The sequence below is a fragment of the Scyliorhinus canicula genome, chromosome 14 (genome assembly GCF_902713615.1).
Source record: "Scyliorhinus canicula chromosome 14, sScyCan1.1, whole genome shotgun sequence".
NCBI classification, from domain to species: domain Eukaryota; kingdom Metazoa; phylum Chordata; class Chondrichthyes; order Carcharhiniformes; family Scyliorhinidae; genus Scyliorhinus; species Scyliorhinus canicula.
In genome coordinates this window covers 86,790,222-86,862,310 of record NC_052159.1, presented here as the reverse complement: position 1 = coordinate 86,862,310, position 72,089 = coordinate 86,790,222, and the positions used below count along the sequence as shown (strand labels likewise).

Below are 72,089 nucleotides of genomic sequence, written 5' to 3'. Positions count from 1 at the left end.
CACAGAAAGCATCAGAAATTAGAGGCCATCCATACCATGGACCATTACAAATACATAGAACATAGAAAAATACATCACAGAACAGGCCCTTCAGACCACGATGTTGTGCCAAACTTTTGTCCTAGATTAAGAACAAATTAATCTACACCCCATCATTCTACCGTAATCCATGTACCTATCCAATAGCCGCTTGAAGGTCCCTAATGTTTCCGACTCAACTACTTCCACAGGCAGTGCTTTCCATGCCCCCACTACTCTCTGGATAAAGAACCTACCTCTGACATCCGCCCTATATCTTCCACCATTCACCTTAAATTTATGTCCCCTTGTAATGGTTTGTTCCACCCGGGGAAAAAGTCTCTGACTGTCTACTCTATCTATTCCCCTGATCATCTTATAAACCTCTGTCAAGTTGCCCTCATCCTTCTCTGTTCTAATGAGAAAAGGCCTAGCACCCTCAACCTTTCCTCGTAAGACCTACTCTCCATTCCAGGCAACATCTTGGTAAATCTCCTTTGCACCTTTTCCAAAGCTTCCACATCCTTCCTAAAATGAGGCAACCAGAACTGCACACAGTACTCCAAATGTGGCCTTACCAAGGTTTTGTACAGCTACATCATCACCTCACGGCTCTTAAATTCAATCCCTCAGCTAATGAACGCTAGCACACCATAGGCCTTCTTCACAGCTCTATCCACTTGAGTGGCAACTTTCAAAGATCTATGAACATAGACCCCAAGATCTCTCTGCTCCTCCACATTGCCAAGAACCCTACCGTTAACCCTGTATTCCGCATACATATTTATCCTTCCAAAATGGACAACCTCACACTTTTCAGGGTTAAACTCCATCTGCCACTTCTCAGCCCAGCTCTGCATCCTATCTATGTCTATCTATGTCTCTTTGTGGCCGACAACAGCCCTCCTCACTATCCACAACTCCACCAATATTCGTATCGTCTGCAAATTTACTGACCACCCTTCAACTCCCTCATCCAAGTCATTAATGAAAATCACAAACAGCAGAGGACCCAGAACTGATCCCTGCAGTACACCACTGTTAACTGGGCTCCAGGCTGAATATTTGCCATCCACCACCACTCTCTGACTTCTATCGGTTAGCCAGTTCGTTATCCAACTGGCCAAATTTCCCACTACCCCATGCCTCCTTACTTTCTGCATAAGCCTCCCATGGGGAACCTTATCAAATGCCTTATTAAAATCCATGTACACTACATCCACCATTTTACATTCACCCACGTGCTTGGTCACCTTCTCAAAGAATTCAATAAGACTTGTGAGGCAAGACCTACCCCTCACAAATCCGTGCTGATACTGCACATAGAACCCAACCCAACTGGTGAAATTCTTATTCGGTGCACTAATATGGACACAAATATGACCATTAAGGTTCCATTACATTGGAAAGTGTGTATAAACTGTCCTTTGGAATTTCTCCAACTCATGTCCATGGACTGGCCATGGTAAGATGGGCGCTTTATGTCAGCTAATAACTGGACCAGGTGCCTGCTTTGGAAAACAGAGGTTCAATATGGGTGTGCTGACCCATTTAATCAGAGAAGGCAAGACCTTAGAAATATACCGACAGGCCTGGTGTGCGAGCACAGTAGTGTTTATAGAATCATAGAATTTACAGTGCAGAAGGAGGCCATTCAGCCCATCGAGTCTGCACCAGCCCTTGGAAAGAGCACCCTACCTAAGCCACACCTCCGCCCTATCCCCGTAACCCAGTAACCCCACCTCACCTTTTTGGACACTAAGGGCAATTTATTATGGCCAATCTACCTAACCTACACATCTTTGGACTATGGGAGGAAACCGGAGCACCCGGAGGAAACCCAAGCAGACACAGGGAGAACGTGCACTCCACACAGACAGTGACCCAAGCCGGGAATCGAACCTGGGACCCTGGACTGTGAAGCAACTGTAATAACCACTATGCTACCGTGCTGCCCCAATATACAGTGGGATGAGTTACCAGAAGCAACCACCCCTACGACCACAGTTCTTACAACCCTACCTCCTACAACCCCTGAGCCAAATTCTATGATTCTATGAAATGGTCTCAGGACACGAAAATGGTATTGTCTTAAAGAATCTCGGAAAAACAGTATGGTAATGTCCACCATGAGCTTATACCAGTTATATTGAATATTAAAACTATACAGTTACCTGATTGTGCCCAGGAGTTGAGAACATAGATACAGAATGTCCAGTGCAGAAGGAGGCCATTTCGCCCATCGAGTCTGCACTGACCCACTTAAGCCCTCACTTCCACCCTATCCCCGTAACCCAATAACCCCATCTAACCTTTTTTTTTCACCACTAAGGGCAATTTATCATGGCCAATCCACCTAACCTGCACGCCTTTGGACTGTGGGAGGAAACCGGAGCACCCAGAGGAAACCCACGCAGAAACGGGGAAAACGTGCAGACTCCATATAAACAGTGACCCAGCGGGGAATCAAATCTGGGACCCTGGCGCTGTGAAGCCACAGTGCTATTCACTTGGTGTTGGTGTTTAACACCACATGAGAAGTGGTGTTTAAAAGATTAACAAATCTATTGTTGGGACAGAAAATGGGAAAGAACATGGAAAGTAAGAAGGACCAGGCAAGACGTATCAAGAAGCGAGGCCTAATAGACACAGGACTGTCTACCTATGGGGCAGGGAGGTCAACCGTAAACACCCTACATCTGACTAGCCTGAACAGTAAACTAAGAGAATTGACCAAGAAAGTGAAAAGGGTATTAGGGAAGTGGAATGAGAATCAAGGGACAGTTGCCTATATGGGACAAATGGGAATGCAGGTAGAAGAGGAGGTAATGGAAATTTTCGAAGGACATGCAAAAACAATTAATCAAGAGATGCAAGGACTGGTAAATATTAGTGAAAGAAAGCAGAACAGGACACTCTGTAGCACATATGGGAACTCGATGATTGGACAATTAAGAGAATATTTGGAACGACTTAATCAAGGACAAGTACATTTATGGATATAAATAATGGCTAGCTTCAGCATCTGGGAAGGAAGAGGGAAATCTCAACATACACACCATTTGAATTATGGAAATTAACTAGAATGTGGTTTGATGAGGATTTTAAAGGTAATACAGGCAATGTGATAGGTGTGGAATTAGGTATACAGGTCATAGGCTGCACGGTGGCGCAGTGGGTTAGCCCTGATGCCTCACGGCGCCAAGGTCCCACGTTCGATCCCGGCTCTGGGTCACTGTCCGTGTGGAGTTTGCACATTCTCCCCGTGTTTGCATGGGTTTCATCCCCACAACCCAAAGATGTGCAGGCTAGGCGGATTGGCCACGCTAAATTGCCCCTTAATTGAAAAAATATTAATTGGGTATTCTAAATTTATGTTTAAAACAGGTGTACAGATAATAAGTAAGGAAAGCTAAGAAAAGAAGGTATTCACTGCAGACAATATTGGAATATTGAAAGATTGGATTGGATCGGATTGGATTGGAAGTCTATCACAAGATATACAACAAGTATATGCTATAAAGGTGAATGAAACAATTCGGTCTTTGGTACAATCAAATTTGGCTCGATGTGAACAAACTGATGAAACTATAATTTATCCGGAAGAATGTGGTAAAATAATCAGGGCCTAGTTTTGAGACCAATCAAATTGGATATCCTAAAAGAATTGGGCACTTTAAATTAAAACCACAGTCCGCTCCGGCAAGAAGCCTGCAGAATATCCAATTTGAATCCGAATATAGATAACTCAGACAGGCTGCGGGGGCATGTCTGCAGCAGCCCCTGATTATCCATCAAGCCAGTTCCTGTTAACCCATAAAGTAATTATCGCTTCTACTTGAGATGCATTGGCCTATTGTCCACAGTTCCTGATAACCCATCAAGCAATCATCGCTCCTCCTAGGGTGGGCTCAGGTGCCCTGTCAACAGGTCATCAACTAGACTATTGAGCGCTGAGACCCATTGGCAGAAGGCCAAGGGCAGGTGGAATAGGAGGTGGGTGGCAACAGAGGGATAAAAATAGGCGTTCCAGCCATCTAGGAAGCGAAGACTCGAAGCGGAGGCTTGAGACAGGAGGTGACCAAGAGCAGACCATACCAGGAAGGAAGCAAGCAAGCAAGCAAGGAAGGAAGAAACAGCCAACAAGAATCACCTTTGCAAAGAAGAACCAGAGGGACTCAGGGGTCAGATCTACAGCATGCCAAACTACCTTTCCAGGTAGTATAGTTGAATCCTGGGTTTTTCTTGTACATATAGTGGGTAATTTACAGGTTAATAATATTTAATAAAGTGTGTTGCATTATATCTGTGAAGTACTTTGTTTTCCTCATAAATAAAAATACCTGGGTAAACTTTGATTAAGGAGCTGGTTGTAATATCTGAATTGGAAAAATACAACAGGACAGAGCATTTTGTGGGTTTAAATCAGAAGCTAAGGTTAACCTCGGAGCAAGAGGAATTACCAGTAGTATCACCACAGGAGGATACATGGGTGACAATACTCATTGCAACATACAGTAGAGGGAGAATATCATTATTGGAAGAGAAAATGTTCCATAACAACCTCAACATTCCATTTTAAGCCACAGGTTCCAGGTAAGATAGAATTGGTAGACAGGCAGATGTGGTAAAATTAAATGTGGAAGAACAGTTAAAGGGAGAACGAGAAGAATATATATGGGAGATACATGACTGAAATTAAACTACTACCGGAGCAGCTAACACAGATTAGGAAGGAACTGGAAGGGGCATACAGACTTATGTGCAAGGAGACAAAGGGGTTAAGGGAACTAAGAATGATATTGAAGTATTTAAAGAAACAAATTGATGGGACAATCTGTGGAACTGGGGAACTAATATTCAGATTCACCTCTGGCTCCATAATATCTCATGTTGCTGTGATATTAAGTTTCTGTACTTTGACATAGCTGATATTTACTCTGGTTATGTTCTCTAAATGGAAGGCGATAACTGAGCAATGGAATACGGAATTAACATTGTGAATGCAGGATCAATTGAATTGAATATTTGTATATGAATTATTGCAAGTAGCTTGGGCTTGGGGTATTGCGCAAGGAGGAGAGCTTGGTTAGGTTCTGTGATCCATCTCATTACTCCATAGTTCAAAGGAAGGACTATAGCTATATGCCTAATGGCTAACATCTTAAAGCATGATGGGGAAAATAAGCCAACTTCAAAGCAGCGCAAGAGCTGTGGAGGAAATATGATTATAGATATTACGATACCAGACCAGACCCCAGCAATGGCTAGGATATTGGGCAGAAACCCCAATATTTTATTCTAATTTTGTAAGTCTGTGAGGAAATGATACCTCGCTCCAGGAATGATTTCGCAAAACAATAGGGATATATTATATGAAAACAAACTTTATTATGAAATAGTATTAAAATCTTCAACCTGACACCAGAAATTAGCTTACAATTACCCCTTAAACAATGGTACTCAAAACAGTGAATACAATACCCTTAACTGCTATCTTTATTCCCACTTAAACAAGAAATAGCATCTTGGCTCTCAATCCAGTATTAAACCATTGACACTCAGGAATACTTGCTTCCAGAGATGTCCTTTGAGAAAGAAAGATATTTTCACACTGCTTTAAAGAAAAGCTCTGACTCCTGTCAGAACCATACAGAAACTCTGGCTGTATTTCTTCAGAAGCTGTTTCCGCTGGTTTCAGCTCCCTTGTTCTCAGACAAGTCTGCACTGCTTTAAAGGCTGTTCATCTCTTTTAAATGAAGCGTAATAAGAGCAAAACTGCTTCACTTCTGGTTACAGCTTCATTCAGCTCATAACTCCACCTGGTAATGCCAGTCTGCATCAATGGGGCCGAGATGGAGATGTTTGACAGCTTCAGATTCCAAGGTGTGCACATCACCAATAATCTGTCCTGGTCCACACAAGTCGACGCTACGACCTAGAAAGCACAACAGCGCCTATACTTTCTCAGAAAACTAATGAAATTCAGCATGTCCACACTTACTCTTACCAACTTTTACAGATGCATGATAGAAAACATCCTATCTGGGTGCATCACAGCTTGGTATGGCAAATGCTCCACCCAAGACCGGAAGAAACTATAGAGAGTCGTGAACACAGCCCAGTCCATCACGCAAACTCGCCTCCCATCCATTGACTCTGTCTACACCTCCCGTTGCCTGGGGAAAATAAGCAGTATAATCAAAGACCCCTCCCATCGGGCTTATTTCCACTCCCAACTTCTTCCATCGGGCAGGAGATATAAAAGTCTAAGAACACGCACTAACAGATTCAAATACAGCTTCTTCCCTGCGTTACCAGATTCCTAAATGACCCTCTCATGGACTGATCTGATCTCTTCACACATCTTCTCTACTGAGTAGGACTACACTCCTGTATGCTTCACCCAATACCTGTGTCTATGTATTTACAATGTGTATTTATATTTGCCCTATGTATTTCTCTGATGTATGGAATATGTCTGAACTGTACGCAGAACAGTCATTTTACTGTATCTCAGTACACGTGACAATAAACAAATCTAATCCAATCTTACCAAGCTGAAATTTAATAAACTCCACTGGGATTCTCCTTAATTCAAACAAAACTGCATTAGCCCAAGGCTTTTACGATGGTTAAATTGCACTCCGATTCCCAAATGCCTTTCAAACTAGGATTTTAAAAATACATGATAGCAGTAGTCACACACATACTAATCCAGGGTTGTAACGCTTCCTGCACCAATTATAGTACAATACTATCATGTGAATGCCCCTTTAAAAAAAAGTGTGCTTTGTCAAATGGCTGCAATGATGTCATTTTGTGGGCTCTGCTTTTTACTTTTGTTTTGTGCTGAAAGCTGTTTTGGCTCTGGGTTTAGTTTCACGTCCAGTTGGAGAGCTGCATTCAAACCAAGCAGATGTGTGTATTGATCTCTCTCTGCAATCTAAAGAATGTCTCCAGATCACTAGATGATTTCAAAGTAATACCTGTTTCTGTAAGGAATGCAAACCCTAGGGCAGTACAGTGGCACAGTGGTTAGCATTGCTGCCTACGGCGCTGAGGATCCAGGTTCAAATCCCGGCCCTGGGTCACTGTCCGTGTGGAGTTTGCACATTCTCCCCGTGTCTGTGTGGGTTTCACCCCCACAACCCAAAGATGTGCAGGATAGGTGGATTGGCCACGCTAAATTGCCCCTTAATTGGAAAACATAATTGAGTACTCTAAAAAAAATGTTTTAATTCTTTAAAAAAGGGAATGCAAACCTACTGTTTTTGACTTATGGATGTAGTTTGGAAAGTTATTAAGGGTTACCTATAGAGTACTATATCTTTGGGGGGCTATCGGTGTTGGTAGTTGATAGGATGTTCACTGTGTGTTTATAAAATGTTAACTGGATTCATAGAATAAACATTGTTTTGTTTCAAAAATACTTTAGCTCTCTGTTACATCATACCTGTAAAGTGGGCCCTTGTGCTCCCCATAACCAAAATCTATTAAAGATTGTGGGTCAGGTGAACTCCATGATATACTTTGGTGTTCTCTAAACCCTGGCCCATAATAATACATCTGAAATTCCTACATTCATCATACAGTTTAATGAGCTAGCCGGCTGAGCAGTCTTGTGATATGGACCTATTTAACATGGAATTTCTGCAAATGTTCTGAAACAATGGACTGAAGGAGGAACAATGGACTGACATCTCCTGTGATCAGTAAGCAATTGAAAGAAGTAGGTTGCGCATTATAGGACTTACATAAAAAAGGAAGGATGCCAAGAATCAGCGTAACCACCAGACAGGTACAGATTTGTCGACCATAAAAATGGCTGGGGGCAGAGGCAAAGGGGATCAAGAGATACCGAAGGCTCGGAACATTCAAGGAGGGAGGCAGCAGCATCTACAGGAAAGGCTGTCTCATTGTGAAGAAGTAGAAACCTGCAGGAGGATCCAGCATGCAAGACAGTCCCTGAGCTGAGACTCAGTGAAGATTCTTCGTAGAAAGAGCCTTGATCAGCTCCACCTCATCGGTAAGTATCCTTCTGTCCAAGCTACTGAATGTTATTCACATCCTTTTTAAATAAAAACTCATTTATTAGTGGATCCAGGGAGTGTGTGCTTATCCACAGTTCAAGCTGAGCAGAGTGGGGCTCTGACCCTCAACACATGTGAAATCTGAGATGACCAATCAAAAATGTTAACAGCTAATGTGTGATCATGCACAGTATATCATGCCATTCAATGTCTTGTATCCTGGATGCTGTCAATGCCATCTACATTTGAGCCATCACAACAAACCAGAGCATAGCTCTGATGACACAATGGCACAGTGGCTGGCACTGCTGCCTCACAGCCTCAGGGATCCAGTTTCGATTCCCGACTTGGGTCACTGTCTGTGTGGAGTCTGCACGTTCTCCCCGTGTCTGCGTGGGTTTCCTCCGGGTGCTCCGGTGTCCTCCCATAGTCCAAAGATGTGCAGGTTAGGTGGATTGGCCCTGCTAAATTGTCCCTTATTGCCCAAAAGGTTAGGTGGGGTTATGGGGATAGGATGGAGGTGTGTGCTTCAGTTGGGTGCTCTTTCTATGGGCTGATGCAGATTCGATGGGTCAAATGGCCTCCTTCTGCACCGTAAATTCTATGATGATGGCTATCGGATTAGACCTGCTAATTACTGGCCACATGGCTTATGGCTCTGGTGCACAATTCACACATATTTAGGTGGCATGCATATAATGAACGCGGTGGAGGGGAGGAGACAACCAACACAGCCCATATCAGGCACATCCAAATACAGTGCCAGTGGATGCAACCTGAATTCCCCAATCAGCAAAAGCTCTACTTCTTGTGTTACGACCACCCCAGGTGAGGTTTCCCAAATCTGTTGATCGAGGTGAGACCTCTTGATTTGTCACCATACGATTGGGATGCCCTCAAATTGTCACAAACCCTCATGAGCAGGAATGAACTGTCCATGTCTTTATTCAACCCTCTCTGTTGGTATGTAGCGCTAACAATTATACTCAAAGCCGAGAGACTAGTACAATAGAGGCTTTATTGTTGAACGATGCTGTCCCTCCATCTGCAACTGTAGACTAAAGGTCTGAGTGGCTCACACGCATATTTATACACAAGCTCCCTGTGGGCGGAGCTAGCCGGCAGGGGCTTACCGGAGGAACCTGTATTACAGGTACAGGCATACATCCCCCTACTGCAAGAACGCATAACTACAGTGGTTATATCACCACATTCACCCCCTGTAAAAAAAATGAGTCCGGCGGGGGTGACATGTAACTCTAATACAAAGGATGCTATTTACAAGAGGGTCCGAGCAAGGAAAATCAAGAGTCCATCCGGTTAGCAGGTTACAGGTTGAGCCGAATCGGTGGTCAAACGTTCCGCTGTGATCGGCGTAGCTGTGGTGGTGACGTCGGCACAGGCGGTGATGGCAACGATGGTGCAGGTGTTGGCGGTGTTGATGCTGGCTGCTGGCGGGATGACTCCGAGAGCGAGCCAAAATCTTCTGTGTCCTCCAGGGTGGGCAGGGGGAAGAGGGATGGACCTGGTGGGGACGAATAGGTGGGCGCCGGGGTTGCCGCGGGGGGAGAAAGGGGCATGGGCATGGGATCAGCACCTGAGGGAGCCAGGTCCCGGAGTGAGACTGTGTCCTGGCGGCCGTCGGGGAACTCCACGTAGGCATACTGAGGGTTGGCGTGGAGTAGGCGTACTTTGTCCACCAGCTGTTCCGCCTTGTGGTGCCGTACATGCCTACGGAGAAGGACTGGGCCCGGAGTCATGAGCCACGTCGGGAGCGACACCCCGGCTGTGGACTTCCTAGGGAAGGCAAAAACACGTTCATGGGGTGTACTGTTAGTTGCGGTGCACAGTAGCGACCGAATGGAATGGAGCGCATCAGGGAGGACCTGCTGCCAGCAAGCGGCTGGGAGGTTCCTGGACCGTAGGGCCAGCTGGACGGCCGTCCATACCGTCCCGTTCTCCCTGTCTACCTGCCCGTTTCCCCGGGGGTTGTAGCTGGTCGTCCTGCTGGAGGCGATACCCCTGCTGAGCAGGAAATGACGCAGCTCATCGCTCATGAACGAGGATCCCGTCACTGTGGATGTAGTCGGGGAAACCGAACAGTGCGAAAATGGAATCCAGGGCCTTGATGACGGTGGCAGACGTCATATCCGGGCATGGGATGGCGAATGGGAACCTTGAAAATTCATCGACCACACTAAGGATGTAGGTGTTGCGGTCGGTGGAGGGAAGGGGCCCTTTGAAGTCCACGCTGAGGCGATCAAAGGGGTGGGACACTTTCACCAGGCGCGCGCGATCTGGCCGGTAGAAGTGCGGCTTGCACTCGGCACAGATCTGGCAGTCTCTGGTGACTGTCCGTACTTCCTCAACGGAGTAGGGCAGATTGCGGGCTTTGATCAGATGGTACAAGTGAGTGACCCCCGGATGGCAAAGGCTCTCGTGCAAGGCACGGAGCTGGTTCACTTGTGCGCTGGCACATGTACCTCGGGAGAGGGCGTCTGGGGGCTCGTTGAGCTTGCCGGGGCGATACAAGATCCCGTAGTTAAAGGTGGAGAGCTCGATTCTCCACCGGAAGATTTTGTCATTCTTGATCTTGCCCCGCTGCGTGTTGTTGAACATGAAGGCTACCGACCGTTGGTCAGTGAGGAGAGTGAATCTCCTGCCGGCCAGGTAATGCCTCCAGTGCTCCAGTGCTGCACCGCTTCAACGATTGCCTGGGCCTCCTTTTCAACAGAGGAATGCTGAATTTCAGAGGCGTGGAGGGTGCGTGAAAAGAATGCCACGGGTCTGCCGGCCTGATTCAGCGTGGCGGCAAGTGCGACATCTGAAGCGTCGCTTTCTACTTGGAAGGGCAGTGTCTCATCTACTGCATGCATCCCCGCCCTGGCTATGTCAGATCGAATGCGGGCGAAGGCCTGTTGCGCCTCGGCCGAGAGGGGAAAATGTGTGGACTGGATAAGTGGGCGGGCCTTGTCCGCATATTGTGGGACCCACTGGGAGTAATAAGAGAAAAACCCAAGGCAGCGTTTGAGGGCCTTGGGGCAGTGGGGGAGGGGGAGCTCCATGAGTGGGCGCATGCGGTCGGGATCGGGCCCCAGTAGTCCGTTTTGGACAGATGGTGACATTGTCGAGGTATGGGAAGGTGGCCTGCAGTCCGTACCGGTCAACCATTCGGTCCATTTCTCGCTGAAATACCGAGACTCCATTCGTGACGCCGAAGGGAACCCTAAGAAATTGGTACAGGCGACCGTCTGCCTCGAAGGCAGTGTAGGGACGGTCCGATTTACGGATGGGGAGCTGGTGGTAGGCGGATTTCAGGTCAATAGTAGAGAAGACCCGGTACTGTGCAATCTGAGTGACTGTCTCAGAAATGCGGGGGAGTGGGTACGCGTCGAGCTGCGTGTACCGGTTGATGGTCTGGCTGTAGTCCACGACCATCCTGTGCTTCTCCCCGGTCTTAACCACTACCACCTGGGCTCTCCAAGGGCTGTTGCTGGCCTCGATGATACCCTCCCGAAACAGCCGCTGGACTTCAGACCTGATGAAGGCCTTGTCCTGGGTCCTGTACCGTCTGCTCCTGGTGGTGACGGGCTTGCAATCTGTGGTCAGATTGGCAAAGAGTGAGGGAGGCTCGACCTTGAGGGTCGCGAGGCCGCAAACGGTGAGAGGAGGTAGGGGTCCGCCGAATTTGAGGGTGAGGCTCTGGAGATTGCACTGGAAATCCAGGCCTAGTAAGAGTGACGCGCAGAGGTTGGGGAGAATGTGCAGACGGAAACGGTCGAATTCCACGTCCTGTACAGTAAGTTTAACCAGGCAGAAACCCCAGATCGGGACAGAGTGGGACCCGGAGGCGAGAGAGATCTGCCGGTTGGCGGGATGGACCGCAAGGGAATAGCGCCTTACCGTGTCCGGGTGGACGAAGCTCTCGGTGCTCCCGGAGTCGATGAGGCAGGAGGTCACATGGCCGTTGACCAGCACCGATGTGGAAGAGGGTGCCAGGTTGCGAGGACGGGACTGGTCGAGCGTAACGGAGGCGAGCAGCGGTCGATCGGCGATTGAGTCAGATGAGTCCGACAAGGAGCGGGTAGCGACCCGTGTCCCGTGGCCCCGTCCCGGGGAGAGGACAAAATGGCGGCATCTGGAGACAAGATGGCGGCATCTGCAGTACCTGTGGGTAAAATGGCGGCGCCCATGGAGCGCACGTGGTGGGGTCGGAACAAGCTGGTGGCGCCCATGGAACGCACATGGCGGTGGTGGATGAAGATGGCGGCGCCCATGGAGCGCACGTGGCGGGGGCGGCAAAAGTTGGCAGCGCCCACTGATCGCATGTGGGGTCGAGGGAAGCGGACGGCGGGGCCCATTGAGCGAGCGGCTGAGGCGAGGGGACCGGGGGCACGATAGCGCACTACGGGAGGCGGCCGTCATGGAAAGCGCCAGGGCCTTTGTGGCCGCGAGGTCGGGGGCGGCCCCTTCCAGCAGTCGTTGCCGGACGGGGTCCGAAGCAATGCCTGTAACGAAGGCATCGCGCATGAGTAAATCAGAATGTTCCGTGGCTGTGAGGGCCCGGCAGTCGCAGTCTTGTACCAGAGGTATAAGGGCCCTCCAGAAGTCCTCAATTGACTCACCCGGCTGCTGGGTGCGAGTAGAGAGTTGATGCCTCGCAAACAGGGTGTTCGCCGACTGTGCATAGTTCTCCTTGAGCAGTTCCATAGCTGTGGTGTAGTCAGTTGCATCTCGAATTAGCGGAAAGACGCTGGAGCTAAGTCCAAATACAGGAGTTGCTTTTCCTGAGCCTCCGTCGGGGGAGGGTCCGCTGAAGAGATGTAGGCCTCAAAGACTGCCAGCCAGTGAACAAAGTCTTTTCTGGCGTGAGGCGACTGCGGATCCAGCTGCAGACGGTCAGGCTTGATTCTGATGTCCATGGTGAATGGGAAATCGTACAGCAATAAATTGTAGCGCTAACAATTATACTCAAAGCCGAGAGACTAGTACAATAGAGGCTTTATTGTTGTAAGACGCTGTCCCTCCATCTGCAACTGTAGACTAAAGGTCTGAGTGGCTCACACGCATATTTATACACAAGCTCCCTGTGGGCGGAGCTAGCCGGCAGGGGCTTACCGGAGGAACCTGTATTACAGGTACAGGCATACATCCCCCTACTGCAAGAACGCATAACTACAGTGGTTATATCACCACATTCACCCCCTGTAAAAAAAATGAGTCCGGCGGGGGTGACATGTAACTCTAATACAAAGGATGCTATTTACAAGAGGGTCCGAGCAAGGAAAATCAAGAGTCCATCCGGTTAGCAGGTTACAGGTTGAGCCGAATCGGTGGTCAAACGTTCCGCTGTGATCGGCGTAGCTGTGGTGGTGACGTCGGCACAGGCGGTGATGGCAACGATGGTGCAGGTGTTGGCGGTGTTGATGCTGGCTGCTGGCGGGATGACTCCGAGAGCGAGCCAAAATCTTCTGTGTCCTCCAGGGTGGGCAGGGGGAAGAGGGATGGACCTGGTGGGGACGAATAGGTGGGCGCCGGGGTTGCCGCGGGGGGAGAAAGGGGCATGGGCATGGGATCAGCACCTGAGGGAGCCAGGTCCCGGAGTGAGACTGTGTCCTGGCGGCCGTCGGGGAACTCCACGTAGGCATACTGAGGGTTGGCGTGGAGTAGGCGTACTTTGTCCACCAGCTGTTCCGCCTTGTGGTGCCGTACATGCCTACGGAGAAGGACTGGGCCCGGAGTCATGAGCCACGTCGGGAGCGACACCCCGGCTGTGGACTTCCTAGGGAAGGCAAAAACACGTTCATGGGGTGTACTGTTAGTTGCGGTGCACAGTAGCGACCGAATGGAATGGAGCGCATCAGGGAGGACCTGCTGCCAGCAAGCGGCTGGGAGGTTCCTGGACCGTAGGGCCAGCTGGACGGCCGTCCATACCGTCCCGTTCTCCCTGTCTACCTGCCCGTTTCCCCGGGGGTTGTAGCTGGTCGTCCTGCTGGAGGCGATACCCCTGCTGAGCAGGAAATGACGCAGCTCATCGCTCATGAACGAGGATCCCGTCACTGTGGATGTAGTCGGGGAAACCGAACAGTGCGAAAATGGAATCCAGGGCCTTGATGACGGTGGCAGACGTCATATCCGGGCATGGGATGGCGAATGGGAACCTTGAAAATTCATCGACCACACTAAGGATGTAGGTGTTGCGGTCGGTGGAGGGAAGGGGCCCTTTGAAGTCCACGCTGAGGCGATCAAAGGGGTGGGACACTTTCACCAGGCGCGCGCGATCTGGCCGGTAGAAGTGCGGCTTGCACTCGGCACAGATCTGGCAGTCTCTGGTGACTGTCCGTACTTCCTCAACGGAGTAGGGCAGATTGCGGGCTTTGATCAGATGGTACAAGTGAGTGACCCCCGGATGGCAAAGGCTCTCGTGCAAGGCACGGAGCTGGTTCACTTGTGCGCTGGCACATGTACCTCGGGAGAGGGCGTCTGGGGGCTCGTTGAGCTTGCCGGGGCGATACAAGATCCCGTAGTTAAAGGTGGAGAGCTCGATTCTCCACCGGAAGATTTTGTCATTCTTGATCTTGCCCCGCTGCGTGTTGTTGAACATGAAGGCTACCGACCGTTGGTCAGTGAGGAGAGTGAATCTCCTGCCGGCCAGGTAATGCCTCCAGTGCTCCAGTGCTGCACCGCTTCAACGATTGCCTGGGCCTCCTTTTCAACAGAGGAATGCTGAATTTCAGAGGCGTGGAGGGTGCGTGAAAAGAATGCCACGGGTCTGCCGGCCTGATTCAGCGTGGCGGCAAGTGCGACATCTGAAGCGTCGCTTTCTACTTGGAAGGGCAGTGTCTCATCTACTGCATGCATCCCCGCCCTGGCTATGTCAGATCGAATGCGGGCGAAGGCCTGTTGCGCCTCGGCCGAGAGGGGAAAATGTGTGGACTGGATAAGTGGGCGGGCCTTGTCCGCATATTGTGGGACCCACTGGGAGTAATAAGAGAAAAACCCAAGGCAGCGTTTGAGGGCCTTGGGGCAGTGGGGGAGGGGGAGCTCCATGAGTGGGCGCATGCGGTCGGGATCGGGCCCCAGTAGTCCGTTTTGGACAGATGGTGACATTGTCGAGGTATGGGAAGGTGGCCTGCAGTCCGTACCGGTCAACCATTCGGTCCATTTCTCGCTGAAATACCGAGACTCCATTCGTGACGCCGAAGGGAACCCTAAGAAATTGGTACAGGCGACCGTCTGCCTCGAAGGCAGTGTAGGGACGGTCCGATTTACGGATGGGGAGCTGGTGGTAGGCGGATTTCAGGTCAATAGTAGAGAAGACCCGGTACTGTGCAATCTGAGTGACTGTCTCAGAAATGCGGGGGAGTGGGTACGCGTCGAGCTGCGTGTACCGGTTGATGGTCTGGCTGTAGTCCACGACCATCCTGTGCTTCTACCCGGTCTTAACCACTACCACCTGGGCTCTCCAAGGGCTGTTGCTGGCCTCGATGATACCCTCCCGAAACAGCCGCTGGACTTCAGACCTGATGAAGGCCTTGTCCTGGGTCCTGTACCGTCTGCTCCTGGTGGTGACGGGCTTGCAATCTGTGGTCAGATTGGCAAAGAGTGAGGGAGGCTCGACCTTGAGGGTCGCGAGGCCGCAAACGGTGAGGGGAGGTAGGGGTCCGCCGAATTTGAGGGTGAGGCTCTGGAGATTGCACTGGAAATCCAGGCCTAGTAAGAGTGACGCGCAGAGGTTGGGGAGAATGTGCAGACGGAAACGGTCGAATTCCACGTCCTGTACAGTAAGTTTAACCAGGCAGAAACCCCAGATCGGGACAGAGTGGGACCCGGAGGCGAGAGAGATCTGCCGGTTGGCGGGATGGACCGCAAGGGAATAGCGCCTTACCGTGTCCGGGTGGACGAAGCTCTCGGTGCTCCCGGAGTCGATGAGGCAGGAGGTCACATGGCCGTTGACCAGCACCGATGTGGAAGAGGGTGCCAGGTTGCGAGGACGGGACTGGTCAAGCGTAACGGAGGCGAGCAGCGGTCGATCGGCGATTGAGTCAGATGAGTCCGACAAGGAGCGGGTAGCGACCCGTGTCCCGTGGCCCCGTCCCGGGGAGAGGACAAAATGGCGGCATCTGGAGACAAGATGGCGGCATCTGCAGTACCTGTGGGTAAAATGGCGGCGCCCATGGAGCGCACGTGGCGGGGGCGGCAAAAGTTGGCAGCGCCCACTGATCGCATGTGGGGTCGAGGGAAGCGGACGGCGGGGCCCATTGAGCGAGCGGCTGAGGCGAGGGGACCGGGGGCACGATAGCGCACTACGGGAGGCGGCCGTCATGGAAAGCGCCAGGGCCTTTGTGGCCGCGAGGTCGGGGGCGGCCCCTTCCAGCAGTCGTTGCCGGACGGGGTCCGAAGCAATGCCTGTAACGAAGGCATCGCGCATGAGTAAATCAGAATGTTCCGTGGCTGTGAGGGCCCGGCAGTCGCAGTCTTGTACCAGAGGTATAAGGGCCCTCCAGAAGTCCTCAATTGACTCACCCGGCTGCTGGGTGCGAGTAGAGAGTTGATGCCTCGCAAACAGGGTGTTCGCCGACTGTGCATAGTTCTCCTTGAGCAGTTCCATAGCTGTGGTGTAGTCAGTTGCATCTCGAATTAGCGGAAAGACGCTGGAGCTAAGTCCAAATACAGGAGTTGCTTTTCCTGAGCCTCCGTCGGGGGAGGGTCCGCTGAAGAGATGTAGGCCTCAAAGACTGCCAGCCAGTGAACAAAGTCTTTTCTGGCGTGAGGCGACTGCGGATCCAGCTGCAGACGGTCAGGCTTGATTCTGATGTCCATGGTGAATGGGAAATCGTACAGCAATAAATTGTAGCGCTAACAATTATACTCAAAGCCGAGAGACTAGTACAATAGAGGCTTTATTGTTGTAAGACGCTGTCCCTCCATCTGCAACTGTAGACTAAAGGTCTGAGTGGCTCACATGCATATTTATACACAAGCTCCCTGTGGGCGGAGCTAGCCGGCAGGGGCTTACCGGAGGAACCTGCATTACAGGTACAGGCATACATCCCCCTACTGCAAGTACGCATAACTACAGTGGTTATATCACCACATGGTATCAACAAGATTCAATCTAACAAGAATCTCTTTTTGCAGATACCTTTTCCCACTCCCAATCTGTTCTAAAAGGAGCAATTTAACCAGGCTTTCTTGAGTTAAAAATAGTGAGTTTATTCATTTCTAAAAGGAAAGGAAAAAAATGGTGAAACATGCATATAAATTCACACATATTAGAGACAATTGGATCCAAAGTAAGTAAATATTAAAAAAAGATACATGGAACAGTCCTTGACCCACGAGGAGTAGATGGCGATGCATTGAGGCTGTTGTGAATCAAGATTTCAGTAGTTGGCTTCAGTCGCCGAATAGTCAGTTTTGAGGTTCTAGTAGATAATAATAATCTTTATTAGTGTCACAAGTAAGCTTACATTAACACTGCAATGAAGTTACTGTTAAAATCCCCTAGTCGCCACATTCCGGCGCCTGTTCGGGTGCACCGTGGGAGAATGCAGAATGTCCAAATTACCTAACAGCACGTCTTTCGGGATTTGTGGGAGGAAACCAGCGCACCCAGAGGAAATCCACACAGACACGGGGAGAATGTGCAGACTCCGCACAAACAGTGACCCAAGCTGGGAATCAAACCTGGGACCCTGGATCTGTGAAGCAATAGTGCTAACCACTGTGCTACCGTGCCACCCCTAAAAGGGAGGTAAGGCTCCTTTCAAGCCAGAATTGAACCAGCAATTTAAAGATGTCAGCTTTAAACATCTCCAGTCCTCCGCTCTCCCAGCGGAAGTATTGAAGGATAGAGTTGGCTTCAGAATAGTCAGCTTCGAGGTTCCAGTAGAGTTAGCTTCCACAGGCGAATGGTTGGTTTTTCAATTCCAGTGTTTTGTCATTTGACAGGAAAGCTACCCATTTCCCTTTCCAGCTGTGGTCCTTTTGTTGACTGGGGCTGATGTCCACAGTCAGAAAGAGAGAGATTCAAGATATACTTGAAAAACATAGCTATTTTGCCAGGTCACTGTGTGTGTTTGCTGTGTTTGTCTTCTGTTCAACTTCCAGCACTTGGTCTCACAGAACACACACAGATAAGCACTGGGGAAACTTTTCAGCTAACTTTTAACAGAACCTTTGTGTATTCCAAGTAGGAGGGCAAATTCACAATTCTGTCTCGGTATTACTCAAAGAATCTCTTGCATAAGATGGCCATTCTGTCCCTTTGTCCCTATCAGAGGCGGTAATTAGTTTCCGGATGCTTTAGAAATGCCTTGTCTGGAAACAGGGAGGAGTTCCATTGTCTCTTGGAGAATCACCATTCAGCAATTCAGCCAGTGGCTGACTGTACATTCACAAGCATCTTTGGGTTTGTGCCCATTTTAAAAATTAAAATTCAGGGCTGATTTCAAGTTCAATACTTTGTGCATAATTCTGTGGGGTTTTTTTGCACCATCTCAACTGGGAACAGCAAGCGCAAGAGTGAGAGAATGCACGTTGTCATCTCGAGAGAGGACAGGAAGTTTGTGCTCCACAGAGACACTGGGGCTCCCTGACGCTAACATCTCAATAATTCTCCTAACCCGGAGAACAAATTGCTGAATTGCTGTGGCATGTTGCAAGCTCCTTTGAACACTGGTGTCCATAGTGAAGATTAAAACAGCCTGAATTTTCGTAAAGCAAGCTGAGCCTACGTGATTTCAACTTGTGTCTCGTGTCTCTGCTGTAGTAGACATTGGGTGGTTTCTGCTTGCTAAAATGCAAACTGGGTCATCACCATCAGATCCTGCATTATATTGAAGCCTGCAAGTGTCCACATGGATTGGGCCACCAGATTCATGCTAGAAAAGTGGCCTTCAAGCTCCTTTCAAAGCTCTAGGTTGTTGCTAGACTCCTCTCTACTCCTGGACATTAACTACAGAATATTCTGCAGTCCTTCAAATGCCTCAAGCATTTCTTGAGTGAAACACCATAAGACCATAAGACATAGGAGCAAAATTAGGCCACTTGGCCCATCGAGTCTGCTCCACCATTCAATCATGGCTGATATTTTCTCATCCCCATTCTCCTGCCTTCTCCCCATATCCCCTGGTCCCCTTATTAATCAAGAAACTATCTATCTCTGTCTTAAAGACATTCAGTGAATTGGCCTCCACAGCCTTCTGCGGCAAAGAGTTCCACAGATTCACCACCCTCTAGCTGAAGAAATTCCTCCTCATCTCTGTTTTAAAGGATTGTTCCTTTAATCTGAGATGGTGTCCTCTGGTTCTAGTGTTTCCTACAAGTGGAAACATCCTCTCCATGTCCACTCTATCCAGGCCTCGCAGTATCTTGTATGTTTCACTAAGATCCCCTCTCATCCTTCTAAACTCCAACGAGTACAGACCCAGAGTCCTCAAATGTTCCTCATACGACAAGTTCTTAATTCCAGGGCTCATTCTTGTGAACCTCCTCTGGACCCTTTCCAACGCCAGCACATCCTTCCTTAGATATGGGGCTGAAAACTGCTCACAGTAGTCCAAATGGGGTCTGACCAGAGCTTGATACAGCTTCAGAAGTACATCGCTGGTCTTGTATTCTAGCCCTCTTGACATGAATGCCAACATTGCATTTGCCTTCTTAACTGCCGACTGAACCTGCACATTAACCTTAAGAGAATCGTGAACAAGGACTCCCAAGTCCCTTTGTGCTTCTGCTTTCCGAAGCATTTCCCCATTTAGAAAAAGTCTATCCCTAGATTCCTCCTTCCAAAGTGCATAACCTCACACTTTTCCACATTGTATTTCATTTGCCACTTCATTGCCCACTCTCCTAGCTTGTCCAAGTCCTTCTGCAGCCCCCTTGCTTCCTCAATACTACCTGTCCCTCTACAGATCTTTGTATCATCTGCAAACTTAGCAACAGTACCTTCTTCTAGATCATTAATGTATATTGTAAAAAGTTGTTGTCCCAGCACACCACTTGTCACCGGCTACCATCCTGAAAAAGACCCCTCTATCCCCACTCTTTGCCTTCTGCCAGTCAGCCAATCCTCTATCCATGCCAGGATCTCACCCTGAACACCATGAGCTCTTAACTTACTTAACAGTCTCCTATGCAGCACCATGTCAAAGGCCTTCTGGAAATCTAAATAAATCACGTCCACTTATTCTCCTTTGTCTAACTTTCTTGTTACCTCCTCAAAGAACTCTAACAGATTTGTCAGACACAACCTTGCTTTGACAAATCTGTGCTGACTCAGTCCTATTTTACCATGCACTTCCAAGTGCTTCGCAATCTCATCTTTAATAACAGACTCTAAAATCTTACCAACGACCGAATTCAGGCTAACCGGCCTATAATTACCCGTCTTCTGCCTCCCTCCCTTCTTCAACAGTGGTGTCACCACCTTCCAGTCCTCTGGGACCCTTCCTGCCTCCAGTGATTCCTGAAAATCATCACTAATGCCTCCACAATTTCCTCAGCTATCTCTTTTAGGACCCTGGAGTATAGTCCATCCGGTCCAGGTGACTTAACCACCTTCAGACCTTTCAGTTTCCCCAGAACCTTCTCCTTGGTGATGGCCACTGCACTCACCTCTGCCCCCTGGTTCTCCTGGAGCTCTGATATCCCACTGGTGTCTTCCAGCATGATGACTAATACAATGTAACTATTCAGTTTGTCTGCCATTTCTTTGTTTCCTATTATTACTTCTCCAGCACATTTTCTAATGGTCCAATGTCTATTGTTGCCTCTCTCTTACCTTTAATATATTGAAAAAATCTCTTCCTATCTTCCTTTATATTACAAGCTTGCTTGCACTCATACTTCATCTTCTCCCCTCTTATGGCTTTTTTAGTTGTCCTCTGCTCTCTTTTAAAGGCTTCCCAATCCTCGCCAGTCTGTATACTTTTTCTTTAGCCTTTATGCTGTCCCTGACATCCCTCGTCAGCCATGGATGCCTTGTCCTCCTCTTAGCATGTTTCCTCCTCCTTGGGATGAATTTCTGTTGTGCCTTCCTCATAACCCCCAAAAACTCCTGCCATTGCTGTTCCACTGTCTTCCCTGCTAGGCTCCTTCTCCAATCAACTCTGGCCAGCTCCTCCCTCATGCCTTTGTAGTTACCCATATTTAATTGTAATGCCGTTACATCTGATTGCAGCTTCTCCCTCTCAAACTGCTGGGTAAATTCTATCATATTGTGGTCACTGCTTCCTAAGGGTTCCTTCACCTTAAGTTCCCTAATCAAGTCTGCCTCATTACACATCTCCAAATCCAGAATTGCCTGTTCCCGAGGAGACTCTGTCACAAGCTGCTCCAAAAAAACATCTCTTAGACATTCCCAGAACCATTTATTGGGATTCACTGCCAACCTGATTTTCCCAGTCCACCTGCATATTGAAGTCCCCCATGATTATTGTAATAGTCCTTTTTACATGCCTTTTCTATCTTCGGATTTCTTTTCTGCCCCACATTCTGACTACTGCTTGAGGGCCTGTACATAACTCCCATCAGGGTCTTTTTACCTTTGCGATTCCTCAACTCTACCCACTGAGACTCTAAGCCTTCTGATCCTATATCGCTCCTTGCTATTGATTTAACTTCATTCCTTACTAACAATGCAACTTTACCCATCTGCCTTCCGTTTCGATAGGACATATATCCTTGGATATTTAGATCCTAGCACTGATCCCCTTGCAGCCATGTCTCTGTGATGCCCACAACTTTGTACCGGCCAATTTCAATGTGTGCAACAAACTCATTTACCTTGTTCTGTATACTGCACGCATTTAGGTACAGCACCTTCAATCCTGCATTGGCCACCTCCCTTTCACACTCTCCTCAGTCACTGTGCCCTGTACTGTGGCCCATTTTGATTTTTGACCAAGCTTCTCTGCCTAACATTTTCCCCCTGACTGCTTTTTGTTTCTGGCCCCCTTTTACTTCCCCCGGACTTCCTACATCGAATCCTATCCCCTGCCACATTAGTTTAAACCCTCCCCAACAGCTCGAGCAAACACCCTCCCTTGGACATCGGTTCCAGTCCTGCCCAGGTGCAGACCGTCTGGTTTGTATTGGTCCCACCTCCCCCAGGGAGGCAACATACCATCCTGGAGTCTTAATTGCGTCCGCAGAACCGCCTGTCTATTCCCCTAACGATTGAGTCCCCGGTCACTATAGCCCTGCCATTCCTCTTCCTGCCCTCCTGAGCCAGCCACGGTGCCATGAACCTGGCTGCTGCTGCCTTCCCCTGGTGAGCCATCTCCCTCAACAGTATCCAAAGCGGTATATCGGTTGTGCAGCAAGATGACCGCAGGGGACACCTGCACTGCCTTCCTATTCTTTCTCAGTCATTTGGTCACCCATTTTCTATCTCCCATAGTAACTTTCAACTGCTGTGTGATCAACTCGCTAAACGTGCTATCCACGACGTCCTCAGCATCGCGGATGCTCCAAAGTGAGTCCATCCACAGCTCCAGAGTCGTCAAGCGGTCTAACAAGAGCTGCAACTGGACACATGTCTTGCACGTGAAGGAGCCAGGGACAGTGGACATGTCCCTGAGCTCCCACATCGCACACAAGGAGCATGTACACACCCATCAGCCTTTATCTGTAGGCCACTCCATCAAAGTGCTTATCTGTGTCCTTTGAAGCAGAACTAGTGTGTGGCCTTGTCTTCCAGCTTGCTTGCACCTCTGCTATTCTTGCCTCCTGCTCCAGATGCAGACCACTCCCACTCATGCTCAGTGTTTCACCACATGCAGATTCCGCCTCTATACTCTCAAGTACAAGAAGTGTTTGCATTTGAGCAATGACAGGAACTGTGAGAACAAATTATAGTGTTTTTCTTCATCGCTGTTTTTCAGCTCTTCCTCCATCATCTCGGCCTGGTCGGGTTGTAGTTCCTGGGTATCTGAACAAAGGCACAAGGACAGTGCTGTGCTGAGGGGAATGCATTGGATGAATGTTCATACCACATGCAGCTTGTAAATCAGAAGAGGGGAATGTGAGGTGTGAGGATGTTCCCATTGTTGATGGCTTTTAGGACATAAGCTGGTAATGCCTCAGCGATGGTTAGCACAATCTCCTTAATGGTGCTGAGGACAGACGGCCGTGCTGGTTCCCTGCTGGTTAGATGCTGCTGCGTCTGGTAATGTGGCACCTTGTTCCGCAAGGACTTGATGGGGTAGATTGAGAGAGACTGTTTCCTTGAATCCAAGATGAGTGCTCATATTCTCACGAAAAGGGATTGACCATTTAGGATTAAGAGGAGAAAATTCTTCAAGATTGTGAATCTTTGGAAATTTCTAATCCAGAGGACTTTGGATGATGCCCAGTTGATGAGCACATTAAGTTTGAGATTGATAGATTTTTGGACACCAGGAGAAAGGGGAATATGATGATAGATGGGAGTTGAGGTTGAAGATGGCCTACTCCTGCTCCCATTTCTGTTCTTTTAAGTATAAATTAGACTCAGCAAGTTAGGTTTTGCTGTTCTGACTCATAAATGTGTGACTAATATTTCGATTCCTGATCAACAGTCACAGGAACCGCAGCGGGGTGGCCAGAACTTGACAAGATCAGCAAGCACAGCCAACCTATTGGCGGTTAAACTTTCCAGCCAGCACAAGGCACATTTTCCTTCCGCGAGTCCAGTTCATTGGTTCGCAGAAAGCAAATGCTCGGCTGGAATCAGGAAGTCCGACCCAGTGTGCTTGGTGCAATAGCTAGAATTGGAGAAGTGTTTGTTTGCCCCACACACAGCGAGCAAGCAGTTCTGAGTAACGTTCATCAACTCCACACTTTGTAAAAAAGTTTGACTTTGAAAGGTAGTTTGCATGAGATCACCCTGAGATAAGCTGTCATTTTAGACACATTCAGGTCTGACCGACACTATTTGCAACGCAGGGTCGGGTGCAACCTGATCGCATTGACTTTTATGCTGGAGTATTTCTCTCTTCAGAAGGTGTCTGGGTTATACCTTATTTTGAAGCAGAGTGTAAGTAACGCGAGAACATTTCCCAGTGGAAATGTTTCCCAGTCCCTGCCGAGTTCCAGGAAGAAAGCAGAGAGAGATAAATAAAGCCCATACAGGAAAGTCCCCGCATCCTCCCCCGACCCGGCAGTCACTTCCTTTACACAACCAAACGCGGAAAGGGGGAGGGAAAAGAAACCCAGGAACCTCACTGAGGCCCCATCCTGAACACCTCATGTGACCAGACAGCTGACCGGGGATCACATGAGCCACGGTCTGTGCCACACTCTGGGTGAAGAGTAATCGGGAGTTTGTGTCTGGCCAGCCCGGCGTCTGTTTCTCTCTCTCTGCGCGATGGGCCGCTTTGTGTGCGCTCTGGCCGTGTTATGTGCACTCGGCCTGGGCACGGCTGTGGCCGACACTCCGGCGAACTGCTCCTACCAGGACCTGCAGGGCACCTGGGTGTTCCAGGTCAGCCGCGAAGGGCAGGACAGAGATGTCGACTGCACGACGATGGGTAAGTTGAGCAGCCGCCTCCCCCATTCTTTAAATGCTTCAATATTCCTCATCCACCCCGAGGCTTTGAATGTAGCAATCCCCCCCCCCCCCCCCCCCCCCATGGACACCATTTCATTCATAACTAGGCGGCACGCATCCAGGTCGAAACTTTTTCTGACATACTCTTTCTGTGGAACGCACCAAAGTCTTTCGCTTTGAACAGAATGAAGTCTGGAACTTTTTTAAAAAACACAACAGATTTAAACGGAGAGAAAGATCTCGCTTTGTCCTTCAGGAAATGCTTTTTAAAAAATAAACCTTTCTGTGAAACATGGGCAGAAAGCAAAAAGCCAGAAAAACAAGGTATGATTTCCAAAACGTGCCGGCCGATTGGCCAACGTCTGCCTCCCGAAGCTGAATTTCGTTTTTAATCCTCCAGAGTCGTTAGGATTGGCTGGAACCGAAACTGGGCAAGAAGCTCGGGTAGAAACGAATGTCAAAACCGGAAACGGTTATTCAACTTCTGCGGTCAACTTTCTGTCGAGTTTCTGACTCAGTAATTCTGAAGAAGAAGCTAAATCTTTGTCATTTATAAACTATTGTCTTTCTACCCTTTGGAGGCTGATAACGTTTGCAGAGATTTGAATTCTCAGTGACTGACTCAAAGGCTCGCATAACAAGATTTAGCATTTTAAGACTTTCACTTTAACATGCACACTAAAAGCAACATTGATTAAACATTACTTAGTCAACAAATAAACTAAACTAGGGAAAAGATAAATCTACTTTCAACTCCCTAACAATTGAAAACCCTGTGATGATCTTAAACATTAAATGGCCCTTGCTGTAGAATTTAGTCTTTACAGTAACCAGTCCCATGTTACTCCCAGATTTCAACTGTTCTCTGTTTTGCTAAATCATGACTTCAAGAGTCTATCTCCTTCAGTCTTTTGGGAATCCCTCTACTGATGTCCAGCAACTCCAAGCTGTGCCGGGAAAATCTTTCAATATCTTTAAATCTCTACTGGTTCTCCCTCCTTGGACTTTAGTTCATTCTATCTGGTGGCTAACAGAACTGCTGTTTCACCTGCTGAATGCACCAGATGCTACTTTTCCATCTGGAATAGACTCGATCTTTGTCCAGTGTCTCTGAATCTGACTGTCTGAAAGTTTACAAGTCTACCTATAGCAAAGCCTTTCATTTTGTTCAGGTTGGAAAGTTGCTACTTGGGTTTCAATAGGCCTTGACCTGGGCTTTTAGCCCCTGTGGCAACCATTGTCTATCATCAGGCATAGCTTGTAGGGCATCAGATACCTCTCTCATTACAGTGAGTTAATGCAACGGTTTAAAACATACCCATCTTATAAAACTTTGGACATTTTGTAAAAGTGACACAGTTGGTGTCTGACTTTAATGTATAACCTCGTATTTTCTTTCCGAAAGGCCGTCCAGTGAAAAGTGTGACCGTACATCTCCGTAAACTTGATGTTGCTGAAGATGAATTTGGGAATGTTGGTTTCTTCACTTTAATTTACAACCAAGGTTTTGAAGTAGTTCTTGGTAACTACAAATGGTTTGCCTTTTTTAAGGTGGGTCTTGACTTTTCTTTCTCAATGCAGCTAAATATTGGGTGTTGATATTGTGATAGCACCATTGTCTCAGTCAGCATGTCATGGCTTCAATATTTGCATGCATCAATTTTGCTGGTACTTGACAGAGGGACTGCTGCAGCAATCGAGATGCTGCCTTTTAATTGAACTGTGAAACTGAAGTACCCATGTGTGAGTGTAAAGAATCCCGTTGCTAAATGTGAAGATCAGGGTTGTTCACCTGGAGGTCTTGACCAGTGTCTTTCAATCAACTTAAACAGATTATTTATTTCATTATTTCATGTTTGTGGGACCTTGCTATAAAAAGAACACACAAAAGTTAGAATTCAGGTAACAAGTAATTAGAAATACATATGCACATTGACCTTGATTACAAGGAGATTGGAGTACAAGAATGAAGTAGTCTTGCTGCAATTCTCCAGGGTATTAGTGAGACCACGATTCATTTGAATTGAGTACATGATCTGTAATTTAGAAGAATAAGAGATGCTGGTACATAACGGCTGGTGCATTGCTTGATTTCAGAATTCACTCCTTCATACAAATAGTCAGAGGCAATTTGGGTTCCATAGTCATGACACACAACAATGACAGGATTGTAAAGAGAGGACAAAAGATGGTTAAACAAGTCTTGGGTCCCTGTGAAGCGGTGAAATCAAATGTAACCAGTTATTTCCATGAAACTCTTCCTGGGTCAGTGCATTATACGTTGGGTGAAAATTGGCCTTGTTTTGTTGGAAAAATGAACCCTCTAAATGTTCAAACTCGTATCTGTCACAGGATCTGTCACAGTAAGTATTGTGTGGTTCATAAAAAAAATTTAAAAAAAAAAAAATATTTTTTATTCTCCGCTTTCACATTTTCTCCCAAATTTACACCCAACAATAAACAATAATCAGTAACGAATGTAATGTCAATCCCCATATCAATAACAGCAATCCCACCCTCCCACCAAACCACAGACGTTGGCCCGCATGTTAACATAAACAAATGACAAAAAGAATCTGGAATCACCCATAGTCACCATTAACACATACAGTCCCCCTCCCCCAACCCTCCCAGCCCCCAACCCCCCTAATGTTCAATGTGATCCAATTCTCGAAAGTGAATAATGAATAACGCCCATGAATTGTAGAACGCCTCCATCCTTCCCCTCAGTTCAAATTTGACCTTTTCAAGCGTTAAGAATTCCAGTAGGTGCCCTGCCATGCCAGGGCCCAGGGTGGACAGCTTGATCGCCACCCCAACAGGATCCGCCTTTGGGCGATCAACAAGGCGAAGGCTACAACATCTGACTCCGCGCCAGTTTCCAACCCCAGCTGGTCCAACATCCGAATATGGCCTCCTGAGAGCCCGGGTCCAGTTTCACGTGCACCACTTTAGAGATTACCCTAAACACCTCTTTCCAGTAATCCTCCAGCTTTGGACAGGACCAAAACATATGAATGTGGTTTGCGGAACCTCCCTCGCAACGTTCACATACATTCTACACCCTCAAAGAGCTGGCTCATTCGCGCCCTTGTAAGGTATGCTCTGTACATTACCTTCAGCTGTATCAGCCCCAACCTCGCACATGAGGTGGAGGCGTTTACTCTCCGGAGCACCTCACACTAGAACCCCCCCCCTCCATACCCTCTCCCAACTCTTCCTCCCACTTTGCCTTGATCCCTTTTAGTGGTGCCTTCTCCTCCTCCAAAATAGCCCCGTAAACCGGCGATACTACCCCCTTCTCCAATCCCCCTGTCGTCAGCACCTCCTCCAGCAATGTGGAAGCTGCCTCTACTGGGAAGCTCTGTATCTCCTTTCTGGCAAGTCTCGAACCTGCATCTATCTAAATATTTCCCCCTGCTACAACACATACTTCGCTCCCAGCTCCTTCAGTCCCACAAAACGACCCCCAAGAAATACATCTTTTAGTGTTCTAATTCCTTTCTCCTCCCATCTCCGAAAATTTCCATCCCACTTTTTTGGCTCAAATCTATGGTTCCCCCGAATCGGCATTTCCCTTGACCCTGCCCCCAACCCGAAGTGCTGTTGAAACTGCCTCCAAATTCTCAACGGAGCTATTAATACCAGACTCTCTTGAGTATCTCCCTGGGACCGTCGGGAGCGGTGCTTTTGCTAGCGCTTATGGTTCATAAAATTTGAGAATAATGTTGGGTTCCAGTGTTTGTAAACTAATGCCCGAATTCAAGATCAGTTGTGGAAAGTGTACATTTAGTGTGGTTAAAGTGTCAGCTCGGGCACTGCCTAAGGCTGTCTAGCAGAACTTCATTTTGATTCGCTAGAGTGTATAGTGGCCTTTGCTGTCCACCGGTATATAAATACCTGAGGGGTGAGGAGTGACAAGGGCAGTGAATGTCAGAGATGGAGAAAGTGAAGATAAAATACGTGCAAATTGTGCAGGTGAATGAGTTGGTTTGAATACCTGCAGCATGGTGTGGAGCACGAAGTGCTGGTCCAGTGAAGAGTATTGGAGAACAGAGTTGAAATAATTTAATTTTTTTTAAAATTTAGATTACCCAATTATTTTTTCCAATTAAGGGGCAATTTAGTGTGGCCAATCCACCTACTCTGCACATTTTTGAGTTGTGGGGGCGAAACCTACGCAGACACGGAGAATGTGCAAACTCCACACGGACAGTGACCCAGAGCTGGGATCGAACCTGGGACCTCAGCGCCATGAGGCAGTTGTGCTAACCACTAGGCCACCGTGCTGCCCCTCAGAGTTGAAATAATAGCCACCAGAAGCAAGTAGATAGCAGGGTGGGAAGCTTTTAGGAATAGTTGTGCTAGCCGAGTGTAGAATGAAATAAAATCTCAATACAGAATCCAAAACTGCATTGTAGGTAAGGTAGTAGGATAGAGGAAGTCCCAGCCGCTATAGGAATTGATGACAGTAAAACTGAAGTTAGTGAAACAATGGGATTTGGTCTTGGGGGGGGTAAATGTAGAATTCTGTCCAGGCCTAATACAGCAGCAGAATAGAGCTGAGACTCCCAACCTTTGTGCTGAAGTACACTAGAGAAGTTCCAAGTTGTGGAAACTAGACAATGGTTACAATAAATTTCAGAGATTGTGTGCAGTACATCGTAGTTCATGCAAGGCGCCCTAGTTAACTTTGAATCCTTAAAGTGCAAAAGGAGGCCATTCGGCTCATCGAGTCTGCACTGACACTCTGAAAGAGCATCCTTCCTAGGCCCAATCCTCTACCCTATCTCCGCAATCCCACCTAATCTTTGGACTCTTGGGGGCAATTTATCATGGCCAATCCACCTAACCTGCACATCATTTGGACTGTGGGAGGAAACTGGAGCACCCAGAAAAAACCCACAAAAGACCAAGGAAGAAAGTGCAAACTCCGCACAGACTGTCACCCAGGTCCATAGTGCTGTGAGACAGCAGTACTAAGCACTGCGCCACCGTGCCACCATTATCAAGTCATTTTGGAAACCGCTAGGTGCTGTGTAGGGCAAATGGAAAGAAACTACATCTTGAAGAGTGACTTTCCATTATTCAATGTTCCAGACCAGAGGAAAGTAAAATTTTGGTTCCTTTAGATTTCTATACAATTTTAACTAAGTACGATTTATTGAGGATATTGGCAATTCAATTGCACTGAATTATTGATATGCTAAATGTGAGTAACCCCACATCATGTTTTCTTGGAATGCATTAACAGTACAAGAAAGAAGGTTCAAATGTAACCAGTTATTGTCATGAAACTCTTCCTGGGTCAGTGCATGACACGTTGGGTCACAACTGGGCTTGCTTTGTTGGAAAGAAGAGCTCTCGGAGTGTTCGAACTGATGTCCTTCATTCAGATAAATATCTGTCACAGTAAGTATTGTGTGGTTCATAAACTTTTCTCCTTGAAAATATACTCACTTGGTGTGGACTCAATATATTCTGTTCATGCACTAGCCAAGTATTTGTGCTGCTGTCTATTTTGGTGCAAACTGAGGTAATCTGCAGTAAATGTACTTAAAAAGAATGACTTGAGACACTTTGTTGGTAAAACATTTCAGACTTTAAGGAGGAATGTATCAGTGTTTCTTCAAAGATAGGAAGCAATTATTTGATTTTTTAAAAACACAGAAAATGCTGGAACAGGGTAGGTCTGGCAGCATCTGGGGAAAGAGAAATAGAGTTAATATTGAGTTTGTATGACTCAACAGTTCAATTAAAAGGCAGCATCTCAAAGTATTTCGCCGCAAGGTGCTGGTTTCCATTTTCAGTTCTTGAATCCAGACAAGACTTAGCGGCTGAAGACTTGAAGCAAATGTTTTCATAATGAACAAAACTAGACATTTTAATTTCAAAATGTTGCTACAATCCCTGACAAATTTGAACTTCCATGACCAGTTGAAAGTGTTACATGACAAGAGTTTCAAATTTTATGATTTCTACGAAAAGCATAATTGACTACCCACTATTTCAGCAGGAAGTTTGTACTCTTAAAAGGTCCCCACACCCCTCCCCATAGTTATTCTTTCAACTGCTCCTTAAGTAGACACTTTAATTCTAGGAACCATTCCAAAGTAATTCTTAGATGCTTTATCATTTTCCAGCCAGTTAGCTTTGAATGTCCGAGTTCGCTTTCACGGTGTGGGTGACTATTTATTTATTTTTTTTAAATTTAGATTACCCAATTATTTTTTCCAATTAAGGGGCAATTTAGTGTGACCAATCCACCTACTCTACACATTTTTGGGTTGTGGGGGTGAAACCCACGCAGACACGGGGAGAATGTGCAAACTCCACACGGACAGTGACCCAGAGCCGGGATCGAACCTGGGACCTCAGCGCCGTGAGGCAGCTGTGCTAACCACTAGGCCACCGTGCTGCCCGGTGTGGGTGACTATGGAGAATACTCGTTGAAGCTGGGTGACCTTCCAGCTTATTTTAAACGCTCATAACTTTGGTCTCTACAATCTGAGCACCAGCTCCCACCTGCATTTTGCATAGTAACAAACAGACTTATCTCTTGTTCAATTAATTGTCTTTGCATCCGATGCAAAGAGGTCATAATCATTCTGCGTCACCTTGTGGCTAAGACATCATTAAGGATCTTGCTGTTTTCAACCTTTCACAGTTGTTATTTTTCATTCTTCTCTCGATTCCACCTTTCCTTGTCCCCTATGCTTTTTCTGAACCTGGTTTAACATTTAATCCATTCACTTATGTTACAATCCCAGTTAATATACTGGACAGGAAGATCCCAGATTGGAATTGTGGCTCAAAAGACCATGGGCGGGATTCTCCCCTACCCGGCGGGGCGGGGGGTCCCGGCGTAGCGGAGTGACGCCAACCTCTCCGGCGCCGGGCCTCCCCAAAGGTGCGGAATTTTCGCACCTTTAGGGGCCAAGTCCTCACATTGATGGGCTAGGCCGGTGCCGGAGCGGTTGGCACCACACCGATTGGCGCCCAAACCGGCTCCAGCGGCCTTTGACGCCCGGCGCCGGGGCTGGCCGAAAGGCCTTCGCCGGTTCGCACATGTGCCGGTGCGTCAGCTGCTGCTGATGTCACCACCGGCGCATGCGTGCTGGGGATTCTCTTCTGCCTCCGCCATGGTGGAGGCCGTGGCGGCGGCGGAAGAAAAAGAGTTCCCCCACAGCATTGGCCCGCCCGCCAATCAGTGGGCCCCGATCACGGGCCTGGCCACCGTGGGGGCACCCCCCGGGGTCCGATCACCCCGCGCGTGCCCCCCCCCCCCCTCGGGGGCCCGCTCGCGCCGCCGATCCTGCCGCCACCAGAGGTGGTTCAAACCACGGCGGCGGGAGAGGCCTCATCGCGGGCCGGAGAATCGCCGCAGGGGGCTTGCCGATCGGCGGGTGGTGTTTCCCTGCAGGGGGTCGGAGAATTTCGCCCCATAACTTCATGGAGGAACAGAGTCACAGAACTGCTAATTAGTTTTAACAGCAAAAAGACATTTGTTAAAAGTGTAAAGAAACAATGATACAATTACTTTCTCCTCCCCACCATGACCTTAGCTTAACAATTACACACTGACTTTAAGATTAACATGGATAACTAAGTCCATTTGAAGCTGTGATGGTCTTATTAGTACACTATTTGTTTAAAATCATATAGCTTGGCTGTCGTCAAACCTACACTCCACTCTGAACCCAAGTTAGTATCTGTGGATTTCTTCTCAAAATCCCCCCCAGATGATTGTCACATGAATTTCCAAACTCCACTCCTAAATTTTATTTTGTGATCAGGCTTTCCATTAACAGCTTGCATTCCAAATTCCAATCCATGATTTGCAAAGGTCTCTGTTGAACAGTGCTTCCACTTCTACCAGCAACTCCACTCCAGGGTTTACACCAACAACTTTTGCACAAAAGCAGAGCTGAGGCTGTCATTGAGTAAATCAGTAGCTGCAAAAATGTTGCAATGAAAGGAGGACCATAGGTTAGATATTTGGTTATTGATAGTAAAACTGAATTGAGGGATAGTTTTTTTTCATCAGGCATGGAATCCAATATGTAACAGTAACCACTAATGTGTGATTCAATACTTCTTTTTGAGAAATGCTGACTTTGGTTCACTGAAGTAAGCGAGTTCTAATCTTGGCCAGACACCAGAAATTAGTTGACGTGTCCAGACATATCGAGCAGCATTTGAAGTGCTTTTATTTTGAATTTCAATCACAATCTATGCAATAATAAAGGAGCAACTGAGATAGTATTTGTAGTGAATTAATTGTGCACAATGATGACTTGCACTTATTAATGCCATTGATACAGCATTAGTATTTGTAGTGCATTAACTGACTGCAATTGTGCAATGAAAAACTGATGTCTGTTGAAAGGAATATTTGGGGAGGATATTGTACTGGAAAAGCCTACAGAGCTGAGGGTGTAGTACTAGAGATTCTGAGGCCATGAATAAAACTATAAACCAGCAAAATAAATTCAGCTTCTCATTCCCCCCCCCCCCCCCCCCCCCCCCCCCAAAAATACCTAAGTAGGTCAGCAAAGACATTTTCAATATAATTGTTTTCCTCAGCTGGGTGGGGGGAGGGGGAGAAAAAAATGATTGGTTTGTAGCCAGATTGTTTGTTCTTTAAAAGCATGGTAGTGATGGTAAATCAACAGTAGAGAAAGATGAAGGCATTTTCAAGGTTGTGCAAGATAGTATTTGATGAATCCCTGTGAATAATGATTAAAACTGAGGACCGCAAGATCGCCATGAAATGGATACAAGTGAATTGTGGATCATTTACTTTAAATGGGTGGAATAGACGAAAGGAGGACAGAGATAACAGAAGAACTCTAGTGAGACGGTTTGCAGGGTAAAAGGAAACCACTTGTATAAAGTGATTTCTGTATGATTATCTAGTGTAATTTTCTAAGATAGTCGAGGAATAAACAGTTATCCTGGAATATTTAAATAACGATCATATAGCCGGGAGCATGCATTTACGCTAATATTTATTATTTAGGACTGTTCAGATAATTTTTCTTCACTTGAAAGGATAGACATAATTGCTTTCAGGAAGGATGGGGAGGGAATTATCTCTGTAAACCTTTAAGAAGCAGGTGAATGGGCTAAATGGTTTTCCTTTACTGCAGCAAACGCACACAATCTATTGGTCAATAGTTTCTAAAGCAGCAAGCTTGACGTACCTTTGACATAGAAATGGCTATTGTGGGCAGCACAATGGTTAGCACTGTTGCTTCACAGCGCCATGGTCCCAGGTTCGTTTCCCGGCTTGGGTCACTCTGTGGAGTCTGCACGTTTCCCCATGTCTGCATGGGTTTCTTCCTACATGTCCCGAAAGACGTGCTTGTTAGGTGAATTGAACATTCTGAATTCTCCGTTAGTGAAGAGACGAGGGGATTTTCACACTAACTTCATTGCAGTGTTAATGTCAGCCTATTGTGACACTAAGAATGATTATTGTTATTCTGACTGCAGCTGTTAACCTGCTTTGAGGAAGTCTGAATGTTCCGAAACTGAATTATGGGTACTAAATTCATGTTCTTTCTAAATGTAAAACACACACGCATGATCTCCAGTGCAGTTGTAGTGTCAGGGGATTGAGACTTGGAAAAGCAATGAGCAGGAAAGAGACCATATTTTAATGCAGAAATTGTTCCCCTGTTTAAATCTCCTGGTAACCTACACAGTAGTAATTGATTCTTGGTTGGGTGCTCATTTCATCTGATCAGTGGGGATAAATTTGCTTGTAGCTGAAAATGCATTTTTAAAATGTGAGGTGTTAATGTTGAAAATGCAATGAATTTCAGCTAGCCTAACTCAGTTCAGAGGGCTGTAAAGTGCCGAAGTTGGAAGATGAGGTGAGGAAGATGAGGTGAAATACTCCCAGTTTATGTTGGGTTTCAGTGGAACGTTTTAGCTGGCCAAGGGCAAATGCGAGCAGAGCAAAATGGCGAACTGAAGTGACCGGAAGGTCAGGTCATGCTTTGATTTCACGAAGTTGCAGCAAAGCAGTCATCCATTCTGCTTTTTGAGGCAACAGTTCTGAGTTTGGGAGACCAAATGCAGAGTGGGTGACTGCTTTGCCTTATCTTCCAACTTAGGCACTTTACAGCCCTCTGAAGTGAGTTCAACAATTTGAGACAATGAACTTTGTCTTCCATTTTAAATCCTTTCTCTCCCTGCCCCCCCTTCCCCCCCACCACCAAGTGCTAGTGTGTACCTTGTTCTCCTGTTTTTTCTTTCGGACAGTGCTGACCCTTCTTTCTGATATTGACATATACTGTGGATCAAGCATTAGGGCAGGATTTACTGGAGAAGGCGGGGGGGGGGGGGGTTGGGGGGGGGGGGAAGGGAAGGGAAGAGAGGAGGAGGAGGAGAAGAAGGAGAAGGAAATCCATGTTGTGTGGATCAGTCCTACATGACACCATGGCAAAGTCTCCCAGGCGTGTGCATCACCGAGTAGCTGCGACGAGGCATTTCAATCACACACTTGGCTTACTATCATTGCCACTCTTTGTTTGTGTTCCATGACATTATTTTGACATTTAATCTCTCCTGCCCTGTAACCTATCCCTGACCACCTATTTTGCTCCATTGCCCCCTCCCTTTTTTTCTATAGCATGAAACCATCACATTTTTGCCCCTTTCCAGTTCCGAAGAAGAATCATATTCAGACTTTTATTTCTCTCTTCATGAATACTTCCAGACCTGTTAGGTTTTTCCAGCATTTCTGTTTTTTTTTATTTGGATTTTCTGTCGACTGGTTAAAGCTGAAAGATTTGTCTATTTATTTATTTATTTATTTTTCTTTTTGTTTTTTGGAATTGTAGTTGTATAAGTTAACCAAGGTTTAAGACATCGCAGGAGATCCCAGACTCGTGTCATGTTCCTCGTGTGCGATGTGGGAGCTCAGGGACACGTCCACTGACCCCGGCTCTTTCACGTGCAAGAAGTGTGTCCAGCTTCAGCCCCTGTTAGACCGCTTGACGGCTCTGGAGATGCGGATGGACTCACTTTGCCGCAATGCTCAGGACATCGTGGACAGCACAATTAGCGAGCTGGTCACACCGCAGGTGAAAATTACTGAGGGAGACAGAAAATGGGTGACCAAAAGACAGAGCAAGAGTAGGAAGGTGGTGCAGGTGCCCCTGCGGTCATCTCCCTGCAAAACAGGTATACCGATTTGGATATTGTTGAGGGTGTTGGCTCACCAGGGGAAGGCAGCAACAGCCACGTTCATGGCACCGTGGCTGGATCAGCTGCGCAGGATGGCAGGGCTATAGTGACGAGGGGCTCAATCGTTAGGTGAATAGTTAGGTAGTTCTGCGGATGCAATTGAGACTCCAGGATGGTATGTTGCCTCCCTGGTGCGAGGGTCAAGGGTGTCTCTGAGCAGCTGCAGGACATTCTGGGGGCGGGGTGAACAGCCAGCTGTCGTGCTGCACATAGCCACCAATGATACAGGTAAAAAACAGGATGAGGTCCTACAAGCTGAAATTCGGGGAGTTAGGAGTTAAACTAAAAAGTAGGACCTCAAAGGTAGTAATCTCAGGATTGTTACCAGTGCCACAAGCTAGTTAGAGTAGGAATGTCAGGATAGATAGGATGAATGCGTGGCTTGAGAGATGGTGCAAGATGGAGGAATTCAAATTCCTGGGGCATTTGACCCGGATCTGGGGGAGGTGGGACCACTACAAACCAGACGGTCTGCACCTGGGCAGGGACTGGAACTGATGTCCCGGGGGGGGGGGGCGTGTTTGCTCGTGCTGTCTGTTGTTCAAGATGAGATCGCAAAGCACTTGGAAATGCATGGTAAAATAGGACTGAGTCAGCACGGCTTTGTCAAAGGGAGGTCATGTCTGACAAATCTGTTAGAGTTCTTCGAGGAGGTAACAAGCAAGTTAGACAAAGGAGAACCAGTAGACGTGATTTATTTAGATTTCCAGAAGGCCTTTGACAAGGTGCCACATAGGTGACTGTTAAGTAAGTTAAGAGCTCATGGTGTTCAGGGTGAGATCCTGGCATGGATAGAGGATTGGCTGACTCGCAGAAGGCAAAGAGTGGGGATAGAGTGGTAGAGATAGATAGGTTCTTGATTAATAAGGGGACCAGGGGATATGGGGAGAGGATTGGCTGACTGGCAGAAGGCAGAGTTGTGATTAAAGGGGTCTTTTTCAGGATGGCAGTCAGTGACTAGTGGTGTGCCTCAGGGGTCTGTTCTGGGACCACATCTTTTTATAATATACATTAATGATATGGAAGAGGTACTGAAGGCACTTACTACTGAAGGCTCTGTTGCTAGGTTTGCAGATGATACAAAGATCTGTAGAGGGACAGGTAGTATTGACGAAGCAAGGGGCCTGCAGAAGGACTTGGACACGTTAGGAGAGTGGGCAATGAAGTGGCAAATGAAATACAATATGGAAAAGTGTAAGATTATGCACTTTGGAAGGAGGAATTTAGGCAAAGGCTATTTTGTAAATGTGGAAATGCTTAGGAATGCAGAAGTACAAAGGGACTGAGTCCTTGTTCATGATTCTCTTACGGTTAATGTGCAGGTTCAGTCGGCAGTTAAGAAGGCAAATACAATGTTAGCATTCGTGTCAAGAGGGCTAGAATACAAGACCAGTGATGTACTTCTGAGGCTGTACAAGGCTCTGGTCAGACCCCATTTGGAGTATTGTGAGCAGTTTTGGGCTCCATATCTAAGGAAGGATGTGCTGGCCTTGGAAAGGGTCCAGAGGAGGCTCACGAGAATGATCCCTGCAATTAAGAACTTGACGTATGAGGAACGTTTGACGACTCTGGGCCTGTACTCATTGGAGTTTAGAAGGATGAGAGGGGATCTTATTGAAATGTACAAGATACTGCAAGGCCTGGATAGAGTGGATGTGGAAGGGGATGTTTCCATTTGTAGGAAAAACTACAACCAGAGGACACAATAAAGGGACAATCCTTTAAAACAGAGATGAGGAGGAATTTCTTCAGCCAGAGGGTGGTGAATCTGTGGAACTCTTTTCTGCAGAAGGCTGTGGAGGCCAAATCACTTGAGTGTCTTTAAGACAGAGATAGATAGGTTCTTGATTAATAAGGGGATCCGGGGTTATGGGGAGAAGGCAGGAGAATGGGATGAGAAAATATCAGCAATGATTGAATGGCGGAGCAGACTCGATGGGCCAAGTGGCCTAATTCTGCTCCTATGTGTTATGGTCTTATGGTCTAATCAACCATGCTTAGAATTTAGATGGTGAAAGAACTGTATGGGGACGGGTCTGAATAAGCAGGTATAACCAATGCTCCCAATGGATTGGGATATGCCTCTGCCCGAGTCTCATTATACACACACCAAGAATTATTTTATGTTGAAGTAATTAACTAGGGGGCTAGGAGGGATAATGGTGAGCTGCATTTCAGAAATAAATGCTGCTGTCCATGTTTGAAAATGGTACTTATTCAGCATTTTTATGTGGTCTTGGCTCAAATTGTAATGCTTGTTCAGGTGCAGTCTAATTCTCGTGTTTGCAACATGGGAACTGTTCTAATGGCTTTTTTCTTTCCTCCCTACCCTTATTAGCCTTTTGCAGAGACCCTACAAACCTAACTTGGACTTTGTGAAAACAATAAATACTGTACAGAAATCTTGGACAGCAAAAGTTTACAAAGAGTATGAAAAACTCACCATTCGAGACCTGGTTAAGCGAGCCGGTGGTCAGAACTCGAAGGTCCCGAGGTAGGTTTTGTAATGCTGTGAAACAACGTGATGTAAATTCTGCAGTCGGCCTTGGGTTTCTCCTCCATGCCCAATTACTAGTGGAATTATTGCTATGCCCGTCTCGCCCAACCTTCTGCCTCGTGCCAGGCATGATCCAGGCATCGCAGTATTTTGAGCCCCTGAGCTGCAGGCCAGCAGAGTCAGATTGAAGAAGGGCATGCTCCCTCTTTTTTTTTTTTTACTGCACTAGCTGCTGTAAACCAGATAAATTTAAACATCCAGACATCCATTGAAATTGGTAAGTGAGAGAGACGGTAGACCAGAGAGCAGATAAGTGGCTAGGATTTGGTAGTTGGGGGCGGGTAGAAAGAGAATCTGAGTTGGGGGTGGTCAGACACGATGGTTGGAGAGAGCGGCATCTACAAGGGAGTGTGATGGAAAACACTCCTTTTCATAAATCAGTGCAACTCTAGCAACACTCGAGCTTGATACCATCCAAGGTGCGCCTTAATTTGGCATCCCTTCCAGAAACATTCATTCCCCCTACCACTGATGTGAAAGGTGGCAGCAGCGTATGTTAAAGATGCACTGTAGGAACTCATCAAGGCTCCTTCGACAGCAGCTTCCAAACCCATTACCGTTGTCATGTAGAAGGGCAATTGACACCCACCACCTGGAGGTTCCCCTCAAGTTACTCACCACCCTGACTTGGAAATATATCACCACTCCTTCACCATTAGAACATAGAACAGTACAGCACAGAACAGGCCCTTCGGCCCTCAATGTTGTGCCGAGCCATGATCACCCTACTCAACCCATGTATCCACCCTATACCTGTAACCCAACAACCCCCCCCTTAACCTTACTTTTATTAGGACACTACAGGCAATTTAGCATGGCCAATCCACCTAACCCGCACATCTTTGGACATTGCTGGATCAAAATACTGGAACACCCTCCCTTAACAGCACTGTGGGTGTACCTGCACCTCAAACTGCAACAATTCGCGAAGGCGGCTCACCACCAGCCTGTAGAAGGCAATTGGGGATGGGCAATAAATGCTGGCCTAGCCAGCGATGCCCCCATCCGGTGAATAAATTCTTAAAATGGTTCCATGTGGCTTAAAATGGAAACCGGCTAGATGGGCCAACCATTATATTGATCAGTATTAGTTCTAGCTCGCTCTCTCTACTCTGTACCAATATTCTTATCTCCTTTCCTTCTGTGTAAAATATTCTTGCATATTGAAATGGTCTCTGTTTCAGACATTAAACAACTCTCCTATTTTAAAAAAAACTTGTGCACTACAACAAATCTTTGCACCAAATCTCCTACATCGAATCTTGTTTGGAGCGTGTTTGCTGGAAGCTACATCTATTCACATGTGGGAACATAGCCGGGCATTATGTCTTTTTGAATTAAACAAATTACTGGGCACAATGATTGGTGCGTTTGCCATAGCAAAGCCTTGACCGATCAATCAACTTGCCAAAAGAAACCAGCATCCTTTTCTCATGCAGTATAGATTGTTGTTCCCTTTGAAATTTAGCATCCTTGCTTCTGGTCTGATGAGTGGAAGAACCAAAATTTTGACAGCTTCTCTTTTTTTTTCAGCAATACCTATTATAAGTTCACTTTTATAGCTCACTGGGCTAAATTGCTGGCTTTTAAAGCAGGCCAGCAGCACGGTTCGATTCCCGTACCAGCCTCCCCGGACAGGTGCCGGAATGTGGCGACTAGGGGCTTTTCACAGTAATTTCATTGAAGCCTACTCATGACAATAAGCGATTTTCATTTCATTTTCATTATTTCTCACCATAAAGCCCACTATTCTGTTAGCTTTTCTATCATCTTTTGTGTGTTTCTACTTTGGCATTGATGTTTTGTTCCTTCCTTCATTACTTCTGTATGATAACTTCTGTACATCTATCTCCTCTATTCTACCCTTTTTTTTACTGCTTTTACTTCACCCTTTTCTCCCAACACTTCCTGTCTAATTTAAATTACCCTTCACTGTTTCTTCTACCGTTTCCTGTTTAGGTTTCACTGCCATCTTCCCCAGAACTGGTGCCAGTGCCCATAAAACACAAACCATCTTCATGACTACTACGAAAGTCATTGTAGAATCCAACAAAGAGACGCATTGGAATGCACGATAGGATGTAATGAACACAGGTTTATTAGTTTATGCGCAGCCAACTCTGCTCACCCTCTCTGACCTGCATCCAGGTCGGGATTTAAATGCAATGAGGCTCCCCGTTGTTAAGGGGAAACCCTGCCCTGTTTTACGGGGGGAGGTCATGCTCAGTGCTGGTCACAGGGACCCAGATGGTGCATAACACTGTGGTATTGTCACTAGATTAGTAAAACAGAAACTCAGGGTAATGGTCTGGGGACTTGGATTTGAATCCTGCCATTGCAGATGGTGAAATCTGAATTCAATAAAAATCAGAATTAAAAGTCTAATGACAACCATTAAAACATTATATTGTTGTAAAAAACCCATCTGGTTTACTTTTGTCCTTTAGGAGAGGAAATCTGCCATCCTTAGCTGGTCTGTCCTACATGTGACTCTCGACCCACAATGTGGTTAACTCTGAACTGCCCCCTCGAGGGCAGTTAGGGATGGGCAATAAATGTGGCCCAGCCTGCGACACCCACGTCCCATGAATTAATTTTTTTTTAAATTTGTACGTGTCTAATAGCAAAGTCCACTGTTGGACCTTGGCCGACATAATCGGGGAATCACTCTATCTTTTAATAATAATTATTAATTATGATAAAATAAGGGGGTGGCTTGTTGTCGGTGTAGACCACGAACGCGTGTCCTTCGACGTACCTGGTGGAATTTTCGAATCCGGCAAATTGCAGTCAGGCCTTCCTTCTCAATTTGGGTGTAATTGCGCTCTGTGCGGCAAGCGTTCGGGATGCGAATGCTATGGATCATTCCGATCCATCGTGGAAGAGGTGTGTGAGGAGAGCCCCATCCCATAAGGCAAAGCGTTACATGTTAACAGAAGTGGCTTGGCGGGGTCAAAGTGGTGAGTAGTTTCTCAGAGGGCAGTTTCCGTTTCACCTCTGAATGCCTTCTGTTGTGGAGGGGCCCACTCCCAAGGGGTCCCTTTCAATTATCGGTGAAGTGGGCTGAGCACTGTTGCCAAGTTTGGGATAAACTTCCCATAGTACTTGACTATTCCTAAGAAGGTGTGCAACTCTGTCTGATCTCCTGGGATGGGTGCCTGCTCGATAGCTCGCACCTTGTCTTCCACCAGGTGGGGGGGGAGGGGGAGGAAGACTACTGAAAAGCACTTCCCTCTTTGGAGGCTGATGCCGGCCTACTCAAACTGCCGGAGGACCACAGCCAAATGATCCTTGTCCTTGTCGGAGGCCGCAGTAATGAGGATGTCGTCCATATACAGGGCCACTATATGGGTAGATCTGCCGCGCGTTCTCTTGCAAGCTGATGAAACACTGAATAGCAACACCTGTGGATATTAATGGCAAAAGAAAATGCCTAGAACCAGGGTTCAGGACCAACTGTAAACACCTTTCCTCCACTGAGCTTGGCACAAAGGTCTTCTGTGTGGGACCGGGTAGCGGTCTAGGCTGGAGACACGGTTCACTGTCATCTTATAATTATCTACATAATCTCACAGATCGGTTGCTGGTGCCTCAATCTTTGGCAAAGACCCCTGGGAAATTCGCCTGAGGAATCTTGTCACTGAAGTAAAGTCCTTGACTAAGTGGTCCTGTGGTGCAGTATGCGGTGCCGGCGGCAGCTCCACTTCAGCCTCGTTGCCAGTGTAGAATCCAACAAAGGGACACCGGAACATACATAGGATGTACTGAACATAGGTTTATTCGATATACACAGCTAACTCTTTCCCCCCCCCCCCCCAGTGTCACCGTCTGGGTTTAAATACAATGAGGTTCCCCCTTGTTTTTTTTTATAAATTTAGATTACCCAATTATTTTTTCCAATTAAGGGGCAATTTAGCGTGGCCAATCCACCTACTCTGCACATTTTTGGGTTGTGGGGGCGAAACCCACGCAGACACGGGGAGAATGTGCAAACTCCACACGGACAGTGACCCAGAGCCGGGATCGAACCTGGGACCTCAGCGCCGTGAGGCGGTTGTGCTAACCACTAGGCCACCGTGCTGCCCTCGGTTCCCCCTTGTTAAGGGGAAACTCCGCCTTGTTTTACTGGACAAGTTTATGCTCCGTGGTGATCACGGGCACCTGAATGGTGCATAACCAGTGACCTCTGAGTGAGTCGTAACAGTCATATTGAATTTCCTAACCATCCCTATTCCAGCAGATGGCTGGGGGAGTGAATACCACTCTTGGATGTCTGCACCTAAGGCTGATTTTGAAATTCAGTTGCTGGACTTGAGACCTACCTTTCTTGTATCTGACTGAGATGGGCCATGACTGACTGCTCTCCTTTTTCTAGGCTTTTTCAAGACTTTTAATCACAGCACTAGACTAGTGTCCTAATGTCTTGCAATTTAGTCTCCTGCTGTATTCTAACTGCCTGTTTTGTCTTTAAATTTAGATCCTTAATTCTAAACCTTGACCTCTCTGAAGTGCTCCTTCCTCAGCTGTTGGTTCCTACATTTAACCCTGGCTGTTGTATGATTCCTCTTTTCAGTGTTCCAATATGCTTCCTACTATTCATTCAGGGATTGGGCTTTGCCGGCTAGGCCAGCATTTACTGCCTATCCTTAATTACCGTTTAGATGTGGTGAATTGCCTTCCTGAGCCACCGGGGCCGTGTGGTGTAGGTACACCCACAGAGCTGTTGGAGAGTTCCAGGATGACCAGTGAAGAAGCAATGGGATATTTCAAAGTGAGAATGGGGAGTAGCTTGGAGGAGAACTTCCAGGTGGTGATGTTTCCATGTACCTGCTGCCCTAATCCTTCTAGATGGTAGTGGTCTTCGGGTTGGAAGGTGCTGCTTAAGGAACCTTGGTGAGTTCCTGCAGTGTATAGTGCAGAACCTACACACTGCATCCACTGTGCGTCAGTGAATGTGAAAGCTGTGCCAATTAAGCGATCTGCTTTGTCCTGGATGATGTCTAACGCCTGTCATTGGAGCTATTCCATTAGCACAGTGGCCGTGCTGCACAGCTCAATGGATGATGTTCTCCATGTGGAATCTAAGGACTGTATTGTGATCACTCCTATTCATACTGTCATGGATGGATGCAATTGTGGCAGGCAAGCTGGTGAGGGTGAGGTAAAGTATGCTTTTCCCTCTTGGTTCCCTCCCCACCTGTCGCAGTCCCAGTCTAGCAGCTTTGACTGTTAGGATTTGACCAGATCGGTGGGTAGTCATGCCACCGAGCCACTCTTGGTGATGGACATTTTACTCTGTACATTGCACATAGCATAGGAAGGAGCACTTCAGAGATGTCTAGTTTTAGAATGTATAAGCTTCATTCTGTGCCCTTGCCACCTTCAATGCTTCCTCCAAAGCATTGTTCAACATGGGGGAGTACCGATCAGCTGAGGGGGTGGGGTGGTGTGTGGTAATTAATGGTAGTTTAATTTGCCCATGTTTGACCTGATGCCATTAGATGTCTTGGGATCCGGAGTGGATGCAAAGGACTAACAGGGCAACTCCTTCCTGCTTGTGTACAGTTCTCTAGGGCATTATCATACTCATAGAATGCAGTCTCACAGTGCCAAGGTCCCAGGTTCTTTCCCGGCTCTGGGTCACTGTCCTTGTGGAGTTTGCACATTCTCCCCATGTTTGCGTGGGTTTTGCCCCCACAACACAAAGAAGTGCAAGGCAGGTGGATTGGACACGCTAAATTGCCCCTTAATTGGAAAAAATAAATTGGGTACTCTATTATTTAAATAAAGTTACTCACAGAATCGTACCTTACAGATAATGCTTGACTAGCCTGAGACAGTTTTGGCACAAGCCCCACCGATGTTAGTAAGGAAAATTTGCATAGTCAACAGGGCTGGGTTTGCTGTTGTCGTTTCCAGTAAGTAGGTGCTGGATGGTCTGTCTGGTTTCATTTTTTATGCAACTGAGTGGTTTGCTAGGCCATTTCCGAGGGCATTTAAGAGTTGACCACTCCTAGTGTCATTTTCTTTCAGGAAAAATAATTTCCATCGTTGTGTTTGGGTTAAGATAATTACAATAGTATTTACCTTGCGCATAAAATTATGATTTCAATTAAATGACGTTGAATTATAAGCAGGGAGTAAAGCATGGCGCTTTAATTCCAAATTGCTGAATAGTAATGAGATGTTTTTTAATAGACATCCAAGACCTATGCTGGCATCAGAGGAGGTACAGAAGCTTGCAGTGTCTTTGCCAGAATCATGGGACTGGAGAAATGTTGCTGGAGTGAATTATGTTAGCCCTGTACGGAATCAAGGTACAGTCTTTCTACTTTAAAAATGGCCTGTGTTACATTTTAATATTAAATCTTCATTAAAATGTCTGAAATGCCCAATTGCTTAAAAGGTACAATATTTCAAAATGTGGCTTGAACCCATTGCCAACTGGAAAAGATGGATCACGATCAGCATATTCCGTAGCGAGCTCCAATGTTTCACCAAAAACTATACTGAGGTTCATAACCACTCGACCAGGAAAAGGGCTTAACACTGCAGTTTCCCCTATCTAGACGGGAAGGCTCTGAATGTGTTTGATGAAAGTTAAACTTGCATTTATATTGACCATTAATGAGCATGTATGGCAACCGCAGCAAGATTATGAAACATTTGTTTGTGGTGCTTGAAGGAGTAAAGCATTTCAAAAATAGCACTATGGGATCTTTGTCCAGGGGTTGGTATGTGGGCTTCAGAGGGACACCATTTGATTTCAAAAGGCATGGATAAATTGATTCTAGCTGCTGGGATTTTATCTCCACTTAAGCAGGCAACCTCTTCACTTGAAAGAATACGGGGAAAGCTGATATACCCTCAAAATAATTCAGTTTCTGTAACTTTTGCAAGCAATGAAGAACTAACTTTGCTGCCATGTGGATCTAATATTGAACAATTTTAATGTGTGGAGCAACTAAAAAAATGTAAGAAATTCTCCATAAGATATGTTGACTTTCAGTGCAGACAATTGGGAGCTCTGTAAATAACTCATTAGTATAGTTATGCATCATTCCATGTGCAGCTTTCATTTCGATGTCCTAATTTTGGGCGAAGGTAATTACTGAAAGATTGTTCCAAGTGAAAACGAGTGAGTGGATCTGAGTCTGCAAATAATTGAAGCAGCCCATTCCAGAATTCTTACTTTTGGCTGAACGATGTGGAGATGGCTGAAGAACGAAGGCCTGTTTACCATTCTTGGGCACTATTTCCAATAGACAGTGTGACAGAGGTGAGCAACAGGGAGAGAGTGCAGATAAACACGTGGGCTGCAGGAATGGTGTAGGACGAAGGGTTTCAGGTGCATGGATAATTAGAGCACACTCTGGGGAAGGTGGGACCTGTACAGACAGAACGGTTTGCACCTGAACCAGAGAGGCACCAATATCCTGGGAGGGAAATTTGCTACAGCTCTTTGAGGGTTTAAACTAATTTGTCAGGGGGCTGGGAAAACGAGCTGTAGTCTAGAAGCCAGTGTTGAAAGTAGTGAGGTACTGAGGAGAATATCAAGGTTGCAGGAGTGTACCGGCAGACAGAAAGGTGTGTTGAAGTGTGTCTACTGCAATGCAAGGAGCATCCGGAATAAGATAGGTGAACTTGGAGCGTGGATTGGTACTTGGGACGACGATGCTGTGGCCATTACGGAGACATGGTTAGAACAGGGACAGGAATGGTTGTTGGAAGTTCCAGGGTATAGATGTTTCAGTAAGAGTAGGGAAGGTGGTAAAAGAGGTGGAGGAGTAGCATTGTTAATCAAGGATAGTATAATGGCTGCAGAAAGGCAGTTCGAAGGGGATCTGCCTACTGAGGTAATATCGGCCAAAGTTAGAAATAGGAAAGGAGCGGTCACATTGTTAGGAGTTTTCTATAGGCCCCCAAATAGTAATAGAGATGTGGAGGAAGAAATTGCAAAACAGATTATGGATAGGTGTGGAGGTCTCCGGGTAGTTGTCATGGGTGGACTTTAACTTTCCAAATATTGATGGAACCTCTAAAGGTCGAACAGTTTGGATGGGGCAGTTTTTGTACAGTGTGTGCAGGAGGGTTTCCTGACACAATATGTGGATAGGCCGGCAAGAGGGGGGGCCACAATGGGTTTGATACTGGGTAATGAACCGGGCCAAGTGTTAGATTTGTTTGTGGGAGAGCACTTTGGAGATAGTGAACACAATTCGGTGTCATTTACTATTGCAATGGAGAGGGATAGGGCCATATGGCAGGGCAAGGTTTATAATTGGGGGAGGGGTAATTATGATGCGATTAGGCAAGAATTCGGGAGCATAAGATGGGAACAGAAACTGTCAGGGAAAGGCACAAATGAAAAGTGGAGCTTGCTCAAGGAAAAAATACTGCGTGTCCTTGATAGATACGTCCCTATCAGGCAGGGAGGTAATAGCCATGTGAGGGAACCATGGTTCACAAGAGGTTGAATGTCTTGTCAAGAGGAAAAAGGAAGAGTATGTAAGGATGAGAAAACAAGGTTCAGTTGGGTCGCTTGAGGGTTGCAAGGAATGAGCCAAAAAAAAGTGGCTTAGGAGGGGGCATGAGAAGTCCTTGGCAGGTCGGATCAAGGAAAACTCCAAGGCGTTTTACTCTTATGTGAGAAATAAACAATGACCAGGGTGAGGATAGGGCCGGTCAAGGACAGTCATGGGAACTTGTGCATGGAGTCAGAAGAAATAGGAGAGGCGTTGAATGAATACTTTTCTTCAGTGTTCACCAAGGAGAGGGGCCATGTTTTTGAGGCTGAGCGTGTGATACAGGCGGGTAGATGGGAGTGTGATACAGGCGGGTAGGCTGGAGGAGGTAGATGTTCTGAGGAAGGATGTATTAGCAATTTTGAAAAACCTAAGGGTCGACAAGTCCCCTGGGCCAGATGGGATATATCCAAGGATTCTTTGGGAGGCAAGGGATGAGATTTAGCTTTGATCTTTGGGTCCTCACTGTCCACTGGGATAGTGCCAGAGGACTGGAGAGTGGCGAATGTTGTTCCTCTATTCAAGAAAGGGAATAGGAATGACCCTGGTAATTATCGGCCAGTTAGTCTTACTTCGGTGGCCTGTAAGTTAATGGAAAAGGTCCTGAAGGATAGGATTTATGACCATTTGGAAAGATGCAGTTTAATCCGGGATAGTCAACACGGATTTGTGAAGGGTAAGTCTTGCCTCACCAAATTTGATTGAATTCTTTGAGGGGGTAACTAAGTGTGTAGATGAAGTTAGAGCAGTTGATGTTGTATACATGGATTTTAATAAGGCATTTGATAAGGTTCCCCATGGTCGGCTCATGAAGACAGTAAAGAGGTGTGGGATGGAGGGAAATTTGGCCAATTGGATAAGTAACTGGCTATCACATAGAAGAAAATTTTCAGACTGGCGACCAGTTACGAGAGGTGTACCACAAGGATCAGTGCTGGGTCCTCTGCTATTTGTGATTTTTATCAATGACTTTGCAAAGGGGGCTGTAGGGTGGGTCAGTAAATTTGCTGATGACACGAAGATTGGTGGAGTAGTGGATGAGATGGAGGGCTGTTGTCGGCCGCAAAGAGACATTGATAGGATGCAGAGTTGGGCCGAAAAATGGCAGATGGAGTTTAACCCTGATAAGTGCGAGGTGATTCATTTTGGTAGAAAAAATTTGAATGCGGATTACAGGGTCAACGGCAGGGATCTGAGGAATAGAACATAGAACAGTACAGCACAGAACAGGCCCTTCGGCCCTCGATGTTGTGCCGAGCCATGATCACCCTACTCAAACCCACGTATCCACCCTATACCCGTAACCCAACAACCCCCCCCCACCCCCCCACCCCCACCCAACCTTACTTTTTTTAGGACACTACGGGCAATTTAGCATGGCCAGTCCACCTAACCCGCACATCTTTGGACTGTGGAAGGAAACCGGAGCACCCGGAGGAAACCCATGCACACACGGGGAGGACGTGCAGACTCCGCACAGACAGTGACCCAGCCGGGAATCGAACCTGGGACCCTGGAGCTGTGAAGCATTTATGCTAACCACCATGCTACCGTGCTGCCCACTACCAGCTGCCCAGCCAACTAAATGTGGAGGAACAGAGAGATCTTGGGGTTCATGTCCACAGATCTCTGAAGGTTGCCACTCGAGTGGATAGAGCCATGAAGAAGGCTTATAGTGTGTTAGTGTTTATTAACAGGGGGCTTGAGTTTAAGAGCCGCGGTGTTATGCTGCAACTATACATGACCCTGGTGAGACCACATTTGGAGTATTGTGTGCAGTTCTGGTCACCTCATTATAGGAGGGTTGTGGAAGCATTGGAAAGGGTGCAAAGGATATTTACCAGGATGCTGCCTATATTGGAGGGTATGTCTTATGAGGAAAGGTTGAGGGAGCTAGGGCTTTTCTCTTTGGAGCAGAGGAGGATGCGAGGCAACTTAATAGAGGTTTATAAGATGATGAGGGTGATAGATAGAGTGGACGTTCAGAGACTATTTCCTCGGGTGGATGTAGCTGTTACAAGGGGGCATAACTATAAGATTCAGGGTGGGAGATATAGGAGGGATGTCGGAGGTAGGTTCTTTACTCGAGTGGTTAGGGTGTGGAATAGACTGCCTGCTGTGATAGTGGAATCGGACACTTGAGGAACTTTCAAGCAGTTATTGGATAGGCACATGGAGCACACCAGAATGACGGGGAGTGGGATAGCTTGATCTTGGTTTCGGACAATGCTCGGCACAACATCGAGGCTGAAGTCCCTGTTCTGTGCTGTTGTGTTCTGTGTTCTATCTGAAAGGAGGTAAATTAGTATTTGAGACCGTTGACTAACTCCATGGGCTGGCTGTCTATGGTGTGCACAGAAGTCATTGCAGAAATAGCTTGGCACCCGACCCACTTGCTGACTTGAAGCTTGTGAATCCAGTTACCCATAGATATTGCTACGTGGATGTGACTCCCCTTTTTTTAAGTTGAGGCTATTGGTACTCTGATGGACGTGACAAGAAGGTTCAGTGTAGCTCATTTGCTTATTTTTTTAATCCTCTTTTTAAGAACAAAAAGTTGGTAGGGTTTTCCTGCATCATGCCATATCTTCGCCATGGTGGCAATTTGTCATGGTTACTTTTAGGAATTGGGAATTTTCTCCTCTTTCTCTTTAACCCTTCAGTCAAGCCATGCTCATTTAAAAGCTATGTGACCTTCTTCATCCATCTTCCTTGATTTCTGCTAAAAGAATGATGTGCAACTCTTGCAAAAAGAAAAAGTGGCTCTTTACTTGGCACTAGTTCAAACAAAATGAAGTCAGAAATGTAAACGGTGTTAGGAATCAATCATCTGCAGCTTTCTACATCCCAAATGCTGATTTTGATGAGTTTGTACTGGAAAGTGCCATACTTGTCCAAATGATTTCCTGCATTTAAAGTTATTCTGTTATCAAGTTAAATATACAATGTGTAAAAAGGTGTATATTGGTGAGCATGGTCCATTTTATTTATCCAATTGGGTAGGGTCCAAAAATTTGCCTTGGCTAATTGAAATTGAGATTTTTGTATGGCATGTCATTGGACAATGATTGCAGTAATTCGGTCTCGGCTTGATTTCTGCCCAGACTGCCATGAAAAACCTCAGTCCTAGTTTTTAGACGCAATCCAGTTTCTTGTGAGAATGGGTCCACATCGCAGAATTACCTAGATTTTAGTATAGGGGAATATAATTTAATGGGTGAATAACCAGCTTGATGCTGACAGTAGGGGAACATCCCTCACTTTTTTCACCTTTTAGTTTTGGCACACAGAAGATTTGTGCTGTGTTGTGCTAAATGCAGGAACTTGATTGCTGCACGACCTAGGGAGCGATCCTCCTGCCACGTTGTGCCAGAAAAGCATCTCGCTGCAGCGCAGCGCGGATGGTGAAAGCCAGGAGACCCAGCTCCCGGGATCTACCCTGCTCTCAACATCTTGCGAGATTCAACATTGCATGGGGAATCGTGCCCACAATGGGTGGGATCACCTTTCAGCACATCTGCATATTAGAGCAAGGCAGTAAGCCTTACTATGTGCAGATTCCCAATGTGCCTGGCCTGGGGATTCGTTCCCTTCACCTCTGGAACCTTGGGGAGCACCATTTGGTACTGGTCCCCACAAACAGGACCAAATGGAACGGCACCAAAGGGATCGGAGGCCCCCAGCTGCATGCCCTTTGGGCAGGGTGATGCCCTGGCACTGCTGGTGCCACCTGGGCACCCAGACACTGCTGGCCTGGCAGTGCCATCTTGGTGCCAGCCTAGCACTGCCAAGGTGCCTAGGTGGTGTTGGCAGGGACATTGCCAGGTTGGCACTGCCAAGGTGGCATCTTTTGCACGCGATTGGGCTGGGGTTACCCAATGTTGGGGGGGATGCCGGGGAACTCTCCCATGTTTTGTTTTGGGGTGGGAGAGGGGGGAGAGGCGGTCGGGGGTCAAGGTGCCATTTTAAAATAGCGTCCCGATCTCTTGCTGCAATGGAGAGTTCTGGCGAGCAAAATATCCAATGCATTCTTTGAATGAATGTGGATATAAAGAAGTAAGGCAGTTCATTTAATAATAAAATAAACCTTGCAAGAGAGAGGATAAAAGGTAAGATTGAATTACTTTTCTAATGTCCCCTAACTTTGCTTTCCACCAAGAGGCCTTTCAGAGATTTGATTCCTAATCAACAATCCTGCAGTTCTTTGACTATTACAGCCATAACACCAGACATTCCTGCCAGCATTTTTCTTTTTGTGGATTATGTCTCAAAAACTGGAATATTATAAGGAATTGATATAGGCTATTGCATTGCTTCTTTCTTAATTTTTTTATATGTAAATCTTGTGTATTTAAATCTCCACCTTGCAGATGTTGAGACATGAACTTGGGAGGGGAGCAGATTTTTCAGGGGACCTATGGTAATTGGGTAATTGCAGCTAATTATGGTTTCTCACCTGTGGGTTTGTATTTCTTAGTTGTTGGGACTGTATTGTCTGGAAATGTGAAATCCAACTGCAGCATAACCATTTTGTTTCCTCTGTTTCGGGTATTGGTAACCTATATGATTTGCTTTTAGTTAATTCCTTGGAGCATTCGATTCAACTGTTTTCATTTCTCAACTTGGCAAAATCATGTGGCTTTGTTTTTTTTTTGTTTTTTTATTATTTGGAATGAAAATATTTTTTGTTTCAGTTTGACCCATCAAAGCCAATAGTCCCATGTTAGTCCATATTTAATTCCGTTGTTAGTTAAGGGTTCCATGCATGTGGTAAGTGTACCTTTTTCTTTTAAAAGGTTGGTCAGTTGTTAAGGCATCTGTTGCTTGAACGAAGTGTTCTTATTTGTTTCACTGTTGTTATGGGACTGGCGTTTTCAGAACCCCAAAATGTATCATGGAGTTCAACCAACCTCCCCCTTTAATGTATTGTTGTTTTTGAAGCACACGGCTTGTTCTCCAGGTGTGGTACTACAATTATGGACACATGGGTTTTTAAACACAAAACAATGTTTATTCCATGAATTCAACTTAACCTTCTTAAATAAACATTGGATCCCTTAACACCCCTTACTTAAAATAATACAATACTAAAAAATTCCTCAAAATGTTCCTTCAAACCTCCAAGAGACACCACCTTTAAACAGAAACACATCAGGTTAAAGACATTACTTATTATGTGTTTAAATCACCCAAATGTTTCAGAGATATTCTTTCCTAGCAAAGATCACAGCAGGTCCAGCTTACTGAAAACACAGACACACCAAAGCTCTTTTCTCAAAGCTGGCTTTCTCCTGTCAAAACAGCTCACAGCAAACCAGCCAGGCACTTTTCAGCTGCTTTCTCAAACTGAAACTAAACACAGAAAAAGCAAAAGTGATCTCAGCTCAGCTCCCCCCTCTGACATCACTTCAGTAATATGAACTGCTCATTTCTTAAAGGTACATTGCTTAACCATCCATTTCTTAAAGGTACTCTCACATGACATTGTCCTGTTTGACCCATCTGTCTCTTCTCAACCACTGCAGGCAGTTGTGGCAGTTGCTATGCCTTCTCTTCCATGGGGATGCTTGAAGCCCGCATTCGCATTCAGACGAACAGCACACAGACTCCGATCCTCAGCACGCAACAGATAGTTTCCTGCAGTCGTTATTCTCAAGGTAATTGATTAAAATAATATTGTTGACACACTGATATTTAATTTACTTCATTTCAAGGGCAGTAGGGTGTGATTTTGGCTTCTAATGTTACAAAATGCCTTCAACTAATTTTTCTTGGGTTGTAAAATTTGCAATGTTGTGAAATATGCAATGTTTCTTTTTGTTTATAAATTTAGAGTACCCAATTATTTATTTATTTTTTCCAATTAAGGGGCAATTTAGTGTGGCCAATCCACCTAACCAGCACATTTTTGTTTTTGGGGGTTGTGGGGTGAAACCCACACAGACACGTGGAGAATGTGCAAACTGCACATGGACAGTGACCTAGGGCTGGGGTTCGAACCCGGGTCCTCAACACTGTACTCCCAGTGCTAACCACTGTGCCACCATGCTGCCCATACAATGTTTCTTTTTATTCAAAACATGATAACATCATTTGTTACAAGTATGCAAATGGTGCCTTTATCCAAGATTATTTTATTACACAAGCTATGGCATATCTTCCATCAGAATCGGTATGAAAATTTGAATGGTCAAAATCTAAATGCATGTTCTGGTGCATTACTTGCTACAAAACAAAATTGTCTGTGTGTTGTTATGGGATGTTATAAGGTGTCATCCAGTAGTCAATCCAGTTAGCTTGCCTGACATGACTCATTTCAGTATATCTGCATGCAAACACTTAATGTACCCAACTTTTGGGGCTTAAAAATAAGGAAGTATCCACAATGGCACTGTGAAAATGGACTAAACTTCATACTGGATAATTACAACCTACAATATAGATCATATGATTCAGCCGAGTTTAATTCCGACGTGTTTCATGACACTGACCAGTCTCCTGCTGAAACTTGTTTGCTTCGTGTAAAGCTAACTTTTCATGGGGGGAGGCTGATCACTGTTGTAGTTTATATTTCACTTCAATTTTAAAGCAACATGGTTTGTTGATTATGAGTAATCCACTTGTCTGTCTGTTTTTAATCTCTTCCAGGATGTGATGGAGGATTTCCGTATCTAATTGCTGGGAAGTATGCCCAAGATTTTGGTTTAGTTGAAGAACGCTGCTTCCCTTATGTTGGAATAGATACGCCTTGCACTGTTTCGAAATCCTGCTACCATTACTACGTTTCTCAGTATTATTATGTGGGTGGATTTTATGGTGCTTGCAATGAGGCAGCAATGAAACTGGAGCTAGTAAAAAATGGTCCAGTGTCGGTTGCCTTTGAAGTTTACCCTGACTTTATGCATTACCGTGGAGGAATCTATTATCACACTGGGTTAAGTGATCCCTTCAACCCTTTTGAACTAACTAATCATGCAGTTTTGCTGATAGGCTATGGCAGTGACCCTCAAACAAAACAAAATTACTGGATAGTTAAGAACAGCTGGGGAACAAGCTGGGGAGAGAATGGCTATTTTCGAATCCTCCGAGGTAGTGATGAATGTGCAATCGAAAGCATTGCTATAGCAGCCACTCCAATCCCTAAACTGTAAGGAGAATAATGAAATGTGCTTGCTGGATGCAAAACTCAAAAATAAATCACAATTTTGACTTCTTTAATCTTGGAATCAACCTGAATTTTGCATAAAATGTGCCTTTAAAAATGTTTTTAAACTCAAAATGGAGATTATGCTGCTTGCATGTTCTTATGTGTATTCAAAATGAAGGCTGCAGAATATTTGATTAACAGTGGTAATTATACTTTGGTGTAACACTTATCTTGCATTTATGGGGTGTGCAATGCCGAGCAGCTCTGCGATACCAAAGCTTTTTGTAATTGGGTAGTTTCTGAATCTGTTTCTTAAACCTGTTATTTCGTTGATACTGTATAAAGTGTAGTTATGGGGATCGGAATGAAATTCTTGCTTTTTAGAAAAAAATTCATTTCCATAATGTCAATTGAGGGAATTGCTGAACAATCTCTTATGTCTGCTTGTATGTACAGAGATGCTTCATCCCTGCTGTTAATGTTTTAATAAGATTATTTTGTTAGCACCTGACAGGTAGAATTTATTATAAACAATGAAAAGTGGCAACTGATTTAAATTCGCCAATGTCAACATTTTATAAATTTTGGTTTACAAATTTTCAATTTGAGCTTTTTTTATCAAGTGTTTTATAATTCTTCAATTATTTACATTGTCTGAAAATGACATGCTTCATCTGTCGCTTGTCCAAGCCAGTTATCCATGTGCATAATGGGTACAAATGAGGGAGTTTGCACCGTTCCTGGCCTAAACTTCAATTTTTCTCAAAAAATAATGGATAGTTGTTTTTTTTTCCTCCAGACCTGAGCTATCTACTCCTGGTTCGATATGGTGGCTGATTAGCTGATATGCTGTGTGACTTCTTCACACTGGAAGCATATCTGCTTCAAGAGGCACAATGGTACATTAAGTCCTTTGTAGTCCCTATTAGATTTTGGAGCTTGCATTTCTTCAAACAAGTTTATTTCTGATAGGAATTGTTTGTCATTTTGAACATTATTTTATAAATTCCCTTTCCACTGGCTTGTTTTAATGTATAGGAATTAGCCCTGAAAATTAACTTTTAAACACGAGCTGAGAATTTATAACGAAAGCACTAGCAACATAAGACATAGGAGCAGAATTAGGCCACTTGGGCCATCGAGTCTGCTCTGCCATTCAATCATGGCTGATATTTTTCTCATCCCCATTCTCCTGCCTTCTCCCCATCCCCATTGCCCTGCATTCTCCCCATAACCCTTGATCCCCTGATTAATCAAGAACCTATCTATCTCGGTCTTAAAGACACTCAGTGATTTAGCCTCCACAGCCTTCTACGGCAGAGTTCCACAGATTCACCACCCTCCGGCGGAAGAAATTTCTCCTCCTTTCTGCTTTAAAGGATCGTCCCTTTAGTCTGAGATTGTGTCTTCTGGTTCTAGTTTTTCTACAAGTGGAAACATCCTCTTGACGTCCACTTTATCCAGGCCGCACAGTATCCTGTAACTTTCAATAAGATCCCCCCTTGTCCTTCTAAACTCCAATGAGTACAGACCGAGTCCTCAACCGTTCCTCTTACAACAAGCTCTTCATTCCAGGGATCACTCTTGTGAACCTCCTCTGGACCCTTTCCATGGCCAGCACATTCTCCCTTAGATACGGGGCCCAAAACTGCTCACAATACTCCAAATGGGGTCTGGCCAGAGCCTTATATAGCCTCCGAAGTACACCCTGGTCTTGTATTCTAGCCCTCTCGACATGAATGTTAACATTGCTTTGCCTTCCTAACTGCCGACTGAACCTGCACGTTAACCTTAAGAGAATCGTGAACAAGGACTCCGAAGTCCCTTTGTGCTTCTGATTTCCTAAACATTTCTCCATTTAGAAAATAGTCTGTACCTCATTCCTCCTTCCAAAGTGCATAACTTTTCCACACTGTATTCCATCTGCCACTTCTTTGCCCACTCTCCTATCTTGTCCAAGTCCTCTGCAGCCCCCTTGCTTCCTCATCTGCCTGGCCCTCATCTGCAAACTTAGCAACAGTGTCTTCAGTACCACCTTCCAGATCATTAATGTATATTGTGAAAAGTTGTGGTCCCAGCACAGACCTCTGAGGCACACTGCTAGTCACTGTCTGTCATCCTGAAAAAGACCTTTCATTCCCACTCTCTGCCTTCTGCCAGTCAACCAATCCTCTGTCCATGCCAGGATTTTACCCGGAATGCCATGGGCTCTTAACTTATTTAACAGTCTCCTAGGCACCTTGTCAAAGGCCTTCGGGAAATCTAAATAAATCACGTCCACTAGTTCTCCTTTGTCTAACTTGCTTGTTACCTCCTCAAAGAACTAACAGATTTGCCTGACATGACCTTCCCTTGACAAAACCGTGGTGACTTAGTCCTATTTTACCATGCATTTCCAAGTACTCTGCAATCTCATCTTTGATAATGGACTCTCAAATCTTACCAAGGACTGAAGTCAGAGTAAACGGCCTATAATTTCCCGTCCTCTGCCTCCCTCCCTTCTTAAACAGCGATGTTACATTAGCCACTTTCCAGTCCTCTGGGACCCTTCCTGCCTCCAGTGATTCCTGAAAGATCATCACCAATGCCTCCACATTCTTCTCAGCTATCTCTTTTAGAACCCTGGGGTGTAGTCCATCCGGTCCAGGTTATTTATCCACCTTCAGGACTTTCAGTTTCTGCAGAACCTTCTCCTTAGTGATGGCCACTGCACTCACCTCTGCCCCTGATTCTCCTGGAGCTCTGGCATCCCACTGGTGTCTTCCATCGTGAAGACTGATGCAAAGTAACTATTCAGTTCGTCTGCCATTTCTTTGTTTCCTAGTATTACTTCTCCAGCCACATTTTCTAGTGGTCCAATGTCTATTGTTGCCTCTCTTGCATTTTTACATATTGAAAAAAACTCTTCCTATCTTTTATATTACTAGCTAGCTTGCACTCATATTTCATGCACTCATGTTTCATCTCCCTCCTTATTGCGTTTTAGTTGTCTTCTGCTTGTTTTTAAAGGCTTCCCAATCCTCTGGTTTCCATAATCTGGCAATCCCTTGATGCTTTGTATACTTAGCTTTTATGCTGTCGTTGACTTCCATCATCAGCCATGGATGCCTTGTCCTCCCCTTGTCCATCCCCTTGTTTCTTTCTCCTTGGGATGATTTTCTGCTGAGATTCTGAATGACTCCCAAACGCTCCTGCCTTTGCTGTTCTGTTGTCTTCCCTGAAAGGCTCCCCTCCCAATGAACCATGGACACCTCCTTTCTCATGTTTTGTGGTTACCCTTATTTTAATTGTAACACAGAACATAGTGCAGAAGGAGGCCATTCGGCCCATCAAGTCTGCACCGACCTATTTAAGCCCTCATTTCCATCCGATCCCAATAACCTCACCTAACCTTTTTGGACACTAAGGGCAATTTATCAGGCCAATCCACCTAACCTGCACGCCTTTGGACTGTGGGAGGAAACCCACACAGACACTGGGAGAACGTGCAGACTCCACACAGTGACCCAGCGGGGAATCGAACCTGGGACCCTGGTGCTGTGAAGCCACGGTGCTGTCCACTTGTGCTACTGTTCTGTAATGCCGTGACATCTGATTCCAGCATTTCCCCCTCATACTGCAGGGTAAATTCCATCATATTGTAGTCACAGCTCCCTAAGGGTTACTTCCAAGTTCCCTAATCAAGTCTGCCTCATTACACATGACCCAAGTCCAGAATTGCCTGTTCACTCAGAGGCTCTGTCAAAAGCTGCTCCAAAAAATACCTCTTAAAGCAGGGGTGGGCAAACTTTTCCGTGCAAGGGCCACATTCAGAAATTCACAATTTTTATAGGGCCGCATAGTATATTAAGTAAAATAATTAATATTTAAAATAGCCAAAATAAAAGGTTTTTAAAGAAAAAAAAGCAATTAATTTTTATTTATTAATATTTTAAAGTAGAAACTTCACATGAAACACATGTTGTGCTGAGCAATGATCACCCTACTCAAGTCAACGTATCCACCCTATACCAGTAACCCAACAGCCCCCCCCCCCCCCCCCCATTAACCTTAAAATTTTAAAAAAAATAAAAAAAATTTTAATGACTTGATCTTGGTGGGCCGCATAAAGACCTTTGGCCGTAGTTTGCCCACCCCTGTCTTAAAAATTCTACAAATTATTTTCCTTATGATCCACTACCAACCTGATTTACCCAGTCCACCTGCATATTGAAGTCCCCCATGATTATTGTAATATTGCCTTTTTTACATGCCTTTTCTATCTCCTAATTTATTTTCTGCCCCACATTCTGACTACTGCTAGGGGGCCTGTACATAACTCCCATCAGGGTCTTTTTACCTTTGTGATTCTTCAACTCTACCCACACAGATTGTATGCCTTCTGATCCTATATCGCTCCTTGCTATCGATTTAGCTTAATTCCTTACTAACAATGTCCCCTTTGCCCATTTGCCTGTCCTTACAATAGGACACATAACCTTGTATATTTAGATCCCAGCCCTGATCGCCTTGTAGCCACGTCTCTGTGATGCCCACAACATCATACCTGCCAATTTCAATGTGCACAACACGCTCATTTACCTTGTTCCATATACTGCGCGCATTTAGGTACAACTCCCTCAACCCCACATTGACCACCTCCCTTCTCACATTTGTCACCTTTTTTGTTCTGCTGAAGATGGTGATGTTCTCTTTTTTATGTTTTGATTTCCCCTTCAGTTATTTAAAAAAATATTTTTATTCTCCTTTTTTAAATTTTCATCCAAATTTACACCCACAACAATCAACAGTAACAAATACAATGTCAATCCCTCAACATTTTAAATATAAACATTAATGAAAAGAAATTAGGAATCCATCATCACCCCTTACATAGTCACCAACAACATACACAGTCCCAACCCCGACCCTTAGTTTTCGATGTTGTCTGACTCCTGAAAGTGCATAATAAACAAAGCCCATGAATTGTAAAACCCTTCCATCCTTCCCCTCAACTCAAACTTAATTTTCTTGATTTCCCCTGCCGTACCAGGGCACAGGGTGGAGAAACTGACCTCCACCCCAACAGGACCCACCTTCGGGCAATCAACGAGGCGAAGGCTACATCTGCCTCCCCACTCGCTTCCAACCTCAGCCGATCCGGTACCCGGACTATGGCTTCCCCGGGACCTGGTTCAGTTACCCTGAAGACCTCCCTCAAATACCCCTCCAGCTTTGGACAGGACTAAAACATATGAATGTGATTTACGGGGCAACCTTCAAAGTTGGTAAACATCCTCTACCCCCTCGAAGAGTCGGCTCACCATCGCCTTTGTGAGGTGTGCCCTATGCACCACCTTCAGCTGTATCAGCCCCAACTTCCCACATGAAGTTGAATCGTTCATCCTCCGGAGCACCTCAAACCACAACCCATGCCCTCTCCCAACTCTATCCATTTTGTCTTAGTCTGCTCCAGCGATGCCTTATCTTCTCCCAGAATCGCCCCATAAATCATTGACGCCGCCCCCTTCTCCATTCCCCCTGACATCAGCACCTCCTCCAACAGTGTGGGGGCCGGCGCCACCGGAAATCTCTTGTCTCCTTCCTAACAAAATCTCGGACCTGCAAATACCTAAATGTTTTCCTACCCAACCCATATTTCGCCCCCAGCTCCTCCTGTCCCGCAAACCAAACCCCAGCCAGAAACAAATCCTTTAGTGCCCTGACTCACATCTCCGAAAACTCCCATCACATTTTCCTGGGTCAAATCTATGATTCCCATCAGCATTTCCCTTGATCCCACCCCCAGCCTGAAGTGCTGGCGCAACTACCTCCAGATTTTCAATGTCGCTACTACTACTAGACTCCCCGAGTATTTCCCCGTGGCCGTTGGGAGCGGCGTTGCCAATGCCCTCAGCCTGACCCCGACACACTCTCCTCCATTTTAACACACTGGGTCCCCTTCAGTTATTACTCCTAAGCTAATGTTCTGGCTCCCACCTCCCATGCCGTACTAGTTTAAATCCTCTTGAGTGACTTGCAAACATATAGGCTGAGTGGGCAGTGTTTGAATTATAGAAGTAAAGAATATGTATGGTCATTAAATGGCAAGATAATTGTTTGTTGGGGTTTCTCTCCAATTACCAGTTTGTCCACCCAAAGTAAGAGGACTACCTGGTAACTGAGACCATCATATTACAGAACAGAAAATTGCATATCTAAGAAATGAAGTTAATAAAACAGACTTCAGGATAATTAAGGTCTCATGGACTGGTCAGTTTGAGAATGAAACTTTTTTTCTAAGATGTACAACAAGGAATACGGTTTCTTAGTTAGAACGTGATCTGTGGGATTCTCTGTTCCTGAGACTAAATGTTGACACTGGGCAGGATTTATGGACTTCCGTGACAGCAAAACTGGTGGCGCACCTGGGACAATTCTGTGACTGTGGAAGGGCTAGCACCGGCGCCATGTGGAACACGATCGATTCCAATGAGAAACGGTGTGGGATTTGCCGGGTCCATGATTGACACTCAGGAGACTGGCCAGCTACAGCAGCATATACATATTACATCCCCACACACGCACATCCTGAGCCAACAAGGTGGCACTGGTTACACTGGAGCACGCCCTTCCTGCTGATGGGTCGGCTGGGCCAGAGGTCAACAAGGGGGCTGCCCTGGAGGGCACCCATACGACCTGTAGCCTGATGTTCACTGTGCAGTCAGTGGCATGCATAGTTAGTTGTCTTGCAGCCCGTGGCAATGGTACTTTGTGCCTGTCCAACCTGCCCTGGCAGAAGACCCCCGGCCAGTGTACTGTCAGCAAACTATGGCGATCTTGGGTACTTTCTATACCCCTTCTCTCCCCCTCAGCAGCCACAGTGCCTGTCTCTCAATTCTTAAAAGCACATGTGAACCTTGCCGCTGGGAATTTCCTCCCCCTCCCACCCCCAAACACCAAGTGGAGGCAGAGCATCGCTGAGGCCCCGGAGAATACCAGGTCAGGCCTGTTAATGATATACCAGTGGCATTTACTAGGCGTATATTCGGGAACACATTGACGCTACTGTCGCGGTGATGGAGAATAGGGGCCTATAGGGAGAATCGTGATACTGGTGCCTGACGTGATTTTGGCTTCAAAACCGATTTCTCCGCCCAATCGTGTTTCCTGATTCTGGCGTCGGTATACAAAGGATCCCACCTGATTTTTGATATGACACGCCTTGACTTCCAAAAATTCTTGTCTTCCATTCCAAAACAAGAGTGCATTGTCCTAACTCGTACAAGGGTTTGTAGCACGTTGAGTATTGTGAATATGAAACATCTGCATCTATTATTCTAACGCTCCCTGTTAGAGACTTTTTGAAGCACCATGCCATTTTTCCTTATTTTCTTTGCACACAATGTACCCATCAGCAACAGAAACTACATGTACAAAATATCAAAGGCATTGACACCAGAATTCACATGCAACTTTTTTTTATGATCTGAAGATTTGGGAAGGAGTCTGAATATGAGAACTTGATAACTATCTCTGTCATAACAATAATAAATGCTATATATTTGAACTGGGTTGTTTCCGTAGTGTGATCACATTTCTTTTTCTTGTCTGTTTCTTTTTCAAAGTTCCCTTTTGTAAATAAGTGTATAGTAAGTGTACCCGAGCAGGTACTATTCCATTTTTGGTGTGTTATGATCCCTACTGATAATGTGAGGGCCTCCCAAACCCCAGAAGGGAAAACTTGTAATGCCAGTTCCTAAGTACTTTTACGATTTGGAAAATGTTAGAAAATAAATGAAACCTGGTGAGGAAAGGTGTCAGTTTTGTAAGTTTATTCAAATAACAATGTTTACTGTTATTTTCTTAAACATGTACAATTAACTACAGTAATGCTCACCCAGACAGTTTGCTTAAATTACCCTCCCCTTTCACCCCACCTCCCATGGAAATCAATCTACTTTCCAAAATCCCGAGACTATATCTTCCCCAAAACAACATCCGATAAGGTTTTTACCAAATGAGCCAAACCCAACAAATACTTACCACACTGGATCTTAATTTTCTTTTGGGAAGATTTCTAGTTTAGGGTAGAATTATGGGGTCTCACACAGACGTTTCTGCACAACAGTTTGATTCTGAGAGCGCTCTGCAACATTACATGCCATGATTAGGTTGCTAGACTGCTGGTGTCCACTTTGCTTAACAAATTATCGGTTTCACCCTGCTATTAGGCTAATTGGCATCTCACCACAGCCCTCTGTGCAGCTAAATCCCTCTTGGTTTCTTATCCAATTCATCATTCCAACTTCCTAACAGGTGGTGCAAAACATTATTCTAATGGGTCCCACTGTTGGTTTGTTACTGTTTTGTCAACAGTGGAACATGAGCAGGGAATATTTTCTCAATGTTCCAGGAAAGGGGCACGAGCTGAGCAGCATTCTCCTAAATCCAGAAGTATTGGTTGGTTAGAGAGCTCCTGATGGGGCTGCTTCATTCAGTTGTAAGCACTGGTTGACCAGTGCTGAGGTTGAGTTTCCACCGATTTCCATTCTTTGTTTTTTATCAGTTTAACAGCTGATGTGCTTAACTTACATAAAGCTAGACTCCCATCTCTTGGTGTTTCCTTCAATGTGTGCTGATTTCTGGATATCATTTATAATTGCGAGGGTGATCTGATGAAGCATACCAAAAAGATATAGGTGAACCGTCTGGGACCAGTTATATCCTTTTAAACACTTTCTTTTCTCCTCAGATTTACATTTGTAATGTTTTTGCATTCACCATATCAATAAGATTTCCCACACTATTGTTTGTCAAATTCATTGGATTTTCTCGACCACCTTGCATTTTAGATTTTCTCTTTCCTCCGATGACTATTGTTTTGCCAGATTTCCACTTATTGTTCTTGCAAATCAAACCAAAGCGTTTAATTCGAGGTGAAATGTATAAAATGCTGTTGCACAGCCACCAGATGTCAGCAGTGTGCTTATTTAACATTGATTAACGACAATTAGCTGCAGCAATTGTACAGGGGCTGTTTAGCACACTGGGCTAAATCGCTGGCTTTGAAAGCAGGCCAGCAGCACGGTTCGATTCCTGTAACAGCCTCCCCGGACAGGCGCCGGAATGTGGTGACTAGGGGCTTTTCACAGGAACTTCATTGAAGTCTACTCGTGACAATAAGCGATTTTCATTTTTCATTTTCAGTGCACCATGAGGTCTGAACCAACACCAAATCCTTCAGATTTCTTTGTAACTCCTTCTCATCCCTATTAATAGTCTGACTGGAAACCTGACACAATGCATCACTCTACTGTTTTTGATGCTGCCTTTAATGCTATTGGCAAGGTCAGTCAATGGGCAGTGGTTAGATTGGGTAAATACATTGACATGTATTATCCAGTTTTTTTAAAATACCGGAGTTTTATTGAAAACCAGTCAGGCCTGTTGGTTTTGCCCCACTCTTGGGCTGGTTTAAAATATCCTTTGTATTGGCAAGTCGGCATTTCCAGACTGTTAACTATCAAGTTGTGGATGATATTGTGATCAAAATGTTACTTTAGATTTTGTTTTTGGCAATGTTTCCCTTTGACAGTTTTTTTTTTAGAAAATATTTTATTGAAGCATTTGTAATTTTCACAGTTTAACGCATTAACATTTCTTAAACAACCGCCTGAGCCGACACATGTAAAAAAACAACTTTAAAAAAAATATCCCCAGCTGCCTGCGCCCTATTTCCTAGCTACCCGTATACTGAGTTCCCTGTCCTTATCTAACATTGCCATGCCTCCTATTTTTCTCCCCCCCCCCCCCGCCCTTACTGCTGATGTTGAAATTTCTTTGATGAAGTCGAGGAATGGTTGCCATCTCCGGACGAACCCCTGAGTTGATCCTCTCAAGGCGAACTTGATTTTTTCCAGGCTGAGAAACCCTGCCATATCGCTGACCCACACACCTGACTTCAGCGGCTCCGAGTCCATCCATCCCAGCAAAATCCATCTCCGGGCCACCAGGGAGGAGAAGGCCAGGACACCGTCCTCCCACACTGAAGCCCCCTCCAATCCCATATGCTGCCTCCATTGCCCTCACACCCTTAGGGCTGCTACCACCACAGGGCTTGTAGAGTACCAAGCCGGCAAAAATTGCAGGGGTGCAGTTAGTAAAGCCTCCAAACTCATACCCTTGCAAGATGCCGCTTCCACGCATCCCCCCCCCCCCCCCCCCCACCACCACCACTTCCTGACCATCGATATGTTGGCCGCCCAGTAATAATAATGCTCGGGAGGGCCAGGCCCCCCTCTCTGCGACCCCGCTCCAGGAGCCAGGAGTGCCCTCTTTACTCTCGGGGTTTTTCCCCGCCCACACACAACCTGTAATCGCCACATTTCTTTTTCTAAAAAAAGCCTTTGGGACAAAAATTGGAAGGCATTGAAAAAAGAAAAGCAGCCTTGGTAGGACTGTCATCTTCATTGTCAGGACCCTTCCTGTTAGTGCCATCTATGAAAGTCTCTTTTCATTTGGTCGACCGCTTTGCCCAAATTTAACTTGTGGAGCTGCCCCGACTCTTTAGCCACTTGAATCCCTAAATATCTGAAAGTCCCTGCCACCACTTTAAAAGGTAACTCCCTCAGCCTCCTTTCCGGCCCCCATGCCTGGATCACAAATATCTCGCTCTTTCTCATATTCAGCTTGTAGCCTGAAAATCGCCCAAATTCTCCCAGTACCTCCATGATTTTGGTCATTCCCCCCCCCCCCCCCCCCCCCCCCCACCGGGCCTGTAATATAAAACAGCAAGCTACCCGCACAGAGAAAAACCCTGTGCTCCCCCCCCCCCCCCCCCGGGCCCCCTCACTATCCCCCGCCACGCACTTGATGCTGTATGGGCCATTGCTAAAGGCTCTATGGCCAGGGCAAGCAGTAATGGGGAGAGCGTGCATCCCTGCCTTATCCCTCTATAGAACAGCTGGACCCAGTCCACAAATTCCTGACCAAACCTGCCTTAAATATCCCATAAGTATATCCACTCCACCTGGTCGAAAGCCTTCTCCGCGTCCATGGCTACTACCACCTCAGCCTCATGCCCCTCGGCTGGCATCATTATAACATTGAGAAGCCGTTTAATATTGGACGTCAGATGCCTGCCCTTCACAAATCCCGTATGATCATCACCTATTACCTCCGGACACAGTCCTCTATTTTTGTGGCCAAGATCTTTGCCAGTAATTTAGCAGCTACATTTAAAACAGAAAGTGGTCTGTACGATCCACAGCTCTCCGGGTCCTTGTCTCACTTCAGGCTGAGAGAGATAGATGCCTATGATAGCATTGGGGGAAGCACTCCCAGCTCCTTGGATTCATTGAAAGCCTTGGCTAACAGCGGTCCCACTAGCCCTAAAAACTTTTCATAAAATTCCACTGGGAATCCGTCAGTTCCTGGGGCCTTACCCGATTGCATTGCCCCCAATCCGTCTATCACTTCACTGAGCCCAATTGGGCCCTCCAAGACTTCCACCAGCTCCCCATCTACCTTCGGGAACTCTAGCCGCTCCAGGAATTGGTTCATTCCCTCCTCCCCCGCAGGGGGTTCCGACTCGTACAAACGGCTATAGAATTCACGGAACACATCATTAACCGCCTCCGGGTCCCTCACTACTTTCCCCCTCACATCCTTAATTTTCTCTATCTCTATCGCCATCTCCTGCTTCCTCAGCTGATGTGCCAACATCCTGCTAACTTTCTCCCCATATTAATAAACTGCCCCTTTTACCCTCCTCAGCTGTCCCTGCACCTTGCCTGTGGAAAGGAGTCCAAAATCCATTTGAAGTCTCTGACACTCCTTCAGGTGCTCCTCATTCGGAGACTTCACTATCTCCTATCCACACGCAAGATTTCTCCTACTAGCCTGGCGAGCTCGACCCGTTCAGCCCTCTCCCTATGGGCCCAAATCGAAATATATTCCCCTCTGATGACCACTTTCAATGCTTCCCACACCACCCATGTCTCTCCCATGTCGTCTGTTTTAATATACCCTCAAATGACCTCGCTCACATATCTTGTCATCTGCTAACAGCCCTGCATCTAACCTCCACTGTGGGCGCTGAGAATTTCCCATGTTCACCTGTAGGTCTAGCCAATGTGGTGCATGGTCCAACACTACGATTGCTGAATACTCTATGTCCACCACCCCCTCTAACAATGTTTTGTCCAATATTTAAAAATCAATCCCGGAATCCACCTTGTGCATATGAGACTAGAATGAATTTTCCTTGCTCCTTGGCTCCTCAAATCTCGATGGATCAACATCTCCCATGTGCTCCATGAACCCCCGCATCTCTTTTGCCATTGCTGATACTTTCCCCGACCTAGAACACAACCGGTTCATCTTAGGATCCAAGACAGTGTTAAAATCACCCCCCATAATCAACCGGTGCGAGTCGAGGTCCGGGATTTTTCCCAGCACCCTCCTAACAAACGCGATGTTGTCCCAGTTTGGGGAATATATATTTATCAGCACCACTGCCATTCCCTCCAGTTTCCCGCTCACCATAATAAATCTGCCTCCCGGGTTTGTCTCCATTTTCCACCCTTAACGCCACACTTTTGTTCATCAAGATGGCCACCCCCCTTGTTTCAAAGTCCAATCCTGAATGGAACACCTGTCCGACCCATCCCTTTTTCAGTCTAAATTGATCCGCCAGCTTCAAGTGTGTCTCCTGTAACATGACCACGTCCGCCTTTAACTGTCTCCAGTGTGCGAACACACAAGCCCTCTTGACCAGCTCATTCAGGCCACAAACATTCCACTTTACCAGTCTGGTTGGGGGGGGGGGGGGCTCTTGTCCCCTGTCGATCAGCCATGACCTTTCCTAGACCAGCCTTCAGCCCATGGCCCGGACCTCCCCATATCCGCCCCTCAGCAGCAACAGCCAACTGGTCCCCATCTCCTGGAAGTCCCCTAATCGTCAGCAGTACCCCCCTACCCCCTCACCTTGTCACTTTTCAGCTCACCCCCCACTTCGCTTCCATGAGCCAGCCTTACCAGCTAGCCTAGCAACCCCACCTCTGATGCCTAAAAGTCTCCCAGTTTCTAAATCTTTACCCCCCAACACTTAACATAAGTTTTCAAAACGATAGCACCAAGCAGAGAAAGCAAACACAACATCCACTTATGGTCTAAGCTCAACGGCCCACCTCTCCTTTCCAACATTTTATCAATCTCATCACCTTCAAACAGCGCCCCAAACAATGGAACTGTAAACAAACAGGATAAATGAAAAGACAGAAAATATTATGCATGCAAAAACTCAGACAGATGTCTTTCCTTCCTAGAACATCTCAATTTGAGAATTTTTCGTCACACCCCTCCATTTTTCCCCCCTTTTTTCTTTTTTATAAACACACAAAAAAAAGGAAGAAATTGTACCTTAGTACACCCGCCCCCCCCCCCCCCCCTTTCTCTTGGTCATCGCCACTCAAGTTACAGTGCACCACAGAACATTTTGATTTAAATCACTGCCGACCAGTTTTCTCTTTTATTAAGTCCTTATGGATCCCCCAGGTTATTGTCTTTCATAAAGCCCGCCACTTCATCTGGCGAGCCAAAATACAGTTCCCGTTCCTCGTAGGTTACCCAATTTTATTCCCTTCGCATACAGGGCCGCTTTAATTTTATTAAAACCTGCCCTCCTCTCAGCAAGTTCTGCTCCCAGGTCTTGGTAAATCCGGATCTCGGCTTCTTCCCATATGAACCGTTTCTTCTCCCTAGCCCATCTCATGATGCATTCCTTGTCCAGGAATCGGTGCAGCCTTGCCACCATCGCCCTCTGGGGCTTGCGTATAAGTGCCCTGTGAGTCCGGTCCACCTCCAACGGCCTGTCGAACGCCTCTTTCCCCATCATTTTCTCGAACATCTTCACAACATACACACCGGCATCCGATCCTTCCTTTCCCTCTGGCAGACCATCGATCCGAACGTTCTGCCTGCGGCAACGATTCTCCAGGTTTCCACCTTTTCCAGCAGCCACTTTTGCCGATCCTGTACGATGCCAATTTGCAGTGTCATCCCAGTGGACTGCTCCTCTTGTACCATCGCCTGCTTCTGTAGCTTTTAGATCGATTGTCCCTGGGCTGTCACTGTCATCTCCATCCGGTCGACAGCCTCCTTAATCGAGGCTACCACCTTGGTCAGGTCCTCCGCATACTCCTTACGGTGCCGGGCGAACTTCTCATCCAGGTATGCAACCAACTAATCCATCGACCATCGAGCCAGCGGGGCTGGACCTCACTTCTCTGCCATTGCAGCCACCAAGCTCAGATCCTCACTTCCAACCAACTTTTGATTTGTTCTTTTGCGATTACTTTTTGAATATAATTCCATAGGATGGAGGTCGCCTCCTAAGGGAGCACGGTAGCATGGTGGTTAGCATAAATGCTTCACAGCTCCAGGGTCCCAGGTTCGATTCCCGGCTGGGTCACTGTCTGTGCGGAGTCTGCACGTCCTCCCCGTGTGTGCGTGGGTTTCCTCCGGGTGCTCCGGTTTCCTCCCACAGTCCAAAGATGTGCGGGTTAGGTGGATTGGCCATGCTAAATTGCCCGTAGTGTCCTAATAGTAAGGTTAAGGGGGGGAGTTGTTGTGTTACGGGTATAGGGTGGATACGTGGGTTTGAGTAGGGTGATCATGGCTCGGCACAACATCGAGGGCCGAAGGGCCTGTTCTGTGCTGTACTGTTCTATGTTCTCCTCCTCTCGCTTTCATCCTCTTACGTTAGAAAAAATTTCCGTGAAAATCCAGCTTAAAAGCCATCAAAAACCATCAAGAGCAGGAGCTGCTAAATGTGCGATTGTTCACAGCAGTCGCCACCGGAGTTAACGCAAGGTGATTAACTATTGTTTGTAAAGCTTAATTTGCTCATCTTTTTACTGTAACAAAATGGTCAAGTGCCTAAGCTTGCATACAAGCACCAATTCATATTGAAGCTAAACCACATAGTAATATTAATAGATTACTCTATTTGGACAGGTGAGTATTCAGCAAAGTGACCCAACTGTTCACCATCCAGAAAATGCTGGAAAGTTTCAGCAGGCCAGACAGCATCTGTGGGGAGAGAACCGAACTAACGTTTCAAATCTGGATGTGATGAAGAGTTATCCAGACTTGCAACATTAGCTCTCTTCTCTCTCCACAGGTGCCAGGATTTTCCAGCATTTACGTTTTGTTTCAGATTCCACCAGCTGCAGTAATTTGCTTTTATCTTTTTTCACCATCCAGGTTGGTGTGATCTCACATGATAAACCAAATCATGATTTTTCGATCTGATTTGTAGGTAGTCATTACTGGGTCGATGACGGCACACTGATTTTGCAGCGTGCCAGTTTATTTTGCCAAGACCTGACTCTTGAAATTGTTCTCTTGAAATACCAAGTTTTCTTGATGATTAACTTCTGCATTTGGATCTGACCCAGAGTTGTTTTGTCTCATGAAATGGCATCCAACTGGCAGGCTCAGATTAGCTTTCATTGCTAATGTCCTATGATGAGCTCCCCTGCTCATACCACACTGGTATGCCGGAATCCACCTTGTGAACCACATGGCCGATGCATCAAAGCTGATTTGATAGTCATGCTCTCGTTACGAAGTACGGGGCACCTTCCAAGAACTTTTCTGTTTTGTTCGGCCATTTTAAGCAACAAATGTGATGCTTGTAGGTTGCCAATGCCTTGACTGGAGAAGTGATATGAGAACCACAGCCTGGTAGATTTTGATCTTTTGTTTTGGGATAAACTTCCTTGTAGATGCACCTGCCAAATGTTGTGCTTTGCCAGGTGATGGGTGATTTCCACCTTCTGACATAGTGTTGGAAAGAATGCTTCCGAAGCAGCAGAACCCCTGAACTGAGTTGACTGGTGTGGTGAGATAACCACTGTAGTTATGTGTACTGCAGTAGGGGGATGTATGCCTGTACCTGTAATACAGGTTCCTCCGGTCAGCCCCTGCCGGCTAGCTCCGCCCACAGGGAGCTTATGTATAAATGTATGAGAGCTGCTCAGACCCTTAGTCTACTGTTGCAGATGGAGGGACAACATCGTACAGCAATAAAGCCTCTATTGTACTAGTCTCTCGGCTTCGGTGGAGAATCGAGCTCTCCACCTTTAACTACGAGATCTTGTATCGCCCCGGCAAGCTCAACGAGCCCCCAGACGCCCTCTCCCGAGGTACATGTGCCAGTGCACAAGTGAACCAGCTCCGTGCCTTGCACGACAGCCTTTGCCATCCGGGGGTCACTCGCTTGTACCATCTGATCAAAGCCCGCAATCTGCCCTACTCCGTCGAGGAAGTACGGACAGTCACCAGAGACTGCCAGATCTGTGCGGAGTGCAAGCCGCACTTCTACCGGCCAGATCGCGCACGCCTGGTGAAAGCATCCCGCCCCTTTGAACGCCTCAGCGTGGACTTCAAAGGGCCCCTTCCCTCCACCGACCGCAACACCTACATCCTTAGTGTGGTCGATGAATTTTCAAGGTTCCCCTTTGCCATCCCATGCCCAGATATGACGTCTGCCACTGTCATCAAGGCCCTGGATTCCATCTTCGCCCTGTTCGGTTTCCCTGACTATGTCCACAGTGACAGGGGATCCTCATTCATGAGCGATGAGCTGCGTCAGTTCCTGCTCAGCACGGGTATCGCCTCCAGCAGGACGACCAGCTACAACCCCCGGGGAAACGGGCAGGTAGAGAGGGAGAACGGGACGGTATGGAGGGCCGTCCAGCTGGCCCTACGGTCCAGGAACCTCCCAGCCGCTCGCTGGCAGCAGGTCCTCCCTGACGCGCTCCATTCCATTCGGTCGCTACTGTGCACCGCAACTAACAGTACACCCCATGAACGTGTTTTTGCCTTCCCTAGGAAGTCCACATCCGGAGTGTCGCTCCCGACTTGGCTCCCGACTCCGGGCCCAGTCCTTCTCCGTAGGCATGTACGGCACCACAAGGCGGAACCCCTGGTGGACAAAGTACGCCTTCTCCACGCCAACCCTCAGTATGCCTACGTGGAGTTCCCCGACGGCCGCCAGGACACAGTCTCGCTCCGGGACCTGGCTCCCTCAGGTGCCGATCCCATGCCCACACCCCTTCCTGCGCCAACCCCAGCGCCCCCCTATTCGTCCCCATCAGGTCCATCCCTCATCCCCCTGCCCACCCTGGAGGACATGGAAGATTTCGGCTTGCTCTCGGAGTCATCCCCGTCAGCAGCCAGCACCAACACCGCCAGCACCTGCACCATCGGGGCCATCACCGCCTGTGCCGACGTCACCACCACAGCTACGCCGATCACAGCGGAACGTCCAACCACCGATTCGGCTCAACCTGTAACCTGCTAACCGGATGGACTCTTGATTTTCCTTGTTGGACCCTCTCGTAAATAGCATCCTTTGTATTAGAGTTACATGTCACCCCCGCCGGACTCATTTTTTACAGGGGGTGAATGTGGTGAGATAACCACTGTAGTTATGTGTACTGCAGTAGGGGGATGTATGCCTGTACCTGTAATACAGGTTCCTCCGGTCAGCCCCTGCCGGCTAGCTCCACCCACAGGGAGCTTATGTATAAATGTATGAGAGCTGCTCAGACCCTTAGTCTACTGTTGCAGATGGAGGGACAACATCGTACAGCAATAAAGCCTCTATTGTACTAGTCTCTCGGCTTTGAGTATAATTGTTAGCGCCACAACTGGTATATATGTTATTGGAGCATCCTGGAGTCTGTGGCCAGGGTCAAGTGGCTATAAAATCTGTGTTTTGTTGGATTGAAGCATCTTGAGGAGTGGACAAATTCAACAAGCAGCTGGATGTCCTCGAGCATGTATCAGCTTGTTACTTGGCTGTTTTGTGAACTCTGTGAAAATCTTTGCATATTAAAGAAGGTATTGTCTGTCCTGAACCAAAATGTGCTAAAGTCGGGAACTAGTTTCTTCACAGCCCTCTTTGTTACATGCCATCTAATGTGTGCAAGTTACCTTTGCCAATCACCTGTCTGGGGGT

At 46.5% G+C, this 72,089-nt stretch overlaps 1 protein-coding gene across 1 annotated transcript; it reads left to right on the top strand.

Annotated features, from left to right (window-relative positions):
* The first annotated feature begins 24,287 nt into the window (after positions 1-24,287).
* ctsc (cathepsin C) lies at positions 24,288-54,679 on the top strand. The gene is made up of 7 exons (XM_038818231.1): positions 24,288-24,568; positions 25,994-26,139; positions 29,843-30,000; positions 38,186-38,341; positions 44,603-44,721; positions 52,455-52,586; positions 53,578-54,679. Exons 1-7 carry the CDS (start codon positions 24,406-24,408, stop codon positions 54,078-54,080), a joined length of 1,377 nt encoding a protein of 458 aa, XP_038674159.1. The 5' UTR covers positions 24,288-24,405; the 3' UTR covers positions 54,081-54,679.
* Positions 54,680-72,089: the final 17,410 nt, after the last annotated feature.

Excerpts from the sequence above, each read along its gene's own strand:
- ctsc (XM_038818231.1), top strand. The coding sequence starts at position 24,406 with ATGGGCCGCTTTGTGTGCGCTCTGGCCGTGTTATGTGCACTCGGCCTG. Across the intron at positions 44,722-52,454 it reads TAGCCCTGTACGGAATCAAG|GCAGTTGTGGCAGTTGCTAT; the intron begins GTACAGTCTTTC and ends CAACCACTGCAG. Across the intron at positions 52,587-53,577 it reads CTGCAGTCGTTATTCTCAAG|GATGTGATGGAGGATTTCCG; the intron begins GTAATTGATTAA and ends AATCTCTTCCAG.